The sequence below is a fragment of the Mya arenaria genome, chromosome 3 (genome assembly GCF_026914265.1).
Source record: "Mya arenaria isolate MELC-2E11 chromosome 3, ASM2691426v1".
In the NCBI taxonomy this organism is placed as follows: Eukaryota; Metazoa; Mollusca; class Bivalvia; order Myida; family Myidae; genus Mya; species Mya arenaria.
In genome coordinates, this window is record NC_069124.1 from 25,000,711 (window position 1) to 25,053,488 (window position 52,778).

Sequence of the window (52,778 nt, forward strand, 5' to 3'; positions counted from 1 at the left end):
TTGAATCGATATTTAACGAATACGTTTTCAGGATATTGGCGCCGACGCGAGGATAAATAAGCGAAAATACTGTATATATATGGGGTTGTTAGTGCTAAAACCAGAAAGAATAAATAAGGTTTAGCAGCTGTTGCCTTCCGGTATGCTACGAACGGTCCAATACTAAATAGTCTATATAATAAAAGGCGGTGCGTGGCATGTATGTCTTGCGTTAATGTTTATGAGAGTAATATATGACATGTTCTTGGAGTAATACTGACGCGGGGAGCACAATGAAAAAGACGATCGGCGTTTTTGCTTTGTTATGTGTTAGATTGTACACGAATTGAAGAAATCTTGAAAGTTTGCTTTGTCGATGTTTTGTTGCAGGCGGAAGAACAGATGGACGACGTTTCATTTGTTTTTCTTGCACTGTCGTATGAGTGCATGCCGTTTTTCGTATTTGAATTGGGTGTGAGGTCGCGGACACTAATAAAATGTGTTTTTCTTATACCCCAGACAAAAAGGACAAATAAAATAAGTACTGACTGAAGAGCATCGAATGTCGTTATATAAGTGGTTTAAAGTAGTGAGCTTTTGTTTTGGAAGGTATCTTTCCGGGCACATATTCAGTGCTAATCCAATTCCTTTTGCAATTATCATATTATTTACTTGCATAACATTTTAATTTGATGAACCTTCGATATATCTATTTTGAATATATATCATTGTTCCCTAAAAAACATAACTAATATCCAGTTTTCCCCGTTCTTTCCGACAGACGCTAATACGAGTTTAAAATTTGCATTCGCTGCGAGGTCAAAACTATTCTCAGATGAAAATAAACCGTTATAGCTTCATTTAAATAACGAGTCTATGTGATATGACAAAATCTAATAAACAGCTATCATGGTATAGCAAATGAAATAACTGTTATCAGATAACTTTTATTTGTTTCCATTAACACAATTGTCGGCGAATCTCAATATCAATATGGTTGGTTTTCATTTTCATTCCTCGTGTATAATATGTTTTTGGTGTTTGTACGTATTTTATCTCTCATTTAATGTCTTTGGGCCTTAACCTAAAGAAGGTTTGTTGCTGCTGAGCTTGTTTCTGTAGATTTTCGCATAAATATTGTACTTTGGGGTTACCTATTAGTGTTATTATAGTTCATACATATTTTGATCAGATTTAATTTTTACGTTTTTACTTCATTCTGAATTGTTAGGATTAGTGTAAGGTTGTGCACATACATAAGTTTAAACCTACAATAAATTTACTTTTTACTGACAGTTCCATGGCGGCACCTACATATCACAATCCTTGATAAACCACCCCAGATTTATATATTTTATATGCAGTTTCTTGTTTTTGGAGTTTTGTGTTGTTGTGTGTTTCTGATTTGTGGATGTTTTTCTGTTATGTGTTATTTGCGTTGACCCTGTGGAACTAAAGATGGTTTATGTTTAAACTTTTGACTACTTGAATTGTTTTTATAGTTTTCCATATAAATATTGTACTTGCAATTCATACTATCTTGCCTAGCCCTGTCGAAATCATTGTATTAAAGAATAAGATATTTTGCGAATTAAAGGACAGAGGTATGTCTTTATGTTTTCCTTAATTATGGTATATTAAGCCGAATTATATTGATTGGTCTAAGTTTTACTCGCCGTTTCTAATAAGAACTAATTCTTAATAGTTCGAGTGTTCTGTAACATTCGACCTTTGAAGAAAGAACAGTTTTACCATACTTATGTTAAGAAACGCTGACGCTTGTCACTGCAATCACTGCTAAAATAGTTATGTTGGGATAAATACTGAACCTGCAACATTTCGAACATCTGAGTGTATCTCTCCTAGTTAAATACTTATTTTTGACTCTTGCTTTTTTGTCTTCAAGGAAAATTACGACTTGTCAGCATATAATAGGCATTTTTATATATGTATCTAGATCGCACTTTAGAAAGGGCAACTATAGAAAAGTGTTATAAATCAATTTATTAGTATAATCCCTTCATTCCTCAGTCGCTTTGAAATGTATATTTACCTTTATTTTAGCATATAAACCATGATATACACACATATTATAATCATAATGTTTTAACGAAGCCTGGGACATTAAGCTATTTCCTGTCGAGAAAAAGCAACGTTATTTTGGATTGTTCCTCGTATGTTGTACTCAAACAAAAGCTTCAAACACACTCTCTTGTTAACACTCTAATACAATGATCTAAAGGCCGTTTAACTAACTAAAATATCAGTCCACTGCATGTAAAATGACCATAATTCAAATATTTTAATATCCAAATGCACAGCACCGCTCAAACGTGTTTTTAAACTATGAATTTCAAGGTGTTTGTTAATAAAAGCAAATTCTAAAACGTTTGAGTTTAAACAGTGTGTTGTAGTTGCACTCACCTTACCTTTACTATTTTGTGATTTTGCTGAATTCTAAGTGAACCTATTCGGTTAATTTGCACCAACAAAGCAGCAATTGTAACAAAATGTATATACAAACAATATGTTAGTAGAATAATTTATGCTTTTTAACGCATAAAAATAACTGTCTAAATATTTGCATGATATTTTTCAAAGAGATTACCGTAAGCATCACGGGCGAAGACGAAAGAATTGTTTACATTCAACTAATTGATATAGCAGGATAATGGTTCTTCTTTCAAGAAATAGTCGAACATGATACAGTTGAAAAACATATTTGTGGCAGCATATCATACGGAAACAAATAATAAATGTATTTTCTGTGAATTTAAACACGGGGCTTTCTATGCAAACTGAGATTGGTCAAAATCAATCAATGTTTGTTTTGACGGTTTATGACTTATTGTTAGGTACTATTGATATGCTTGTCACGTGTAATTTAGATATTAATTTGCACTGAAACTGGCATACGCGTGCGTGCTTATTTTTGAAAAGTTTATTCTTGTCTTAACAGAGCGGAAGAGTGTTCCTGGAATTTACAATTCATCTGTAATTAGACTCTTAAACCCTAGAGGATAGTATCACTGTTACATATGTTTTGATAAAAAGTCAATAAATTTTTTATGTTTATGATCAGTGTCACCAAAGTCGTCTACACCCAGCCGGTTCCGAAGGTAACTTTTTTATATGCGGATGGCAGTTGTTGGACTTTGAATCATACATCCAAATATCTGTGGTCTGTTCATCCCATTCCTTTGGGAATATTGTAATGGTAAATAATGAGGTTGAGGAAGTTGCTATTTTCCATCAATAAAGCATCGTAACACCTTTTTCTTCGTCGCGATATTGTTATATAGATATATGTGAGTCTTTAAAATAAACAATTTCAATTATTAATGCTGTTAAGTCCAAATGTTTAAATACGATAAGAGCATTTTATTTCTAAGAAATGTGTTTTTTTTCAAAAAGAGGTAATTTGGATAATAAATATGTATTTTAAAATAAAGAAATGTTCTTGAGCTTATAGTAGAGATTGGATTGTAATAATAAACAATTGGGATGCAAACGAATGGCAAAATTTATATTCGAATATTCTGTAATTCTTTCGAATATTTGATTACCAAAATACATATTTTAGAAGTTATAGTAAACTATTATTATTACACGCTATAGTAATAGCCGGAGCATTTTAACCCTACTTTGTCGTAGCCAGTACGTGCGGCGGACCCTGATTTCCCTAAATGAGCTTTCTGAAATTTCCCATTTTCAGAAAGAAACGAAACATTCTGGACAATAAAAAATCATTCGAATAATTTTAATTCCACTGTCTTTTCCTAGTTGATAACATTGTGAAATCAGATGGATTCCTGGTCAAATGCCGTTATGCGTTAAATATTATAATTTTGAATGAAATGACATTTTTGACAATTAATGCGGTACCTTCTACTTTGCAAAAGGACATCGATTGCAATAAAAGTTAGTTTTTAACTAACTATTCACTCAATTGTGGCTGATTTTTGTCTGTTAAAATTAACAGTGCATTAAGTTGGTGCGATAGGCTAGTTGCTTGACGGATGTTTTATGATGAAAAAAAAATCACACAATGTTCAATGATGTTCTCGTTATGGCCATTCTCTAAAAGAAAACCCGAACACTTCTGCTTTTAAATACTCATACATCCCCAGCTCTCTTATTCATTTTTGGAGTGCTTTGCCTATTTAAGAACGTTGCTTACATACTAGTGTAATTCCATTTTTGATCCGTTTTGAATTTAAAAGCAGCGGTGTAGACTTTTTTTTATAGTTTTGAAACACTTAGAAAGTAACATAAGTTTTACTAAACTATGACCTATTTTGTTTTTGACAAAAACATCTGTACTGAAGTGACACTACAAAGGTGCATTCATATGAGATATGACTGAAAGTCAGTAATTAGATACATTTGAAAAAAGGAATCGCCATTGGAATTGTTCGTCCTATAGTGAAATAAAAAGGATTAGCGGATTGACCAGTGACGTCGGCAAATATATGATAAATAAAAGTGAAAACTTAACAACATATCAGTCAAGTCCTTTACGCGAATTGAAGGAGTCAAATATATAAAGTAGTATTTGCTATGACCACCTAAAGTGCTACACTAAGGGTCATCTGATTTCATTTTGTCCACACAAAGTACACGTTTTGAATGAATTACTGGACGTCTTAAAAATAAAGCCTATCAATGTTTGGATGTTCCTGACTGATAGCCTTTAGTAATGTCATAAAAAATAATCACAAAATGATTATAGAAGAAGATTTGTATAAGAGATTTTCCGTGTGGCTTCTTGCCTTCTAACAATGAATTCCAAACTTTTCAAGTCTACTGCTATGACCCCCTTCTATAAAACGTATGTATTCATTTTGAAGATAGCTTTTCAATCTGTTTCGCTATTTCGTTCTGACAAACAGAAACTGTAATTCTCTATTTGTTGTCTACAATATCCGTCATACATAAGAGACCGTTTTAGTCAAGCGAGACATTTCATTACTCTAAACATGACACACAAATCAACCAACCCATGTATGTATTAACCTTGCTTCGGAAAAGGAGGGAGGTGCTTTTATGTTTAGGCTATATTCTCATAGTTGGTCTACTAGATCTTAAAGTGACACTCTTATTCAAAATCAGTGCATACACATGTATAACAAACACTGATTTTGAGTGATAAACTTTTAACTACTAACTAAATAATGCATTTTTTAAAAATATTAAATACTGATAACACGATTGTTATTGTGTATTTAATAGCTGAACACGAAAAAATATTAAATGATTGGTGAGTGCTAAAAGATTTACTGTGATCTACTATCGTCTCATAAGGTAGAAATACCGTGTTTTCTGCTCATTTCTTTCACATTAAACTCGGTATCCTTCACAAGAACCATTGTTTTCGACATTTTTTCATCGTTTTTTTGGAATTTTAAAACGATATTATTAATAGTGGTCAATCTTATCTGGGAGTAAGAGTGCATCTTTAAGTGAGCCAATAAAGATCTTAGTTGATCTGAAGCCTGAGTTATAATTATCCTGATGTTATTCTTCGTTATTTTGCTACATATTTTGAATAAACTTAACCTGGTAGTTTACAATTTGAAGACTTGTTGTCATGTTTGCCGTTTTATACAGAAATAATAGTGTCTATTATTCGACTGAAATTCTTTTATGAAATACCAGACGATACGAGTGTAGGGTCATCCTTAAAATAACCCAACAAAGGTTCATTTAACTGATAGCTGATAAAAAGAAGCAAAATCGAAATTTATTTCACTTCACTTTAATTGAATAAGAATATAACTTTTAAATGAAACCACTCACATTTGGATACTCTTACATGCTTTTTATAAGGAGTGTAAATCAGTGGAAATGAATTTTTTCTCCATAGTCTTATTCTGTATTTCAAAGCTTCCCGAAAGGTCATAATGATTTTCCCATTCATTTTGCAACGTTAATGCCAACATAATTCGCAAGGATGTTTTAACATTTTCACTACTATGAAATTTTTTGTATATTAGACGCAAAATAAGACGAGGAAAAAAAGTAAAATGTACAGAAAATCAGTTTACACAAAACGCCTGTAACTCCAATTACTAAAATGTGTCTTGTGATATCAAATTAAAGCATATGTCCGCATAGCAGTAAAACATATTAAAAACCTCGTAAACGATGACACTATTGAACATCAGCTGGATCAGGAGTCCAATATGTATACACACTCCAATATGCAGTGTTAAATACAATGAACGACGTTGGAAATGCAATACGCGACAACCTGTCCGTTGTACGCGCCTTTTCCCGACTTGGGGTAAACAAGTTTAAACGTCTGAAGGCTGGTCCCTTTTGCTCTACAATAATCTGAAAAAAATGGACAAATGTATGATTGGATTGCGTTATAATTCGATCTCTGTAGCATTGTTATCAAATAATATTATCAAACATCATTAGTTCATTTGTTTATTTTTCCTTACCATGTCGCTGGATACGGATCCTGAGACAGGACGTGATGTCTCTCGACGTCGCCTTTCTACACGGGTATTGACGTTTACGTACGCAAATTCAATCAACGCCGAAAACACAAATATGAGACACGATGCCATCCACACGTCTATTCCTGAAGAAAACCACCCAAAATGTTTTTAGTTATTTCTGATTTTAAGCAAACATACTTTCCTAACTTAACAAAATAACCAAAAAAAAATGTTTGAAAAGCGTTGAATTTTTTTACTTTTGTTACGCATAATGGGTTGGATTTGTAAATATGCAAAGATTGCAAGAAAACAAAAAATATCACCTTTGACATAGGAGACCCTTGGTAGAGCTGACCTCGCACCCGCGCTCTGTGTTGTCATGGTAAGCACAGTGAGAAGACCAAGAGAAATTCGGGCAGGTACGGCATCAATGTCAAGCCAAAATGATACCCACGAAAGGATCACGATGAGTATGGAAGGTATGTACACCTGGATGATGTAGTAGCCAAAACTTCTCACCAATTTGAGCTGCAGCATGATGCACGTGTAGTTTACTATTAAAACAAAAACAGTGTCTGTATTCCAACCATTATCAGGAAGATTTAGTATGCAATAATAAACGATGTTTAGCTAAATGTGAAAAAAGGTAAAATTAAACTTTCATTATCATAGGAGGAACAGTAAGCGAGGACGATGCTGCGATAGTTTGAGTATGTATACAGAAATAGGTGCTCTGCGGCTGTTAATGTCACTATGCAACCACATTTGCGTGTGAAACATACAATACAGTAGGTGCGGGGATCTCCACATATCAGAACGAAAGAATGCATTGGTTCAAACATTCATATCATTATGTATAACACGTTACTAGGCTACATTACAGTGCCATATTTAGAACACTCGTTAGTACATATCGACACACCAACATTCACAGGTACCATTCGTGCAATTGTTAGCCTGCGCTTACCAATACCACACTTTTGATTAATATAAATGATGTAAACTAATTATACAAAACGGAATAACAGTTACTGCCATGCCTCCTACGTATGTTTTGTCACAACGTAGGGTTTCCATGGCACCAAACTGGAACTGTGACTGCACCAAACGATTGTCGCGCGTTACCGGAAGAGGATTCCAGTCGAACACAAGGTTGTCTGTGCTGTACCCATCTAGTATGAAATATTTGACATACTTTAAAGTAACACAAAGAACAAATAAACAAATAGTTAGATAAATTTGTAATATATAGAAAAAATACATAAAGAAGATATTCGAAAATTTTCAGAATTGTATAGTATTACTGCACGACAAAGTTGAGTGAGTCCATGTGTATAAACGTATACAATCTGTGTCTATTTTTATTGTTTGATTTAACAATCTTTTAGTTTAACCATTTTATATTTTGCAATGATTGCGAAAATAAGCTATGATAACTTATACTAAGTTGTGTGAGGGTGTGGTCTTGTGTTGTGGGGGAACCGGAGTACCCAGAGTTAACCCACTTGGTGACCACTAAGCAAACTAACATGCGCCCAGGCCGGGAATCAAACCCGGGTCGCATTGGTGAGAGGCGAGTGAGCTATCATCTGCACTAACCGGACGACTAAATAATAGTTTAATGCATGCAAACACATGTATTTCAATTATAGTATCATTGCAAAGTTTAAGACATCAAATATTTAATATATATATATCATGCAAGCGGTTTCGGCCATGAGTTTTACAAAATAACTGCCCCAGTGTGTGTTGTGAGAAGCTCCCTATAATATACATTGTTCAATGAAAATAACTACTTATTAATGGATAATAAAATTCCATTATGTTGTATTGACTTACAACTTTCCATCATTACATAGCAGGTCTGGTTGTCAAGAGGATACTTCCGGAGATCCATGCTGCATTTTAACGTTGCTGTAATCCTAAAATTGAAAAGATTCACCGATTAAAGGATATGAAAAGGCACAATAATTATAAACAAAAGTTATCATAAACCTTAACATTATATGCATGGAAGATTACGAGAAATCCAAACGCAAACAATTACTAAAAACGAAGCTAACTTTAAATTAACATAATGAATGTCAAATGACTTAAATTTGTATCAAAGACCAAACATATGTCGCAAACCTGAGACTGTAATAAACACGTCCATCAGGATAAATGTGCATCAATTTATTGGGCACAGTAACCACATGGAAATGGGCTTGCTTCTCATTGGCTATGAAGAGGTCGGGGACCCAGACGTTGTCCATTATTCGAGAGTCCAGCTCAAGAGCGTTCAGGTGGGGGAGTGCTGTGTACTTCAGTCGGGTATCATTCCAGTTTTGTCGAATAAACATTCCAATTGAGTAGTCCTGTCGAACATATTTTTAACAGACAACAGACTCAGCATAAGCATTTTAAGTCTCATGTATGAAGTTTGAATTTCATTTTGCATTTGCCTTCACATACAAATTTAGTCAGGTTGCATATTCTGCAAAAATAATTATCTTGAGCAATCGTTTTAATTCAGTAGATAATGAATACCCCAAAAAGGATAGTAGCTAACGCCAATATAACACATCCCATTGGGCAAAACTTGTAACTGTTTTGAAAACCGGGATTCTGTACCAAAAGAGCTATCTTAAGGTATATCAACATTGTAGAATGTTTGATACATACAATGGTCAAATGTTAACATGTTTACTTTAAGTACACTATTCGTATTTCTTCACACATAGTATTTATTATTTCTTCCTTTGACAAAATACATCGTACACTCGGGAATGATAAACAATACGTTGAATATTAATGATAAAATCAAGAAGATTTCCACCGAAACAGAAATATCGCATTTACTTCCTGCTGAGTACTGCTGATTCTGCATCATGACAATGTGGTTTTTTCTTTGCAATTATCAATATGTAGTTAATTCCTTAATATTTAAAAAAAGAATCATTTTAATACTGATATTTGTACCGACATATTTTTTGCATACCGAATTTACTGTCCATCGTACAGACTTATACCTTTGCAAATGGGATTGCCGGAAAGATTAACATTTAATCATAAACACATTACAAGCGCATAAACATGTTAAGTAACAAACATAACCGTCAAATATCTATTTATTCATTTATTGTTTTAAGTAAGTGAGTTATTTTGAAGCTTGCCATATATCGTTTTAAATAAGTGAGTTATTTTGAAGCTTGCTCATGCGCATTGGAAAGTATAGAGGCATTCGATACTTAATGTTAAAGTAACTAACTCTCGTATTTAAAATCAGTACAAACACATGTATAACAAACATTTATTTTGAGTGATACATTATTAACTTATAACTAAATAATGCTTTTATTGAAAACATTAATTTCTGGTATCAAGATTGTAACCGTGTATTAAATAGCTGAACACGCCCAAAATTATCAATGACTGGTGGGTCCTAAAAAAATTAAGGATATCATCTATCGTCTCATAAGGTAGAAATACCGAGTTTTCTTCTCCTTTGTTTCAAATTGAACACGGTATCCTTCATAAGAACCATTGATTTGGATATTTATTAATCCTTTTCGGTAATTTAAATCAATTGTATTAATTGTGGTACAACTTATTTTAAGTAAGTAAGAGTGAATCTTTATATTTATGTTTCTGTTAAACTAATGACAATTACTATGTATACGAAACTTAAAGACAGCTGAAGCAGTTAACAAACCAAACTTGTTTTCACTTGCAAATTAATACACTGAATACACCTCAACCTACCATATTGGACTCGCTAATGCTGTCAATGTTGGTTATGTGCAGCTGAACAAGAACTTTTACTGGGAAATCTGAAATAGCTCGAAAGGGTTAACATTGGTTCAGGGTGTATTTGTAACTGTTTTCTCCTACAAATGACTTTATTAAGTTTAGCTTTGTCATACATGCCCAAGGCAAAAATTAGGTGTTTTTAATAGCCTTGTTTTGGCGAATTGCCCTAATTAGGTAAATGTACATGAAGGATACTAGGACAACCGAGAAATGCAAAAATGACAATTACCATGGTAACGAACATAGCATATTTAGGACAGTTTGAAAACTATATTACATTCAATTAAAAATAAAATATCTATTTGTTAAACAATCTAACTAAAATACTGAAAGTATTGGAACAGTTGTCTGGTCTTTTTCAAACAGTTCTTTCTTATTTAACGTTCAAAATGGAGGCCTGAATTATATGAGATATTGTTCCCTCCCAAATGGACTTTAAGATAAAAAGAAAAACAACATTTACAAGTTTTGTTTGCGGGATTACGTTTTTATCACCAAAAACATTGATTCTGCAATATGTGAAACCCGCAGAAATCTACTTTTCATCATAAAGAAAAAAATGTGTTCTGTAAACAAATCGATAAATTATAGGAAGGACATGCGTATAATATGGTCAAACATAATGAATATTTCGCCGATTGTTTGATGCTTTTGTTTACATGGACAAGTGCCTAGACATATATTGTTGTCAGAAATTATTTGGCATCGTAAACATTTCTGACATCGTATATAATAAACTATGGTTATTCATTTCAGACAAGAGCATATTTTTCTAAAAATATAACTTATACAGAAGAAAGCATACTGCAATTGATGATATAGATAGCGCTAAGTATAAGGAAATGTCAAATATGTTGAGAATTATCTTGCGAAGTAGTTTTCAGTCTTTATACCGAATAAATTAAGCACTAACTTCAATCTAATAAGGTATATGTTTTTTCTAGATGTTTTATTGTTACAATCAATAGTTGGGAGTGGATTAGCATCTTAATTCCGGGTAATGAAACTATTAACATAACATTGAAATGCCGAAAATATTTCCCCATCTGATACGATAAAAGCCATCTATTAAAAAACTGTAGGAGTCAGTAACCTGAAAATGTACCGTAAACACATGTGTAATACTGCATTTGATGATATGTTTTTGTCCATTGGAAATTCATTAAGTATCATATGATGCTATTTTCAGAAAACGTCCAAAAACTACTTCTGTCGTACTAGAATTTGACCCCATGTGTACATCTATATTGGAAACATAGAAAACAAAGACACGTTTAGCTTAATCTGTATGTGCCTTCGGAAAAAAAACTGAAGTTAATTGTTTAGAAATATGTTCGATATCTCAAAAGAAAAAGAAAGTACTGTATCTTATAAATATTTAAAAGAATGCCCGAGATTTACTACCCTACTGAAACAGTATAAATAGAAATCCCTTTTAAGTATCATTCATTGTATGAGAGAGTTCGTGCAGTACTAAACCTAAGCGTCACAGTTTTGCTGTTTTATTCGTGGCCTATCCGATGTTTGCCCTCTACAAATTATACAAAACATTTATCGATATGAGATACGATTGATATGCATGTCTTACCTTCTTCGTAATTAGGTGGAATCCTTGGGTCATAACCTTCTAACAGCTGATCCAAAGTCCTTTGCCTGTTAACAGATTATAGTTGAAAAAATATGTTGAATATTGCTTGTCAATGAATATGCCATAGTGAAAAAGTACGCATACACTTTTGCATAAAATTGAAAAAAATCAACCGAACGATCTATTTAAAGACAATAATTGAAGATTGTCAAGGGGAATATTGTTACTAAAGCTATATCAATCTGAATGCTTAGTAATGAGAAGGAAAACACAATGTTTCTCTCTACAAGATTGCTAATCATTGGAAAGTTTTCAAGCAGCTAAGAAGGATGTATGCTGATCGTTTTGAATATTTCTACAACTATTCTCCAATACAGGCAGTGTACAGAATGCATGCAGTGTTGTTGTGGAGATACAATACTTTGGTAACTATATAAACACAACCTTTGTGATTTATGAATACTAGCAGATTGCAAATGAGACTTTGCGTCCTTTTCCGCCTTTTCCAGGTCAGTAGAGTTCTGTATCGATGGCGTTGATGAAGTGGACACAATTTGAAGACCGGTTATTTGACACAGAAGACATGTTGTTAGGCTAAACAGGTGAAGCCATTCTGTTGACAAAATCCTTTCTGATAGATGGGTCATATTTTGTGGTTACGGCTATTTTTTTCTGGAAAAATAGGTCAAATATTGGTTCATTGTTTTGTATCGCCAAGGAAACGTTGTCTCTGTGACATTGTTATCCATGAGAAATATTTAAACATTTGTTACTTATTGGTACAATTTACAGCTTCCTATAGGAACACTCCGAAAACTAAACAAAAGTTCTGCGTCATAAGAAGTGTTCATTATATGTTTCTTACACTCATTCATTCCTTTTGTCAGAGTGTTATTTCTTTGAATATCCACCCAGTTCTATGAAAGAACTCTTCACTACACTACATCCTTTGTTTGATATAAAAAATTTTTTTTTCAAAGAAACAGTTACAGTCTTTCTTTTAAGGATAAGCCATCCGACCTTTGCTATTATTTCTATAATGTATTGACCAGACATCCCTATTTAAAATGCGTTCTGTTTCGATTGTTGATGAACTCTTAAAATATATCAGCGTTATGTAGATATTAATAGAGATAATTTTAGTAAGGAAAACGTGTTTTATGAAAGTTTTCATGATTTTACTAATTAACTGACCGTTTAAAAACGTTTGTTTATCGAGGTATAATTTCACAGTTCAATTTGTTTTAGCCCGTTTCACTGAATAAAAACAATGAATGTAACCGCACATAGTCACGGGAATAAAAATTCAAATACTTCATTTCCGGAATATCGTCATTTGGCAAAAGTTTGCGAGATGTTCCGATCAAGTATATTACAGAATAAGATTCTAACCTACACTTCCGACCAATGAAACCACATATACGCATTCAAAAATAACTGAAATCGTTAAGAATTGCCTTTTCAAAAGTTAACAATACATTTTATATGGCATCATAATTTAGTTTCTCGTCTGCTGCAAACACGTTATCATCTAAGTCAATTTCATCAAATTATGTATGACTTAACTATTACAATTTTAAATAGTATGTTCCAATTTTTACTTAAGAAGACAAAAAAGGTGTTAGCTTCCGAAACCTTTTACTTTTACCAACAATACATATGTCGTTCGTCGCAAAGCCTCTCGTGAAATGTAATTGTTTTTTTTGCTAGCTCGGTGAAATATATTGCATTTTTTAACTGAAGCAAATAATAATCCTTTATCTAAATATTAAAATTATTTACCTTAAACGTTTTAAATCCAGCCAAGTTAAATTATTGTTTTGTAACGATTTAAATGTACAACAATCTCCATCGTGCACCAAAAACACCAATTGATATTGGAACGATTCTCCATTTCCTACATAAAACAATCCTTCGAACCGTTCCGAAATGTCCATACACACATTCACAACGAGTGAGCGTTACGTAAAACTTCCATTTAACCAATATCCACACCAGCACTTGCGGCGTTTGTTTTGCATAAAACAGTTCTGCGTCTTCCGTTCAATATTCCAACTTTCTTGCGCAGTGTCATAGGGAATTGGTAGTCTGGTCTTAAAACAAGAGTCAATTGACTTGCTTCATATTGAGGATTTCGCTGGTACATGTAAAGTAGTTTTCCCTCTGCAAATATTGTCATTGAATAAAAACATTCTTACATAAACCAAAGCAAAGAAAAGTGTGCCGAATGCGGTCATCTATAAGAAATAAAGAAAAACCATACTTTTCATGGTAAATTAGCGAAGAAACTTAAATAACATTAATAATCAGTTGATTTGTGTTTAAAAGTCACAAATATTTTTCGTAGTATTTTTCCTCATGAGATAAAGATGTCTCTAATGACTACCTAGTTCTTTTTCTTCTTTAATCGTATGTCAATGGCAAAATTGTCTTTTTTACATTTAGAATAAGCAAGTAATATTTATGTAGACATTTTGTTGAATTTTACCGATTACATCTATTGGATATTCAGCAAATTTTCAGGACAAACACATTTATTGTTATTGAAACAGAATTATTGTTATTCATACTCGTTGCAGTTTAAGCTTTCAAGAATTTGCCTTTATTACCAAACACTACGATAGGAATATGCACACATGGTACGTTATTTACGAGTCTGGCAGAGATATTCTTAACATACGGGATTTTTTGCTTGATTTTATTGTGAAAACAATATGATTAGACATTCTAACCTTGGACCGTGAGAGCGTTATGGAAACGTTTCAGCTTGAGTTTTAACAAACGGAGTAATACACGGCGTAGCTCAACAAAATATGATAATACTTTTTCTATTAAAGTTTTTTTTTGTAATAATGTTTTTGTTTATTTCGTCGTATTTTTCTCTATTATTTAAAACTTTTGAAATTAAATAAAACTAATATGGGGCCACCAAGTCTCCGAAATTCACATAGTTTTATGTAGGATAAATATCATCCTATCCAAACCTAAGCAGTGTGCAGTAATCTTAATGTGAATGTCAACTGTAAAGTCGATATTATATAGTGGATGTCGCAGGTCAAATTTAGAACAATCCAAGACAGCGACAAATGCTGTGAGCTAGGCGTTCAGAAATAAATAAGTCAAAAGTCATACATATGCCATGCTATTCTCAACAGATTTGAGTTTATTACCCGCGGAATTGATATGAGACACAATGAATTTTCCAGACTCCGAAATATTTCCCTCTCGGATTTGTTAATGGCAAAATAAAGAATATCTCTTTAAGTACATCTGATAACCGTAAAATAATTACATTTGCTATTCCATGATACCGTAACTGTTTAATATATTATTCCACATCACAGGAACATGTTATTTTTAATGAAGTTATTCAGTTGTGCGTCTAAAAGGGCCTGGAGCATAAGTCAGTTTAATCTGATAATAGTATGGTAATAAACGAGGGAATAATTAAGTTTTCACGGAAAAAAATTGCAAAATAAACACAACAACACGATGCTGTAAAATGATTTCCCAAAATATTACATTACGCTTTTCCTCAAAGGAACAGCTAAAGTAGTTAATAAAACATTCTTTAAAGATTTTAGAACTATCATCAAAACGGTACACGAAATAAAATGTTAGTATGAGGTTTCAATTTACATAAATTTGAGCTCCGAAAATGTACCCAACTAACCAATGTTTCAATGATTGATTTACGGACCGCCCTAACTTTTAGAAACAAAATAACAGTAATTATAAAAAAAACGCAAAATATTGCCCATTCATTTTTGTACACGCGCTAACATTCTGCAATGCAAACACATTGAACGTTATAACACTAGGAAATATACCAAAACGTCCTTTATCCGTTCTTCCGACCAAGACAACAAAAACTAGGCACATTTCCAAATGCTCCAACGTCGTACATATAAACGATCAAACATGTCGGAAATCATAACACCAGTTCCACGCTAGACTAACGTTAACAATAGCCTCCTACAGTAATAATGCATAACATAGAGGACTATAGCGTATTCATCGTACATTTTCGTAATTATTGTTCTGGCGATTGAACCACGATTCAAGAGGGCAGACCCTGCTAAATATCATTTTATCGAGCTGTCGGTATTAAACCAAAAGGCAAAAACTGAAAAAAAATATATAAGTCAATTTGTTTTGGCGCCCGCGATAACACACTGAATACATACAAGACAATTGTTTGTTCCGCTCTCCAGTTTGTTTTGTTCAAATAATTGTTTATTCATTGTGACGCCTATACCAAAACACCGTGCTACAACATAGCAAAATGTCGTTAATTCGTTTAGGAGCCAGCTTTAACATTCAATAAAACTTGCACGTCAAACCCCTAGTATAAACACAAAACGTCATTGGCCCGTTCATACGCCCGCTACAATATACAACAAAGCGACATCATACTGAATACATTCAAGCCGATTATTATTATTATTAGTCTATTCCAATTGGTTTATCCGCTCCTCCGCCCGCAACAACATATTATATGGCGGCATTATACTGAATTCATTCAAGGGGATGATACGTTCATTCTATTACATTTGTTTTGTCCATATGCTCGGTTTGTCCATTGTGACGCTCGTGTCAATAAATCCTGTCCAGGGTTCATTTAAACGTACATTTAGAACAATTCAGGTCGTTTTGAAACTCTGCTTCAATACATATCATGTCAAAGAAACTTTCTAAGCAAAATTATGGACGAACCAATACTGCTTTGATATATATTTTGGTGTTATAAAAGCCAGTCGAAATTAGGCTTTACTTTTGCGGTTGTTGGGGACAGCATCTACAGTTTTAGGCCCAGTTGGTAACAGAAGAAGTAAGAACTGTCAATTATGATTGTTGTTTGCTGGGGGTCGGTGGCATTTAAAGTTCTGCATTAAACTGACACTTTTAACCTTATAAAGATTAATTTGGTTTCTATTTTCGTTATTCTCATATTTTATTGAGTTGGTATAATTATTGATGTTTAGATAGGTAAATATATCAAGGGAATCAATCTCTAGCCGAACGATTCTTTTTCAGATAGGCCAACGTGAGAAAACATTCCTCACATGATCCCTAATCTTGAGATCGGTACATGACCTCAGCATACCTTCAGACACCCATATATTACTTAAATGGTCAAAAACATTTCATTACTTTGTATGAAATGACTGTTCTTAGACAAACGGCCGTTTCTTTCACTTGCAAAAACAGTGTATAAACTTTTTTCTTTGTTCTTTAACGGTTTATAACGGTTGTTATGATATAAACTATAAATTTTTGGCAAGTATTTATTCATAATGTATTTTTTTTATTAAAAATGATCAAGATGTCAAAGATGACTCCCATTCTTCACACCCAATAAAACCATTCACACAATTTCTAAAAGGTGTCTAAACATGCATGGAACTAGAAATACAACAGAGCATCACTATGCAATTTATTTTATTAATCTAAATCCCGAACATTTTATGTTTAGCCAATGTATTTGACGATTAAAATTGACCTCATCGTTTATATTATAAATGCCCCTAACTCATTGTAAGTGTCCATCATTAGAGGAGTATTGAACTTCATGTCTAAATGAATTCCTGAAATACACCGTAGGAACTTAAATAGGACTCAATATATTTATATTCTCTAGAACAAAGCAGGAAAAACAACGTTTTCTTTAGTCATAGCAATGACTAGCTTGTATATTTGTCTCGAAGGACAGTCTCAAAGTATGGTACATCTGGTATTCAGGTAATTATGCTACATTTGTCATTTGTGACCGTCAGTGATAATTTAGCAGGGATCTATGTTGTGCCATATTCAGTGGAAATATATTTGTCAACTTATGATAAAATTATAAGAAAAGTAAACAAAAAAATAGGTTGGCATATTAAAATATTTAGATGTTGCATAAATATAAGACCGTCTTTCTCACCTTGTTTGACTGATGTGCTCGAATTGTTTAGGTTCAAACTCTGACTATTAAAACAAATTCTCACGCCGTTGTTTTTAATACAATTATCATCTGATTTGAATGTCCAAGTTATACACGCAATGTGTTATTCCGTTTGGTATCCATAGCAAACATTCTGAACTACAAACTATGGATATCGCAGTTATAATAACTTCAGCACAAACATGTACTATAGTTTGCTAAGATATGGCAATATGTTGTAGTCGAATGGGGACAATATTAGATATATATAAATAACAGAATCAAACTAATCAAATTAAATATAAATATAAATTGTTTTGATAAATGGAGTTTAAGAAGTTAGTTTTGCTAAATGAAATAACATACTGACACAAAACGTTTCAATACAAATGATTAATCTCACAAAATCATTGATATTTGACTGCCTTTATTATCAAGATATTTGTTTTATTATTAACTTATTAACAAAAATGTCCTTATTACGGGATACTTCCCCGTTTGTAGTACTCAATGGAAGTACATATTACTTTGTTTTCTGTATTCCCTACATGCTGACCACATCAATAATGATGTTCGTGTGAACAAGAAAGGCATAATTACAGACAAGCTATAGAGCAAAACCAAATCTTTCCTGAATAATTAAGTCTGGACGAAATAAGTATGACATAAACAATAATTATATGTCTCAGGTCCTCGCAACTGTCTATTGTAAGAACATTGACTATTACCGTCATTGTGATAAGTAAAACATGTCTTGTACGTCTTTTTATATGTGCACAAAGTGGAAAAACTAATATAAAAAATAATGTGCGGGCAGCTCATGAAAGTTGAATCCGGAGTCACTCTCCTCCGGACTTTGTTCATTCCTTAACTGGCTTAACGCCAAGAGAAAGGTTTCCGGCAAATCAAAGACTAAAAAGCAATGTTTATTTTAAATGACGTGTAGGTCAGGGACAACAATGCCTACATGGAGCCATACAATGCAATGAATATATTATTTTTATGTGTTATTTGTTGTTTATGTTAACTTGAGTGTGAATTATCTTTTCGGCAAATTGCCAGCCTATTCAATTTTTAAACAGATACTGGTACTAGCAAACATTGATAAATACCACATGCATGCAAAGTGTATTGTCTGAAATGCAACATCATTTAATATGCATGTTTGTTTCTCTGTTTGCATGTGAGAAATATCTTCAGACGCATATATCGCTGGCAACTCTGCCACTCTATGACTGTTCATTGTTTGATAATCAAGATGCTTCAATGTGAAACAGGTGTTAAAACAACTTATTCAATATGAGTTTTAAAGTTGTTGTGTTAGTGCATATATATTTTGGTGCTAGGAAATACAACATGGTTGTTCGTACTTGCGTTTATCCATGACGTATGAATTGCCTATCAGATTTTAGATTCAGAGGGTCCTAGGTTCGATTCCCACTTGGAGCTTCGTCGATGATAGTCTCTGTTAGCACCCGAGAATGGTAAATGGTTCACATGTACATTGCAGAAATGTACATAGGTGTGTAGCTGTATAGCTTTACAGAGCTTATTTTACATGTCCACCAGTGCGACTTAAAACAAAACAACCATTACCTTTATTTTTTATCTTAATATACAAGGAAAACAAAAATCACGCTTATTTGACATATGAATCAAATTAAAGAAAGAATACGTGAAGTGACTAGGAACAATGTGGTAGTTATTGGAAATCGGATTAAATCATGATTGATAATCGATCATTTTTTTATTATCTTGTCGAAATGAGAAATAAATACACATGTTTGATCTAAAGTCGATTAAAGGCTTAGTTTTAGTTTTTCTATAAGTGACCCACTCCAATCCGTGCACAGTACAGAACTTTTGAAGATTGATTATAATCTTTATTGAAGTCTGCTGTCTGTCAGATCTAAGATCTGAGTGTCCTGCTGTGCAGTACTCGAAGTTTGATTATAGAAATGAAATACTTTGTCCTATATATTTTTTTTTACCTTTTCAAATAATAATAAAAACAATATTATTTCAATGCTTTAAAATAAGAGTTATATGTTATATATAATAAGCCATTTATATGATTAAACCATGATGCTTCACAGTTTGGATAATACATATATGACAATGTATTTAAAGTGCATTGAAATATATCAAATATATATCTATTTAAACATTTATAACTCTTATTTCTTTATTATATGTTTCCCATCGGTCAAAGTAAAAAATGGCCTTGTAAATTGTTTATACGTACTAATGACTCTATCTTCTCAAAGATTGTCAACTCGAAAAAAGCCCTGAGCCAATAAACATATACACATAGAATTTGACCCCTGTTGTGACACCAAAACAATGAACAAGGGATAAACAGCAGGGAAGTATCTTTTCAAACATCCCTTTAACTAGCCATTGAAATGAAATGAAAAACATGCTTCATTTTAATGTTAGTAAATGAACTTCAGAATGAAAATGGAAGCAAATGTAAATGCTGCAATTTGTTATTAGGAAATATTTATTGTATGGTAATAAATACTACTTTATTGCATTGCAACATGTTTTATATTGATAGAGAATAAAGCAACATAACGATAATCGGATTATTAAATCGATATTCGGCAACCTCAAACGTAAACAGCCGATTTACGTCAATACTCGGTCAACGTTTAGTCTCTGTCATATCGGATATCAATTTCTATGGGAAAAGAAACAAGTCATCTGAATGAGTTTTGTGGGCACACAAGAACGTACAGTTGCCAATAAGTTTGCCAATATTTCTAAAATTTTCAGAAGAACTGCTGCAGCAGTTAAACATGACTTAAGATCAGTAGAAATAAAAAAACAGGCATGTAGGCGAGCAGAGAGCCAGTTTTGCTATCTGTTTTGCTTGATGAGATATCTTTTGTGTCAGGTAACCGGTTTTCAAATCTGTCAACCGCATCAACTCCACAGGTACAGTACTCTGCTGCGTTGAAACCGACGAAACGAGGTTCCAGTATTCATATGCCAAGAACTATGTTATTTGCGCACTCTCTGATGTGGTAACTAGGTATATGACGAATGATGCATGCACGTTTTATCAATTCCTCCCCTATAGATGCTTGAAAACCTTTCAATGCATTTGATAAAATCAGCATTTAGAGCGACATATGATATTTGTATAAGTCATGTGTATCTCATTCAATACATCTTAATGAGAAGTGAACGTTTTGGAGAAAATATATCCAGAAGAGAAGCCATTAAAAAGCACAAAAATATCTACACATGTATACATAAATATCTTGATTCCGCTTGGTAGCTACTGAAATAACTTGTAGGCAAAATAAATACTTTTTTCTTCAAAACTTTCCGCTTGATGACTCCCACAGTTCCTAATCAAACAGCAAATATCCTGATGGCAAACATTTTCGGCGTTTCAAGGTAAGGTTAATTGGTTTCATTACTCTAGATTTAGATGCGAAACAACTCCAAGCATGACTTACAAGTAATGATTTTATCACATTAACATTTTGAACACCTAGCATGTTCTGAAGAAGAAGAAAGAAACATTCAAGAACTGTATCAAAAGTTACTATACATACCAATGGAATAGGAGGTTAACGTCTCACTAACACATCGCCTATATTCATTTAATAATTTAGACGTGAATATGTCACTATTGTTTACAATATTATTTGGGGTAAATGCTGTACTTCTTTCTTTGTTATCCTTTTCTGACTCGCATGTATTGTTCTAAGTCATAACTTAAGATTCCATAAGCTTTACATACATTAATTCTCGACAAGCTGATGCTGAATGCATTTAGACAATGCAAACCATCAGTAAATTCAACCTAGAATCTATTTTACCTTACTGCATTCTATTCATAGGCTATAAGTATTATAATATTAATATTGTGTCTAAGTTTCTACTGAAAAATGATGAACTTTTTTCAGACATCCTCTGGTTTGAAACAATTTTTCAAAAACGGTCCGCTATCTCGGCTGCTACATATCAAATAACCTTTTTAACTCAGCCTGATACTCTCGTGGGTATCCTTTTTGTAAAACAGAAACGCCTTGCCTTTCTGCAATTCTCTCGGTCAAACATTTCTCACCGGTTTAACACAAATCTTCAACGGGAGGTCAGTTCTCCCATGAGTTTCCTACGAAACATGTCAACTTGGTTTTACATGTTCAAGGAAAAGTGTTTTGTCCAATTAACATTATTACGATGTAAATAAACGACTTCGTTAGTGCATTGTTCTGGCAAAATTTCACATTCGCTCAACATGTTAATAAAACAAAATGCAAGGTACAGATGATGGAACTCACTTTTATAATGATAAAATGTCAATATATTTTGGAAACAAAATGTGATTTTAATTCCGAATTAACCTCATGCTACTTCTACGGTAGAAACGATTTTAAGCAATTTCGCAAAGCCTTCTTTGCCATACTCGACTACAAAATGAACCCTCGGCTTTGCTAGAAATATGTCAATAAGACATAAAAACCATACATGCAAAAGGTGCATATTGGATACAATTACCCGAGTGTTCCTTTTGGCACATAAACATACCTACACATTTGAACATCTCGTTTTAATTTATTCGAGACATATGAAAGTAATTCTTATCGGATAAAATAAGACTGAACATCCCCTGGTTTACTGCCGAGACCTTTTTTTAAATAATCACAATTTGTAAACTGCAATCACAAACTGTAATTTTACTTTGTCGTAGGGATGTTTTTGATAATGAAATAAAATTCAACTTGAGGTTCACCCTTTTTCCATTCAAACAAATCGATTAAATGGCTGGATGGTTCCGCTTCGACGTGAGTACATGTATTGCTATTGTATTTTCATTTTTGGCATTTTTATCATTATCATAATGCACTCTGTATTATTTGTAACATTATTGGTTTATATTGAATCATTACTGAGTACTTTTATCTTAGTACAACTATAAAGTGAATAACCTATCACCATATTTAGCTCGTTCAGACAATTCTACAATTCAAAAAATATGTGTCTGACCATTTTATATTGCCTTACTTGACACTGAACAATTAAAAAAATGGGAGGTGATTTTTCTGCCGAGTCAACTCTTCGGTCCTATGTATTTAATACGTAATGATAGCATTTACTAGGCCGAAGTGCATGTACTTACAAAGTAAGTTGAAACTTGATCTATATAGTCTATTAATTGCCAGGAAAAACAAGCAAGTGTTTTATATGAACTGTCTGTACAGTTTGTTTATACCAAATAATGTTATTGCTAAAATAAAAAAAAAATATGGAACAAAACATGCGGTTAAGCAGCTTTACATACGCAATACTAAAAAGTAAATAAGATAAAAGGCGACGCTTATCATGTATACCCTACGTACTGCTTTACCATGTCTTGCATCGTGTAAAAACAGACGCGATCTGGCGGGTTTGTGCTGTTTAATGTACTGTTGCGGGCGGGACAACGGAGAAATGGCGTTTTCTTTGTTTACTTTGTGCATGTGTTCGTGAACTACCGAATGAGTGCATGTCTTTCTGCCTGTGGTATAATCATTCTTGGTGCTTGTGTTTCAGTGTTTAATGTTTATACGTTCTGTGTTTCTCGTTATGTGTATTTTACACCCTTATCTTCTGCCTTTTAGGGTTTGTACTTGCACTCAAGACCTATAGTTTTCATTGCATAATAATAAAAAAAATATTTTTATAAATAATACAAAGATGTATGCATTTGAAGCACCCCTCATGTATTTTAATGAAACGCAAGCTATAATACTGCTCCTCTTTGTAACGCTCTAAAATAAACAGTCTAATGGACTAACGGATAATATTCAAATGCAGGCAAAATGTCCCATAATTCAAGAATATTAGACAAAGACACAGCGTAATAAGTGCGAATATAATTTCGTTTTGTTTGGTAATGAAGAAAAAGAAACTGCATTAATACAATTCATATTACCTTGTCTTCCGATTGATCTGGATGAATTACCTATTCGGAGCAGCGAAAATAACAAAGTGTCTGCATAAATCTGTTTGTAAAATAATTGATGAATTATTCATAACGCATGCAATCCGACACACTTAATATTTGCATTTTGGTATTCTTGCAATTTGTTTTTCTTCAAAGAGATTACTGGCTGTAATTTATCGTGCGAGCACCAAAGCCACTCCTTTATAACATCATATTGTTTTGTGTGTGGGTTTTTCAAGTGACAGTCTAACATAATTCTACAAAAATATGATAAAACCATGTATTTGCTGTATATTTAAAAACTATATAAGCTAAATTTGATTGGTAGAAAATGTAGGTCGAAATCAAACAATGATTGTTTTAACGGATTTTAGCGAATAGTTTGAGTAACAGGTACATTTGTTGGACTTGTTTCGTGTCGGTTAGATGTCTGTTTGCACTGAATCCGAAACCGGCGTTTGTGTGAGTTCGGCCCTTTTGTTTATCTTATTAATTTCTAAACAGAGCTGAATAATGTTTCTGCAAGTTCAATATCTAAAGACTCCTGAAACCGAAGAGTAAAGTATAATGTAAAAATATTGTTGATTTATTTTTATATTACTTTACAACTTTTGACAAAAGGCCAATGAACTTGTTTTGTTTTTATGTTCATGCTCAGTGTCACCAGGGTCGTCTTGACCCAACCGAGGGCCTATTTATAGAAAGCCAATGGCAGCTGTTGAATTCATGCATCCCAATGTATGTGGTAAAAAGTAAAAAACAACTTCAGAAATCCTGCCAGCATAACATCTCGAGGAAGTATAACTTATACGAACCTTAACTTGATCTCTCCTTTCGGAATGTGTAAATAGCCATTACTAAGGTCAAGGATCCTATCAAATAAATATATTCCATAAATAGCGTATCTTTATCACAATTAATTTCATCGCGATATTTTCATAATAGTATCTGTGGGTCTTTATGCGAGCAAATTAAAAAAGACAACAGTGAATAACACGAGGAAAAATCAACTTCTCTTGAAGGACTGATGGTGTATAAACCAAGTACAAACAAGATTAGTTTTTTATATTTATAAGTCAGATAATTGATTAATGAAAATGAATGTTCTTGGTGTTGTAGAAATCTAGTACAGAAAGAAACGAGCTTTTTGACAACTCAGGTAGCAACTTACATTCTGCAAAATGGCAGTGTTTATTTTTTTAAGAAAAAAAATAAAATAAAAATTTTATATTTCAGTTAACAATTTTACTATCTACTCCACTTCAATTGCTGCTTACAAATATTTCAATTTTAATAGAATAACACTTTTTTTATCAAGCGGTTGATTTTTAATTTTTAAAAGTGCCTAAGTGAACAAAAAAACGATTGAAAAAAAAAGTTATATAATTAACCAAAGCGTCTCATTTTTGAGAATGTCAGGTGTCCTCTAGTGTTAACAATGGCCAAAGAAAGTGCTTCATATCCGAGTTAATTGGCTTAATTTTGTCTAATCAAAGCCCGTGTTCTTATCTGTGAAACTTAAGCCGCTTTTTAAAACGATAACAAAATTAAAGAAAAACAACATCAATTTGTTGTCATTTTTGACGTTTATACAGACTGTAGCGAATATGACATAATTATCAAAAGAAACCAACAAAATATAATTTAACTGTTGAATTCTATAGTGAAATAAAGTAAAAAAAAACGTATACTTCTTCGTTTTTATTCCTCCCTTGAATTGAATTTCTTCCTCACCGGTTTAAACTGTTTTCCATAATTATCTAAAGGTAATTACGGTTTGCTCTTTTCTATTTGCATTTTCATGTAAAAATGCGTTTTCGGTCAGGATAAGTATATGTTTTTTTCATACAATCAATATTCTTGTGCATTTGCAAAATAAGAAGATTAAAATAGGATAACTTTTATCGTTTTACTAACAAAATGTGTGATGCACAAAATGTTTGCGAACACAAAACGACCTTAGCAGCAATTGCTCAATTTTTTCTTGTTATCTGGTTTTATAACATCTGCTCCAAATGCTCAAACACATATAAACAAACCCTTAAACGATGACACTATTGAACATCAGACGGATTAGGCGTCCAAAATGTATACAAGCACCAATATGCAGTATTAAATACAATGAATGCCGTTGGAAATGCAAAACGCGAAAACCTGTCCGTTGTACGTGCTTTTTCACGACTTGTTGCAAAGAAGTTTAAACGTCTAAAAACTGTTCCCTTTTTCTTTAAAATAGTCTGAAAAAATAGGCAAATGAATGATAAGATTGTATTATGGTGTTGTCTAGCAATTTTAGATCTTATTTAGCATTTAAATCATTATTGTAATACATTAGTTAATCTATATTTAAAGAAAGGATTTATTTTTTACTTAATTCGTATTTGTATTTATACCTCTTTTCCATTTTGACATTGAAGGTCGCTAGACATGGGTCCTGGAATTGGATGAGAGCTCGCTCGACGTCGCCTTTCTACACGGGAATTGACGTTAACGTAAGCAAATTCTATCAATGCCGAAAACACGAATATAAGACATGCCGCCATCCACACGTCTATTCCTGCAGAAAACCAGTCAAAACGGTTCTAGCTTCTTTTGACTTTAAGGCAAACGAAAGTTACTGATCAAACTTTCAAACGGACAATTCTTGAAAATTGTTGGACGAGGTATTCAGCAGTGCAGTTTGATAACATGTTAACACAATTGGACCCTGTCTTTCTGTTCCTGATAATGGGTAGGATTTGTAAAAATGCAATTCTTGTAAGAGACACGTACACCCAAATTCACCTTTGACATATGAGACCCTTGGCAGAGCTGACCTCGCTCCCGCGCTCTGTGTTGTCATAGTGAGTACCGTGAGAAGACCGAGAGAAATGCGGGCAGGTACGGCATCAATGTCGAGCCAAAACGAGACCCAAGAAAGGATTACGATGAGTATGGAAGGGATGTAGACCTGGATGATGTAGTAGCCAAAACTTCTCACCATTTCGAATTGCAGCATGATGCACGTGTAGTTGACTATAACAAAATACAATTAAGCTCTCAGTGTCTCTAATAAGACCATTATCGGGAATTGTAGCATGTAATAACATAATAAAAAAAAATCATGCAGCTCTGTGTAATGAACATAAATAAACTGTCATTGTCAAAGGTAGAATAGTCCTTCAAGCATCGCAAAAAGGACACACGAACGAGGATGTTGCTGCACATGTACAAGTTTGCTTTGCAGGAATATGTGCATTGCAGCTGCCATTGTCAATATGCAACAACATTTGCCGCGAAGGCGTATAAAGTACATAATGAAAACACCCTTCGTCGAAATTCCAGGTACCACATTTACCACATCGATTCCGAACACCAGCATTCATTGATATCATCTGTGTATTTGCTAGTTTGTGTTTACCAATACTACCCTAGGCTAGTGCTTTATATAACTGAAATATACATACTACGAAGTATACAAACAGAACAACAGCTTTTTACCATGCCTTACTATGCTTCACTTAGTACACTAATGAGAAATCATGCTATCACCTGTTCGTCCGTCTATATCTCCTTCGTATGCTTTGTCACATCGTAGAGTTTGCATAGCACCAAAATGGAATTGTACCTGCACCAAACGACGGTCGTGCGTCACCGGAAGAGGATTCCAGTCAAACACAAGGTTGTCTGTGCTGTACCCGTCTAGAAAATGTACAAGAATACTTAGGATTAAACTATGACAACATTCAAAGATGCCATATATAAAACAGCATTCTATTGCAACAATGTTAGCATGCATATACATATTTCCATTGAAATATTAATGTAGAATTCATAATACACAGACACTATACAAGGTCGGGGGGGGGGGGCTCTCAAACGCATATCGTTATTTACACAAGAATTAAATCCCCCATGAAGCATATTCTTTAATGGCAATGACTATTTATTAAATTGATTATTAATTTACATAATATTTCGTTGACTCACAACTTTCCATCATAACATAGCAGGTCTGGTTGTCAAGAGGATACTTCCGGAGATCCATGCTGCATTTTAATGTTGCTGTTATTCTAAAAATGAAATGATACACAATAAAACACGAAAAAGAACATATTATATTAAAAACATTTATTCATTCATCATTATAACTGATTCTAAGTGATCAAACTACAATGAAAACAACTGGGATAAGATCAGTAGTTAAAGACAAAACAAAGTAAAGCCTGTTGTGAAGCACAAGGTAAGGGCCGAAAGAACAATGACCTATTGACACAAACATGAAAAATCATATACATAAATAGAAATGCAAATTAGCCTTCGCATTTGGTGCATGCAGCAGTTCGTGACATCTAAAAACAAAATCTTGACTGATAACGAACCTAACTTTAAATGAATGTTATCACATTTAATGTGAACTGACTTCAGTTTTATTTCAGAGACAAATAATCTGCATTCCGAAAATCGGTCCCAAACCTGACGCTATAATGAACACGTCCATCAGGATAAATGTGCATCAATTTGTTTGGCACAGTAACTACGTGAAAATGGGCTTGCTTCTCATTGGCTATGAAGAGGTCGGGGACCCAGACTTTGTCCATCATTCGAGAGTCCAGCTCAAGAGCTTTCAGGCGGGGGAGTGCTGTGTACTTCAGTCGGGTATCATTCCAGTTTTGTCGCAGAAACATACCGATTGAGAAATCCTGTCGAGAAAAGGATAGTTCAGCAGACAAATAACATATAAGCATTTTGTAAAGCCTCAATTCTGAAATCTGAATTTTATTTTGCATTTACCTTTATATCAAAATTTTGTCAGATTGCATGTTTGATGAGTTGACAGAAATACCATTAAGTTATTAAGCATAGAAAATTTTAGGACTGGTTACCACTTAAAATTGGATTTAATCAAAGCAAGCATATGACCGATGTAAATGAACTCAAATTATTCACAAACATCTGATGAAAATATGAATTTTTACCCTCTGTGTTACGAACGAAATTGAAATACAAGGATTGGATCACAATATATCTCATCCAACGAACACTTACAGCGAGTATTCCACCCCTACCTACGCAATTCATGAACAATAACTTTTGGCGCTCATTCTTACACGAATACAAGCAATCATCTAATATTTCTGATGGTTGTGCACGTAGAAACATCGTCTCAAATTGAATTTAATATATGTTAACATCTTGTGATACTGTACAATTCTTTGATATTAATGGAATTCTTTTAAATTGTCGTACGGGCATTGAGACATATACATGATTCGACAGCATTTTTTTTATCTCAATGACAAATAACACAATAAATAGAGCATTTTATGGTAACACTGAAATCCATACTGTCGACATCTATAAAATGCTTGATTCTTGACACACATAAAAACAATGAGTTTAATACTTCCGATCTGGTTCTAAAAATCGGATGTTTTTTTCTCACGTGGCGACGACATTCAAAAATGCACCATACAATCAAGTTTAAATACCAATGTTTTGATTATCTAAGATTCAATAAGTAACAGAAATACAGCATTAACTTACTGTTGATTACTGCTTATCCTGAAAGCTGATCTAATGGTTTATGAGCAACCGTGTGAAACATGTAGTTAATGTCTTCATATAAACAACAAAACATGTTTTACGTTACTAAAATACGGTTATTTGTACCGATATATTATATGAAATTAGTGTCTATACAAAAAACTCATGAAGCAGATTACATAAACCAAGAATAAATTGAGTAACTTAAATAACGGCAAAATTCGCATTTCGTCATAAACTGCAAACTTATCATTTAGTCATTAATTGGTTACATAAAGTGAATAACTTAGGCGTTGGCGCATGTGCGCTGTCAATTATAGAGACATTCAATACGCAACTAAACACAAAGAACGTTAGCATTAACTTAGTTACAGTCTTTTAATGATAAGTTGGCGCCGGTACTTAAAGTTTATAATACAGTTTTTTTCTATTAACCAAAAGCAAATAGCAAATTAATAAGGACACTTATTATACTTCATCTTACCATATTGGACTCGCTTATGCTGTCAATGCTGGTTATGTGCAGCTGAACAAGCACTTTCACAGGGAAATCTAAAACAGGTAAAAACTGTATACACTTGGTCATTTGTGTTTGTTATGGATTGTTTCCTATGACCCACTTTACAAAGTTTATTAGCGTTTAGATTTATCTGCAATTCAAATATCCTATTAAATTGTTCTTTCTCTTCAATTTTTGAGTAATTGCCCTAATAAACGAATGGAACTTACTAACATATATTATAGTAGGATAGTGAATATAACAAACAAACATGAGAGACAATTTCTAGGGCAACGAACATAACATCTTTGAACAAAATCTGTTTCAATTAAACATTAAATATCTTATTAGCAAACAATTCTACTAAGAACTGCTGGAAGAATCGAGACATTTGACCGACCGTTTTCAAACATTTTGTTTTCTTATTTAGAGTTCAAAAGGGCTGGAATCATATCAGATAAATATTTTTTCTACCAAATAGACTTTCGTGTAAATAGCAAAAGCAACAGTTACATTATAACCTTTTCTAGCCAAATTACACTTTTTCACCAAACACATTGATTCTACAGTATGTGAAGCCCACAAAAGTTTTAACATCAAAGCAATGTGCCTGTTCATCATACTGTTAATCTATAAACCGAATAATTATATCACCGGAGGAAAAGATGCTTATCATACATTCAAACATCCTGATAATAAACCCGATTGTTTGATTTTCTGTAAACATGGACAAGTGTCTGGAAATATTTTGTTGTCAGAAATGAATTGGCATCGTATATTTTTCGGATAACGTAAATACTTTACGATTAATGCGAGTGAAAATATATATTAATATATAAATTACGTGTTCTGTACAATTGTAAGTCATACTGATAGTATCTATAAGGTCAAGCCAACTTGATCAAATATTTAGTATCATCGTGCAGGTATTTCTTTTCTTTTTCAGAATGGCACTAATAAGCGTTCCTTCCGAAGGGATATTAGCTATTTTTAAGAAACGGTAGGGGTCAGTTTACTGAAAATGTAGAAACATTTTTATTACTGCAATTTATGATATATATTCGTCCATTGGAAAAAATAAACTTCACTGAAAAATATCGGATATTCCAACGGATCAGGAAGGTATCTTATCTACAACACTTAAAATAATGCCTTGATGTTAAAGTATACAAAAATCTATTATATGTTCGGTATCATAATTGTTGATGGCGAGTTAAGATCAGCAGTACTAAACGTAAGCGTCAAAGTTAGATGTATTATATTGGTAACTCTTCTGGCCCTTGCCTTCTACAAATAAACAAAACAATTATCGTCTCACTATGAGAGACGTTTGCTTTGCATGTCTTACCTTCTTCATAATTAGGTGGAATCCTCGGGTCATAACCTTGTAGCAGCTGATCCAAAGTTTGTTGCCTGTGAACAGATGGTCGTTGAGAAATATTGCTTGTCAATGAATATGCTATAGTGATTTTAATTCACACATTGTCAATAAAATAAAAAAAACGAATATGTGATCTGTATTAAAGACAATAATTTGCGAACATCAATGCGAATATTATTCCTGAAGTTATATTAAGCCGGATGCTCAATGATGGGAAAAACACAACGTTTCTCTAATAGCTTGCTTATCATTGAATAGTACTCACATAGCTACGATGGAGGCACTGTTCTACATAGCATACGTAATTCTACAACTATTATTTAAAAGAGGCTGTGTACGAAAAACATGCAGGGCTGTTGTGGAGGTGCAATGGGCGGGTATCTATATAAGCATAACCTTTGTGATTTATGAATACTAGCAGATTGCAACTGAGACCTTGCGCCCATTTCCACCTTTTCCAGGTCAGTAGAGTTCTGTATCGATGCCATTGATGAAGTGGACATATTTTGAAAACCGGTTACTTGACACGTAAGACATGTCGTGATGTAGAACAGGTAGAGACATTTTATTGACACAACCTTTGCTGATAAAACGATCATCCTTGGCTATTTTCCTGAAACATAGAGCTAAATTTGCCTCATTTCTGTGTCGCCTAGAAAAGTTTATTATTGTGTCATTGTTATCAATAAGACATATTTTAAACATTTGTTATCTTATTTGCACTATTTACAGCTTCCAATACGAGCACTCCTATAATCTAAACAAATGTTCTGTGTTATTTGAATGCTTATATAAGGCTTCTTGCACTCATCCATCCAGAAATGTCAATGTTAAATTATATATCCGGCATTGAAACCACAAATCGGCCTTCGACTTGCATTTTCACAACAGACATAACATCACAATTACCAACTGCACGTCCGCATCTAAGTCAGTTAGAACACATAATATAACATCGTAATGACTAAACGTAACATATTCCAACTTCGATATAAGAAGAAAATTATCTCAGTGTAAATTTGAAATATATTTCACCTCGTCAACACAAAAAACAACATATTTTGATCGGTGCGAAGAAACTTTTGAAAATTATGGGTTTTTTCGATCTCATTCGTTGAAATACATTACTTTTATCGTTTTGACGCAAATAAATATCTAACAATTATATAGTATTACCTTAAACGTCTTAAATCCAGTAAACTTGTTATTAAGCGTTTTGAAGCAACGATTAAAATATGCACCAACTTATATCATACTCCAATACACGAACTTAAATTGAAACAGTTTTATTCTTCTTAAATATCGCAAATCTGCGAACCGTACCGAAAAACTATGCGCACTTTGAGCGAGCGTAACGTATTACTCTCATATCATCAATATCCACAACGGCACACGCAGAGCTGATTTCATATTAAACTGTTCTGCATCTGCCGTTCAATATTCCATCTGTCTTGTGCAGTCTGATAGGATATCGCTCTTTTGTATGCAAATCATGAATCAATTGGCTTGCTTCGTATTGAGGCTGTATTGCTATGTGTCCGGTACACATTCTGGCGGCAATTTTCCGTGTGCAAATATTGTCATTACATAATGATTTTTTAGACAATGCAGAGCAAAGAGAATGTGCTGAATGCGGTCCTATATAAGAAATAAAGAAATACATACTTGTTTTTGTAAATTTAAGCAATAACATAAAAGGTGACAGAACTGATAATCCGTTTAAAATTTGTTTTTAACAAACACAATTATGTCATTTTTTATTAATTTAGTCAAAGTTGTCTCGCAGAAGTAATCTGTTTTGTGTGTCGATAAAGGTCGTGATACCAAAAATGTTTCCTTTACATTTAGAATATTCAAAGAATATTAATGCAGACATTTTGTTGCATTTTACCGATTACGTCCATTTGATATTAGGCAAAATTAAAGGGTATACACACGTATTGCTATGCAAATAAAATTTAGTACATTAGATGGAATTTGCACTCTTTGCAGCTAAAGGTTTACACAGACAGTATTTCTTAATTAACAAACATTATGAAAGTAACATGCACGCGAAATATATTAATCACGATGCTAGGAATTTTGCCAGGGATATTCCTCGGGCATATTTTGATGAGTTTGACTGTGATAACAATCATAATAGACATCCATAGCATGGACCGTCTGCATTTGATCGCAATATAAACAGGTATAGACGTATTTAAGCTTGTGTTTAAGCCAACTTAGTAATAACTGGCGTCTCTCAAAAAGATCAAATATCAAAACAAACTAACTGAATATCAAGTTGCTGTTTTTTTTTGCAAATTTTGACATTTTATTTCTCTAAGTGGACTGACAAAGTGTCCCTGAAAATCTATAGGCCATCCTAAATCAAATTTCATGTACCTGGGTAAAACCATTATAGAATTATTGTTGGGAGGAAGTGTTCAAACGACTGTTGACCTTGATGTTTGACCTCAAGACTGAAAAGACAGGGGGGGGGGGGTTAATTGTCAAGTGTAACCTACAACTGTGGTTTCAAATAACTATGTCAAACTTGATATGGCGTCATAAGGCAATCACAATTCAAACAAGTGTACATATCACTATTATCCTATCCTGTTCTAAGCAGTGTTCAGTAATGTTTATGGCAATTAATACTAGAATATTAAATTATGACATATCATTTCTCTATTATTGATACTAAATAGGTGTCACAAGGCAATCACAATTCAAATAAGTGTGCATATCACTATTATCCTATTCTTAGTAATGTTGCGATATTATAAAGTGGAAGCAGAAGGTCAAATTTATAAACAATCAATATCAATAACAAACACTGTGAACTAGGCATTAAGAGTAATAAATATGCGATTTCATTCACGATATGTTTCATTTTTATCATGTGGAATTGATAAGAGAGACAATGAATTTTCCACACTGCGAAATATGTCCCTCTCGGATTTGTAAATGGAAAAATAAAAGCATATCCGTGTTGAGTACATCTGATAACTGTAAAATAATAACATTTAGTATTCCATGATACCGTAGCTGCTTAATAGATCATTCCATATCACTGGATTTTGCTGTTTGAATGATGTTTAACAGTTTTGTCATCTGAAGGTTGAAAAGTGCTCGAAACATAATTCAAGTTTTAATCTCATAAATTCATCATAATAAACGGGGGGAATAATTATGTTTTCACGAGAACAATTGTAAAAAAAATAACACACGATTCTGTTAAATTGAAATCCAAAATCACACAGCCCCTTTTTAGCAAATGAAGACTTTTTGTGATTAATAAAAAATGTTGCAATACAATTAAAGATTTTAGGGCTTTAAAACGGTTTACGAAATAAAATGTTTTATTTTTATGTTGGGTTCGATTAAAGTCAATTTAAGATCGGTAAAGATACAAGTCAATCATGTACGTGAAGTTAGCGGCCTAGCGGCGTGAAGTTAACGGCCTAGCGGCCTAGCGGCGTGAAGTTAGCGGCCTGGCGGCCTAGCGGCCTAGCGGCGTGAAGTTGGCGGCCTAGCGGCCTAGCGGCCTGGCGGCCTAATTATTTTTTTTCTATTTCTAAGCAATTGTTAATGCGTTTTTTTTTTAAACAATAATAAATCAAAGTTTTTTATTCATATAGTTACATAGCGGCCTTAAATTGTTATCTATTCAGAATGTTTTTCTTTTACCTTTTATTCTTAATTTTTTTTTAAATTAACTGTTTTATGCACAAATTATCACTCTGAAGCGTTTTTCAACTAGTTTTCAAACAAGTCGATCAAGCACTTCAGCGACCTACTGGCGTGAAATTAGCGGCCTAAATTGAATCCTATTTCAAAGCATGTATACATGCATTTTCTTCTAAAACAGTGATATTTTAACTGTTTTTATGCACATATTAACACATTGAAGCGATTATCAACATTTTTTTTTAAAAACGTCGATAAAGCAGTCAGCTCATTCAAAGCATTAAACATGCCTGTTCTTCTAAAACAATGAAGTTTTTACTGTTTTTATGCACAAATTATCACTTTAAAGCGTTTTTCATTTTTTTTCTCCAAAAAAGTCGATCAAGCACTTCAGCGGCCTAGCGGCCTAGCGACGTGACGTTAGCGGCCTGGCGGCCTAGCGGCCTAAAATGGTTTCCTATTTCAAAGCATGTATACATGCACACTATCACTCTGAGGCGATTATCAACCTTTTTTTTTCAAAAAGTCGAACAAGCAGTCAGCTTTTCAAAACATGTGATCATACCTCTCCTTCTCAAAAATATGTTGATTATCGCCTCAGAGTGATAGTCTGTGCATAAAAACAGTTAATATATCATTGTTTTAGAAGAAAATGCATGTATACATGCTTTGAAATAGGATAGCATTTTAGGCCGCCAGGCCGCTAGGCTGCTAACTTCACGCCGCTAGGCCGCTGAAGTGTTCGATCGACTTTTTTGAAAAAAAGTTGAAAAACGGTTCAGAGTGATAATTTGTGCATAAAAACAGTAAATACATTATTGTTTTAGAAGAACAGGCATGTTGAATGCTTTGAATTAGCTGTCTGCTTTATCGACGTTTTTGAAAAAAAAATGTTGATAATCGCTTTAATGTGTTAATGTCTAAATAAAAACAGTTAAAATGTCACTGTTTTTGAAGAAAATGCTTGTATACATGCTTTGAAATAGGATTCAATTTAGGCCGCTAGGCCGCCAAGCCGCTAATTTCACGCCGCTAGGCCGCTAGGTCGCTGAAGTGCTTGATCGACTTTTTTGAAAACTAGTTGAAAAACGCTTCAGAGTGATAATTTGTGCATAAAACAGTTAAATTAATATTATTTTAGAATAAAAGGTAAAGAAAAATATTCTGAATAGATAACAATTTAAGGCCGCTATGTAACTATATGAATAAAAAAACTTTGATTTATCATTGTTTAAAAAAACCGCATTAACAATTGCTTGGAAATAGAAAAAACTTCACGCCGCTATGCCGCTAGGCCTCTAACTTCACGCCGCTAGGCCGCTAACTTCACGTACATTAGCAAATCTCAAAAGAACAAACGTACTATGATGAACCCCTATGTTTGCTTCACTCGTTGTTTGACATTCCCCCCTAAATAACAAAGACACACCGGCCTTTTACAGCCTATACGTTATTCTGCCTTGGACAACATACATACGATGACACACGACGGAAATATATAACAACCAACTCTTGCATCAGTTTTACGCTAGGTTCACGTCCACAATTGCAGAAATAATTTCATTACATAATGGACGCCCGTCTTCATTGTATTATTTCCCGAACCGTTCTGGTGCATGCATCTGAATACCGGAAGGCATACCCTGCTTAACGTCATTTGTCCCGGAACTTAAACGCTGCCAAACATTATGTATGTATTAATTCGCCCATTTATTCTGGCGGCCTTAATAACACTCTGTTTACATGCCAGCCAATTATCATCCATCCCCCCCCCCCAGTTTGTTTGCCCAAAATAACGATTATTCGTGACGCCTTTTCCAATATACCTTGCTACAGATTCATAAAACATCGTTCTTTTGCTGAGTTCTTTTATCGATTTTATAAATATGCACAACAAAATAAAAAGTTCAAATGTCATCAACACGTTTTAAGTACGAGCTTATACAACACACAGGAAGCACATCGAACTTCATTTGTCTATGGGCCCAAAGAATGTCACTTATACCGAAAAAGTGCAGTAAAATTTGCGGTATTCAGTTTCGTAAGCATAGCAGCAAACATATCTATTAATTGAAGGGTGAAATTATTCCCGGTTTTTTTGTCTGGTATCAAAGTTGTTGAAACTGGTAATTATATATAAAGGAGCAGACCAATTATCTTAGGATATTAAGATAGCTTTTGGCTTACCTTCTTTTAGAACCTTAAAGAAGTTTGTTCGCTGAAGTATTTAAACTTCTTAGATGTTCTCAGATCCCAATTGTTCCTTAAGAAAACGTGTTATGTTGACGAAGTTAAGTTAACTGTACATTTTCTTATTAATATAGTTAAGCATAATCAAGTAGTTTTGCTTAAAGATATAACATGTTTAATCCAAAAGCAGTAAATGCTATCCAACCGAATCATGACAGGCTCACTAATCAAACACATTGCAATATTATTAACTATAATAACAATAATTTTCTATAAAAAAGACATTGTTTTTAATGGGATTGTGATTTCCCTAATAAACGTTAAGTTGTGTTTATTTCCAAAAATCTTTATACAAACATATGCATTTTTGATGAAATATCAAATTATTTCTTTCACATGATTAGCTGGTACAAAACGTAGGTAATAGTTTTGATCAAAAGGAAGTAATTACAATTGTTTTTCCGTAGTTTGCAGTAAAAATATATAATTTACTGCTGTTACATTAAAGACAAAACTTCACATTTCACCAAATAACATGAAAGAAAGTACTTTAAACAATTTGATAAAACGCAAAGGAAATATAACAATTTAAATAATGCACAATGGCATTGTTTCAGTTCATATACAATAAGGTATGTTTTTATTGAGTTGGATTTCAAAAACCAAAATGCAGTCTTGAATTCCTTTGATATTTTTGGCGAGGATATCGAAATAAAACTTAAAACAGACACGATGGCTATGTACAATGAAAAATAGAAAACGGAAAAAAAATCAAAGCCTAACGACGATAATTTTCTCAGACGCTATAACAAGTTTTGAAATGGAAACATCGATGCAGCTTGGTTGGAATCAATGGAAAAAGCAGTATTCATACCTCCTAAAACAACCCATCCTGTGTTCTGTCTCTTGTGGATGAAGTTAATAGAATGATGAATGATCATTTGACATTGCTCACACATAGCTGTTTGAAAGCTTTCAAATGCTTTTGGTGTAATCAGTCTGTAGAGCGACAAATATATACACATATATATAATTTTTAATCAGTCCATCAAATTGAGGAGATAAACGTTTTGATCTTCTTTATATAAATAAACTATCCAGAAGAGAAACACATAAAACGCACACACAACTATATATTGAATGGATTTCTTGCTTCCCCATTACTTCTGGAATAACTTGTAAGTAAAATGAAAGGGTTTATTTCTGTTTTTTTGACTTCCGCAGTTCCTAATTTAACAGCAAATATCCAGATTGGAAATGATTTCAGCGTTTAAAGTCTAGGTTGGTCGATTGGTTTCATTACTTTAGATTTAGATGCAGATCAAGCTATAATGAATGTTTTTTTATATCCCTTGTAACATTTAGAACATTTCACATGTTCTGACTGAAGAATATAAAAGTCCATAGCTTAGATTTAATTATCTCCCATCGTATTCGTTTCAAAGACTCTTTTTAACTAAGAACATCATTCATATCATATGAACAATTAAAATGTCAACATATCATTACTGTTTTCAAAATGGTCTTCTTCGCCGTTCCAGAATAGTAGTTATTAAGTAGTTTTTCACATAATGTTTATCGGGCATAATTTATATATTGATGATTGTTTCTTCATTGGTTTAAAATGATTAACAAAAGCAATGTTTTGATTTGCGAGTCCATGTAAAACAGTTTTTATTTCAATGTGTTGCGATACTCGAGTCTCTGGCATGGTTATATTTACAAAATTAAGCTAACAATAGAATACGTTACAAAGAAATCAAAGTGCTTGTCCACCGCAACTGGTTATCAACCGCATTGGTTTTTAACTTGACAAAATGCATTACTAATATCACTATACAATAGTTTATACAAAGGGATGATGACATAATAAAACTTTTTTTATAAAAAGAATACACATTATGTGCCCATGTTTATAAAAGCAGGACTATTCAAGAAAACTGAATACCAACATGGTTTTTATTAAGGGTGATTTCATTAAGTAGGTCAAATTGCTAGGAGCAAAAAAAATGCATATAAGTGATGATTCTCTTTCAGAAAAAATAAGATTCCTTGTAAAGTTTCACAGAATTAACACCAATGAGCTGAAATAGAAACGCTTTTAATAGGAAGAAAATATCTTAGTTAAAAAAACCCAACAGTTTTAGTTGTGGTTATTTTTACATTGAGGAATACAAACAAGTGCTTTAGCTAAATGTTTTGTACATGTAAAGTAACCTTTACGTGACAAATCCTACTTCAAAATAGAAAACTATTCTGAGTAAAGTTAACCTTCTGTTTCACAAAATGTATCCGTATAAATATCAATATTTTAATAACTCAAAATACATCGGCTGCTCGTAATAAATCTGTTAGATCTTATGTACCATGGTTATTTATTGTTAATAAAGGAATAGTAGCAGCATGCAGGATCAGCAGAAGTCATTAACTTGTTTTTTCAGCATTTCTCTGCAGTGAAACACGCCTGGATTCTTCCTTAGATAGAACAGACGTTCAATCGACACATTGTTTATCCATCTTGATTATTAGGTGGCTATTTCCGAAAGCTTATAACAGTGTTACAAAACAATGCATTGCTTTGTAAGAAGGAATAAACTGCTTTTCAGGAGGACAAAAGATCAACAAAACTGAAGTCAAAGTTGAGGTTTTATTACATCTATTCCACGCATACAAATTCGAAACTATATAATAAATAGTGTTAAAGAATTTATGGTGTTTTCATCCATTAAGGCACTAACAAATATACAACATCATTTCTAATGACGCATATAACATTTTATGATAACTCGACCATAATAACACATATGATTATACTTTGTTTTATTATATGATTATCAACTGCCTATTCCATATTCCACAATGAAAATTTCCGTATAGCAAAGTAGCATGTGTTGAGTGCTACAGTTAAACACAGATGTTTCTTAGAGTTTTTATTAACATTACCTTATTTTTTTCCAGGAACGTACTATATATTCTAAATATAATATTTCGAATGTATTGAATTGCGGAATTTGTGTTTATATTACAGGAAGTCTCGGAAACATATACCATCTCGATCTTCATTTTTCTCTTACACAAGCTATCTACCATCAGGACCAAGGTAAGGAAGACACTTAGAATTGAATAGTCCCGCGGCGTAAGACTTTTCACTTCAAATAGAAATTACCTGACACGTGTATTCCTATAATGTTGTTAATGATTTTCTTGTCATCTTGTAATTAGGCACACAACAACCCTACATATTCATATCTGAATATAAAGAAAGGCATTAGTTTACACTTTTCATTTTCTCTTTCAATAGCCAACTATTAAAAACTGTAGTAGCTTTGCTGTAAGTTGAAGTTAGATTTCGTTAAGTATCGAACACTGATTATTATATACTTTGCTATTTCCGTCGAATACCACAGACGATATTATTATAAACCGAATGAAGTCTATGAATTTTAAATAAAAATCTATGTATGTAAAACACATATTTCATTATAGATGGTTTGTCACTGCGTCATATGGGGCACGTGTTCTGAATATTTTCTGGACCTGTATAGTTATGTACTTTCTCAGGTACTCTTCTTATTATTACAATATAGAGAACATTAGGTTAGTGCTGTGGATGGAGAAAGTTTATCTGATAAGGAGTTGTCGAAGGCGAACCCGATCAATTTAGAAGCCATCAACAGCAGTAACCTTGTATCCTATATATCCAATTTATCCAGTTTATTGTTTATTCAAACACGAACAAGTACCTTTAAATTAACCTAAGTACCTTTATAAAGGCTGACAACTGCTTTTCCCAATTGACATATGCACTATACCCATGCCTTGTTAAAATGTGCCAAAAACAAGTTCAGTTATGTTCAAATTCATTCAATACAATTAAAGTCAAAGTTATGGACTAATTAACAAATGAATGTTGATGGAAAAAACTGTCGTTGAATGCTGCACATGTTTCAGCATTTGAGGATGGGGTAAGTGTAAGGTAGGTGTGTGTAGATTTTCTGATCGATTTGCTTTGCCTATGGAATTATCTTGCAGAGTGATGGAACATTCAGGGCGAGTTATTGTTCAGGTCAGTTGTTGACGGACTATTTATAAGATGTTTGAGAGGTATCTGTGCTTTTCCCTTGAAAAAAATATAGAAGATAGATAAGAATTCCGTTTTCGCGGTCACATGACCCACTGATAAAAATCTCGTGATCAACTATCCTAAAAAAGCAAAATTAACACGGCATCTTGTTATTGAGTCCATTTGTATGCCAGTTGCAGGTTACGTACTACATAAGTTTCCAATCATTTTTTGTGTTTTTCTTTTCAATTTTGCCACAGCATTAATTCAGACGGTTGCAGCCGTAGCTATTCTTGCCATGTTAAACTGACAGTCTCAAAGTCTAGTAGCAATTTTACAGTTTACAACAGTAATTGTTATGCAACAGATATGGCACTCATAGATTGCTTAAGTGCTTTGAATATAAGCCTTAAAGCTGCACTCTCACAGATTTACCATTTTTACAACTTTTTTATTTTTTGTGTTGAAAAGAGCAATATTTTTTAGTAAATAGCTTCAAACCAGTGATATAAGATTGCTGACAAAAAATCAGATCGTAGATTTTCATATTTCTATTCGAAAATTAATGTTTTATGGCCTAAACCGTTACTAACGGTTTAAGAAATATGCATCAAACATCATTTTTTGAACTTAAATACAAATATCTGCGATCAATTTTTTGTCATTAGTCTTATTTTACTGGTTTCCATGGATTTTCGCAAAAATTGGCTCGTTCCAAGACAAAAAATAAAAAAGTTGTCAAAACGTTGAATCTGTGAGAGTGCAGCTTTAAAGTCAAGAGGCAAGATATGTCAGTTCTTGGTATGTGATACCTGGCCCTAGAGAAATGGCCGTTTTTCCGCGGGCTTCAAATAACAAGATGTGGCATTAACATAGCATGTTCTTTTTCACTAGTTTACAACGGATTAAATGTATTCAATAAAATACTGGCCACTTGGGGCAGTTTCCCTATTCACATATATTTTTTAAATTCAGTTCATTTGAATAATTTTGTCGAAATAAAGCAACCTTTAAAACCCTTATTTGTGTATCAGACGTTAGGCGACAAAAAAGAAATGAATTTTTGCTTCAATAACAAGAACATTTTATTAATGTCCATACCCAACTCTTGATATATGACCAATGCATGTGACGATCAGAAATAACCACACATTTGTGCGCATTATTTTCTCTGAAATGCTTATGATTACTGCTAATTCATCTTAACGTCAGGGTATAATTCAATTGAAATATCATCTTTACCAGGTAAAAACTCTTTGTTGGTTGTTTGTTTTTATCCATGGCTGGTATCGTTTTCCAAAATATGAACAAAAGGGTGCATTGTAATCGCTAATTCTACTTTTATATACAAGTGTTTTAATCACTTTATCGTTAACTTTCGATAGCGCATGCAGGAGAATACAAATATGTCAATTCAGCAGCAAGTAGCTGTTAATATTGAGATAAAGGACAAACAATCACTTATGTTCCAAGATTATGATTTGATGTTTTAAAGACACTCATAATTAACTATGCTTTACTATAGCAATTATTTTACTCCTTCATACCGAAATAGAAGAAAACAATACAAATTGTAAAACCAAAACCATAATTGTAGAGGGGAGCATACACATCCTGGTACAGTCAAGAACAATATTAAAAATACCCACTCGCCCACAAAGTCTCATACTAAGAGGACGGATATCTAAGTCTTTATTGAATACATTGATCGCATCACGTGATAATGTCAATCAACCAATCACGTTCCGTCCGTTTGATGAATCGCGTTTCTAAAGCCTTTTAAAATGGTCGATTTCAAAAGCAATACTTGAGCATATGTCAACAATTGTTGAAGAGTTCCAGCCGTAAGTATCTTAGTTTTAACACTCCTTAAGATTTGTTATGCTTTTATTTCAAATTACAATTATTAACTTCAAAAAGACATTGTTTTAACAGTGTTTATAATAAATGTAGTCTTACTAGAAAAAAAATAGATAAAACAAAAATCAGAATTAATAACTCAAAATATTTTCATTGTTTTTACCAGGATAGTCATGAAGAGATTTTAATCGTTTACGGTGAACATTCGAGCGATTACGTTCAGTGACTTCACAATATAGGTATGGATTGCCCTGACAATTCTAAATGTATACATGGTTCGTAAAATACCAATCGTAGGCAAGGGAAAATTATTTACTAATGTTGTTCACGAGGTGAAATATATGCATTCTGGCACTTAATTAAAGCAAAATATGTTAAATATATGCCTATAAATGATATACAATGACAGATAATTGCAGGGTTTTTTTCAGAAAAGCGCACAAAATTGTGTGCAAACGAAACGTCACTTTTGAAATAACGTCGTGGATATTGTGTCCATTTATTGTTCGCGCTGGTATTTGATCTGGACGTGGGAGCGTGCTAAAATGACAAAATTGTGAACAATATCAAGTTGTTGTTTCTCTATGAGGAACAGTAAAACATCACTTTTATTTCACTAATAAATTTCCATAATTCACCAGAACGCATAAAATAAAGTTTGTTCATTTTAAAGGCACAAACAAAAAAGAGAGTTAACAATATAAAAATTATACTATAATTCTGTATTGTTAAGGTTCATATCAGTTAAAGCCATACTATTATTTAAGTTGTACTTCTGAAAAGAACGTGCAGTGTTTGTCGATAGTTTTTTATAGCAAGGCCAAAACAGACACGATGGCTATGTACAGTGAAAGTAAGAATAAGAAAAAAAAAGAAATCATTCAAACCTTTTTAACGTCTAATTAACTTATTCTCAGGCGCTGTCACATACGTTTATTGATTGTGGTAGGAAAATAAAAAATAAAAAAATAAAAATACTGTACAATGGATGAACCTTGTATTAGTGACTTTTAATTTGAATGCATTTTTGCATAGCTTTTTTTATTTGATCATAATTTCTTTCTGAAATTGAAACTGAACTGAAAGATGAAAAGTAGTGAATTATATCATTGTTCAGATCATGAAGAAACAAAAGAGTTACATTGTTAAAATAATGTTAGCTTAGAGAAGAGTACACGTCTTCTTCTTATGTGTTATTCATAATGATTACTTTAGGGAATACATTTTGACAAACGCAGCAAGTCCTTCATTATAATCAATAAATCATCTTCTATTGCTTGAAAATATAGATGAATAATTAATAAGCAAAGTGCCTATAGCACGCCGAAATCTCAAAATTTCGGATAGTTTCCATTCTTGTGAATCCATGAAAAAACATATAATGTTTTCTTTAAGTCTCCCACATGCTGAAAATAACGGATTGCGTATGGACAAGAAGGACAGTATTATTGAATAACTTTTTGGAAACATTATGTAAAACAGAACCTTTCATGATTTATAACATTTATACGAACGCAGTATGGCGTATATAATACATTTATTGTTCAGGTTCTCGAGAGTTATCGCTTGTCTGTTTTTAGCTCTTTGACAATGAATGAATTATAGAAAATATAGATATTTAGAAATATTCAAAACAAAATGAAATAATGAAATGAAGAAAAAATGTTACTAGGGTCCAGACACATCTTCTGTGCCAGGAACGTATCTAGCAACATTAAGATGTATGTCTCTTATGGTTGTGGAATCCGGGAGCTATTCCGAAATTTGGTTATTTTTTAAAACACTTTCCGGTATATCAATAACTAAAAAAGCATATTTTATTTTAAACGACGTACAGGTGCCTAAAGTGCGTACGTGGAGCCTCGCCATAGTAGTTCTCGTCCTAAAAATTGAAACAGCATAAACACTGCATTCTATTTTTTATTTGAATTGTGCTTCAATTATGTACTCGATAATTTTAGTAGTGTAATAAATAAATTAATTTATTGTGTATTTTTTCTTGTTTTTTGTGTTAAATGGAGTCTCAATTATATTTCCGCCATTTGCCAGGCTATGCACTGTTTATCAGAAACCATGATAAATACCGATTGCATGCAAACGTGTTTTGTCGGAAATGCACCATTATTAAAGCGCGCGTTTGTTTCCCAGTTTAATTATTAGCAATATCATCAGACGCATATACCGCTGGCATCCCTGTCATTCTCTGACGTACGATACTTTCAAGATGATAAAGGTGCATTACCTAATGTAATGGTCTTAACAATGTCAGACTGGAACTGGAAGCATATATCTATACTGTAATTTGTTCTTCGGAAGTAAACCTTAGGCGATACTTTTGTAAAGCTGAAGTGAATATGTTCGCAGACTTATTGGCAACTCATTGTATTTTTGTGCCCATAGCACTAATTTAAATTACTTGTTTCTCCTCCCATAGGTAGGTAGAGATGAAATAAGGATCGAGATTTGTCGAAAAGCGATTGTTTACCTTTGACGGTGCCAGTATCGATTATCATTATTTGGTTGGGATCGGTGGAAAAAGGTCCCAGCATTCATACTTCCCGAAACAACCAGCCATGTGCACTGTATGTTGTGGTTGTAAAGTAAAATGTTGCATGAGTATTTGTCATTCCTCACACGAAGCTAGTTTCTTCCAATGGTTTTGGTATAATCAGCCTGTAGGCCGACATACATTTTATTATCAATCGGTCTATCATATTGAGGAGATAAACGCTTTGATAATTTTGGATAAGAAGAAAAAACCAACAGAACGCACAAACTACAAATATTCAATGGATTTCTTTATTATACTGGATATTTGCTAATAACTTTTTTAGGGTAAAACAGGCGTGCAATCGACACAATGATATTAACGAAGTAAAAAGCAATCCAATTAAAATCAGACATTGTTTTGTAAGAAGAACTAAACTGCCATGCACGAGGAAAAAATCTTATGTTAAAAATGAAGGCAATGATGGATTGAAATAAGTGTGCCTTTTTTGACGTAAAATGCTTTTCAAATCAACGAAAGTTGTTTTTTTATAAAAGTTCCTAACGAAAGAAATAAAATTGTGTGTTGCACGCATGACTCATACTATTATACGAGACGACCATATAACGAATATATACCATTTATTTATGGCCAAAACCGCCAAAAGAGAAATGCCGCCAGACACGTCAGATAAGTCATCAACATTTACCTTGTTTATACAAATGATGTATGTTATTGTTACGACATTAAATAAATGCCCATATACAAATTTATCCTGGTCGTTTGTTGATTACTTACTAGCTGGGGATATGAGAGTCATAGCCAAGTCTGGTATAATACATAAATATGTCATTATAGAGTCTGCGTCTATTGTCATAAGTGATTACTACGGGAAACACTAGTTGTCTTGAGCGTGTTATTCCAACTTTCGGCACCTGCATACACGTATACATGTCCTTTTTTAGGAACGTTATTCATTTTCAAATAATATAATTAATAGTCCATGCTCAGTCTATGAAAGCAGTTGTGTGCATAAGCCATGCAAACTTTAAAAGTGTAAATCTGATTGATGACATTGTCATATTGGGTTATTACTGATTTACATAGCTTCCACGCCTCATAGCAGTGGAGCTGAACTCGCGATTATGGTTCTCTTCGTGTCTAATGAGCAGCAATATAATGTATATGTGTCTAATGCGCAGCAATATAATGTCTATAGATCTAATGCGCAAGATAAATAATTTACATTTATGCTGACAGCGTCAGATTTGATACAAACAAAATGCGATTTTGATCGTGTATTGTTACATACAACTTTTCCGGTACACGTTAAATGAATTATGCAAAGCCTTATGTAGCCAACTCGCCTGGTGAATAGAGCTTTGTTACAAAATATGTGAGCTGTAAATGCCAATAACACCATAAAAGCCTTATGCTCAAAGACACCGTGAAAATTGGACCTGAGAGACCCGTTTGTCCTATATACATTGCTCAGTAAGCGTTCAAATTTCTTCGCGAATTATGGAATACATTTTTATCGAATAAAAAAAAATGGAAATCCGTTAATTTACTGTAGAGAGGTTATTAATTTTTATTTAGAAATATTCAAAAACATTTTGTAAACTGCAACCATAAATTGTACACTGACATTAACATGAACAATATCATCATATGTCGTGTTTTGAATTATATTAATACTAAGTAGAATAACCAAGGTATTTAAATGATATTTTTTCGGCTTTTCAAAACCAGATTAATGTATTGAATTTTTTGTACAACATTCCTGACAGCTTTGGACACTTTATTATAATGCATAATATATTGACTTACATGTTGTCCACAGGTATAAACACGATACTCACCATATATTTATTCGTCAAAACAGTAAGTGATTTGTGACAGTATTGATTTTATAAGATGTATTTTAGCAATTAAGATTATTTTTAGATTTAGTAATCTAGTAGAAGTTTAATTGCAATAATAAAACCTTTATAAAACTGTTGATTTTGAATGAAAATGTGCTTTTTCACAAAGGTGAAGGTCTTACCTCCAACTGTGCAAAAGGGCACCGATTGTCTTTTGACTATATATCTATTCACTCATTTTTATTTGCCTGAATACTATAATTTCGTTTGAACTTGAATACAACTGTTTTATTATGTGGCTGATTTTTGTCTTTGAGTTGACTGCAGTATGTGTGATATGCTGTTGGCTTGATGGTCAAGTATATGAGACAACAACCAACACTAATGTCTACTTAATGGTCATTTGTTGTAATTTAAGTAAAAATATTACAATAAGATGTGCAATATGATTATGAATGATTTGGTTTTGCCCTTTTCCTACTTCTACAAACAGCTTTTTGACTGTAGTCTGACTCTTTGTCTCTGTAGTTTTCATTGTATTAAATTATTGAAAGCATTTACACTTTTGATGGCAAATGTTCTGAATATTTATATTTTTAGGCTGTTTAATCCATTGTTTAGAGCGTTTTGCTTATCAAACTAAAGAACATTGCTTATGCACTTGGGTAACAGATGTCAGAATTTTGTTATAATAATCAGAGCAACATGGGGATTTTTTTACTAAAGCTAAGATACATTCAATCCAAGATAAACTTTTAAGTCATTAATAATTCGATTAATCAAAGGAATGTAGACCGCCTTGGGAGTTGCTTGTCCTATTATTAAATAAAAAAAAACTATCACGATTCCAGCACTGACGTCGACAAAATATAATAAAAAGAAATAACATGATTATCCAAATATCAGACAATTGTTATTTCAGACTGTCATGAGTCTTTTTGAGCCAGATTGACAGACTAGTGATTGCTATGATAAACGGAAGTTCATCATATCCGAGTGAGTTTGTTTCGTTATATCCTCACAAAGTACATGCCAATTAACGAGGACAAAACAATGCCTTGAATACCTCAATGTTGAAAACTGTTTGGATGTTCCTGGCTTATAGCCTTTAGTTATGTCACGTCATTTTAGTTGATTGAGACCTGCTTCTGTTTAGTTTAATCGAAAAGTTTTCAGATGTCTTGCTGTTTCGATCTCGTGTTTAACTGCTGACAAACATAAGAGTCTAGTTCTATGTCTGTTGTCTAAATTATGTGTGATGCATACGAGGCCGCTTAAGTCAAGCGATCTGTTTGATTTGTATTCCGGTAATGATTTATTTGACTGAATGTTCATCTAGCCTATGCATGTCTTATCATTGGCTCGGAACAGAAAACCCTTTATAGGTCGGACTATATTATTGTGGTCGGTCAGCAAATAAAAATCTGAGTCGACCTTTGTCGTATTTTAAAATTATTTTGGTGTCAACGTTCGTTATTTCGCTACATTTTTGTGGGAATTGAACATTATTCAGTATTTAAAATGAGAAGAAACTTACAACACATGAAGTCATCAACTTTTGGAGGGTACGACAGATTTAAAATTATTTAGTATAAGTTTCGACAATGATACTTCGATGAAGCGGACCAGTGGTTAAACAACACGATACAAGTACGACATCATCTTTAAAATTACCCAGCCAATCGTCATCAACTGTTAAATAATGAAAATATACACTCGAAAAAACGTCAAATTGTATTAACAAAGACTATAAATCACTTTTCAAGTATTAACGGTTTTCCATTCTTTTTTTACACTTTTTATGTTTACCTGCGTTCATAGGTATGATTTAACACGCCTTTAATACACCTCTCCACGTATTACTAAACTCATAAATGATGACACTATTGAACATCAGATGGATAAGGCGTTTAAAATGTATACACACTCCATGTTGCAGTTTTTATTGTTATTATAATGACCAATCATCATAAGTTAAACATTTAGAGAAATGCATCCTTAATATTTGTATTTGTATTTGTAAATGTACCGCTCTTCCATTTTTACTAAGCATGTATCTGGACATGGATCCTGAGACGGGATGAGAGCTCGCTCGACGTTGCCTTTCTAAACGGGAATTAACGTTAACGTAAGCAAATTATTTCAACGCCGAAAACACGAATATGAGACACGCCGTTTTCCACACGTCTTTTTCTGCAGACAACCGACCGTTCGGTTCCTGGTCATTTCTGATTTTTAGGCAAACAAATAAAAATAGTCAAGCTTTCAACAGACCATTTTTGAAAAAATTTGGACAGAAAACTCAGGGTGCTGTGCAGTTGTTATCATGTAAAACCAACAAGAACCCCCAATTGGCCTTCTGTTTCTTATAATGGGTTAGATTTTTAAAAAGAACGCAAATCATGCAAGAAAATATAAAAGCCAATTTAACCTTTGATATAAGAGACCCTTGGTAGAACTGACCTCGCGCCCACGCTCTGTGTTGTCAACGTGAGTACCGTGAGAAGACCGAGAGAAATTCGCGTAGGTACGACATGAATGTCAAGCCAAAATGATACCCACGAAAGGGACCTAACGAGTATTGAAGAGAAGTAAACTTTGATGATATAGTAGCCAAAACTTCTCAACATTTCTAGCTGCAATATGATGCACGTGTAGTTAACTATAACAAAAAGCATTGCAGATCATAGGGTCTGTATTCAAATCCATTATAATTTCTTCGCTTCAGTAAACAGGTCGCACGCGCTTTTTGGTGAAATGTTCAAAAGTGTGTTTTCTACGTCAATATTTCCACGAATTGATAATTTTAGGTATGCAAGGAAAAATATCGGCAAGCCTCGTTACCGGCTTACGCGCGTGCCCTCGGGTCGGATTTTTCTATCCGCACTGAAGCGTCGGCTCACGATTACCACACTTATGCTCAGCAAAACTGATAATTTACTTATAAGTAAAAAACAACAACAGTTTTCTGCCATGCTTTACTTTGTACAATAATTTAAATTCGTGCTGTCACCTGTATGTCCGTCCATACCGCATACGTATGCGTTAAAACACCGTAGGGTTTCCATGGCGCCAAACTGGAACTGTACCTCTACCAAACGATTGTCGCGCGTCACCTTGGGAGGATTCCAGTCAAACACAAGGTTTTCTGTGCTGTACCCGTCTAGGAAATTTACAAGAAAACTTGTCGTTATTTACACAAGTATAGAATCTCCCATGAAGCATATTCATCAATGGCAATGACTATTTATTGAATTGATAATTCAATTCAATTATGTTGCATTGACTTACAACCTTCCAGCATGACATTGCAGGTCAATATAACTAGTAGTTGAACCATAAAATAAAGTAAAATATGTTTAGAAGCACACGGCAAATGGTCTAAAGAAGAAGGAACTATTGGCACGAACATAAAAATCATATTACGAGTACATAAATAAAATTACAAATAAGTCTGTGTATTTTGTGCGTGCAGCAGTTTGTGACACCTCAATATAAAATCATGATTGAAATCGAACCTAATTTTAAATAAATATAATAACATAACGTGAACTGACTTCAGTTTTATTTCAAAGACAAAAACTGCGCATTCCCAAAAGCTGTTCCAAACTTCCAAACTGTTCCAAGCTTAATGGACACTTCCTTCAGGAAACCACGTTGGAATGGACTTTCTTTCATTAAAAAGGTGACAACTCTGATCATCTGTTAAATTATTTGTCTTTAAAAATCATTTTTCATCAGTTTTTTTTCATTATTTTAGTTAAGGTTGGCTATCATGAGCAATCTGTTTTGTTTGTCGTCTTCAGTCGTATTTGAATGGCACCGAAAACTTTTCTTTAAAACTAACTAATTATAACGAATATTAATGCAGACATCTTGTTGCATCTACACGATTAGGTCCATTCGATATTCAGCAAAATTTTAGGGTAGACACATGTATTGCTATTCATGTGAAATTTACTAGATGGAAATGTACAGCCAATGAGCAGCCAATGCTTTTAAGAGTATGCCTTTATTACCAAACTCTATGAAAGTAACATGCACAGGTATTACATTATTCACGATGCTAGGCCAGGGATATTATCCGTGCATCACTCTGCTAATATTGACTGTGATAGCAATGATTTAACATCTCAAGAATAAACAGACATGAAAACACAATGCTAACAGCAACCACAAGCGGATGTAGGGGACGCACGCGGCGCCTCCCCCTGTAAAATCGTCAAAGTTTAGGATCTATTTCAATATAAGATCAAAAGAGTATTAAAGGTTTCACCTCTAAGTTACGCCCCTCTAACGTCATATCCTGGATCGATCCGCAACAGTTTTAGCCAAGGTAGTCATAAATTGCGTCGTTCAAAATATTTGATTAAAAACATGTTTACTAAACTGAATGTTTGTCATACTGTCTTTGTATATTTTGAAAATAATTTATCTGTAAATACTGATATGGCGTCACCAGGGTATCAAAATTCAAATAAGTGTACATATCAATAGTATCCTATCCTATCCTAAGTAATGTACAGTAATGTTGATGAGTATGGCAACTTTTAATACGATATTATAAAGTGGAAACAGCAGGTGAAATTATAAACAATCCATACCAATAACAAGCACAGTGAACTTAGCATTACGAAATAAAAGGAAAAATTCATAAATATGCGATTTCATTTACGATATATTTCATTTTATATGATGTGGAATTAATATGAGAGACAATGAATTGTTCATGCTCCGAAATATGTCCCTCTCGGATTTGTTAATGGAAAAATAAAAGCATATCCGTGTTGAGTACATCTGATAACTGTTAAATAATAACATTTAGAATTCCATATACCGTAGCTGTTTAAATGATTATTCCATATCACTGGATTTTGTTATTTGAATGATGTTTAACAGTTTTGTCATCTGTGAATAGAACAGGGCTCGCAACATATTTCAATTTTTAATATCATGAATGCATCGTAATAAACGGGGAGGAATAATTAAGTCGTCATGAAAACAAACTCAAAAAAGAACACGATGCTGTAAAAGTAAATTTCCAAATCTTAAATATCGCTTTTTATCAAGGGAAGATCTATTGTATGATTAATAAAACGTTGTTGTAATACAATTCAATATTTTTTTTTCATTTCTAAGGGTCTTCTACGATGCAAAAGTTGTTGGGGAAGGTCAAAAATTGAAATGTTTTCAAAAGTTTATGTTTTATTTAGTCTTGAAGAATGATATTTTGGGGGAGTAAAACATACATTCTTGGAAAAATATTTTGAAGTAGTTAAATAAATTTTACAAAAGAGTTTTTTTATCAGATTTTGGATAAAAAAATAACATTCTTACGGAAAGGTATGTCGACATTATCTCTTTGTTGTTGTTTTTGTGTCAAAATGCTCAAGACTATCGAATCATCAATGTTTTGAAAGTTATTTAAAAAAGGAAAATAGTGGATGAAATTCATTTCCTGGTTACAAAAATGCAAGTACCTCAAGACACAGTTGACTGGGTAGTTCCGATAATTTTTACTCATAAACATATTCATTTTGTATTAAGACATTT

The 52,778-nt window shown here is 33.1% G+C and overlaps 1 protein-coding gene across 1 annotated transcript; it reads right to left on the bottom strand.

Moving 5' to 3' along the window:
• Positions 1–5,727: 5,727 nt before the first annotated feature.
• Positions 5,728–32,525, bottom strand: LOC128225881 (uncharacterized). Its single transcript, XM_052935780.1, has 19 exons — positions 32,264–32,525; positions 31,484–31,700; positions 31,055–31,119; positions 29,692–29,759; positions 28,137–28,363; positions 27,651–27,733; positions 27,213–27,362; positions 26,466–26,696; positions 26,075–26,238; positions 25,745–25,918; positions 12,253–12,449; positions 11,809–11,873; positions 10,173–10,240; positions 8,559–8,785; positions 8,268–8,350; positions 7,469–7,600; positions 6,752–6,982; positions 6,429–6,571; positions 5,728–6,315 (listed from the first exon to the last, which is right to left on the bottom strand). Exons 2-19 carry the CDS (start codon positions 31,684–31,686, stop codon positions 6,133–6,135), a joined length of 2,694 nt encoding a protein of 897 aa, XP_052791740.1. The 5' UTR covers positions 31,687–31,700; positions 32,264–32,525; the 3' UTR covers positions 5,728–6,132.
• Between the last annotated feature and the right edge of the window lie 20,253 nt (positions 32,526–52,778).

What these genes read in the sequence shown, in the direction of transcription:
- LOC128225881 (XM_052935780.1), bottom strand. Translation starts at nt 31,686, where the DNA reads ATGATCGTTTTATCAGCAAAGGTTGTGTCAATAAAATGTCTCTACCTG. An exon ending in AAGGGTCTCATATGTCAAAG is followed by an intron (nt 26,239 to 26,465) that starts GTGAATTTGGGT and finishes GGTTTTCTGCAG; the next exon opens with GAATAGACGTGTGGATGGCG. An exon ending in TGACAAAACATACGTAGGAG is followed by an intron (nt 6,983 to 7,468) that starts GCATGGCAGTAA and finishes TTGTTTTAATAG; the next exon opens with TAAACTACACGTGCATCATG.